This window comes from Denticeps clupeoides, chromosome 8 (assembly GCF_900700375.1).
Source record: "Denticeps clupeoides chromosome 8, fDenClu1.1, whole genome shotgun sequence".
NCBI lineage: Eukaryota > Metazoa > Chordata > Actinopteri > Clupeiformes > Denticipitidae > Denticeps > Denticeps clupeoides.
The window spans coordinates 16325692-16382053 of NC_041714.1; the positions used below are offsets into that span (position 1 = coordinate 16325692).

General features: G+C 42.9%; 1 protein-coding gene across 6 annotated transcripts; it reads left to right on the plus strand.

Annotated features, from left to right (window-relative positions):
• Positions 1–940: 940 nt before the first annotated feature.
• Positions 941–53833, plus strand: cyth1b (cytohesin 1b). 6 transcript variants are annotated; one of them, XM_028988494.1, is made up of 13 exons: positions 941–1156; positions 39079–39161; positions 43976–44040; positions 45199–45265; positions 45371–45489; positions 47095–47175; positions 47405–47517; positions 48295–48443; positions 49174–49286; positions 50895–50973; positions 51437–51508; positions 51591–51745; positions 52372–53833. In XM_028988494.1, the coding sequence occupies exons 1-13, from the start codon at positions 1138–1140 to the stop codon at positions 52448–52450; spliced, it is 1194 nt and encodes a 397-aa protein (XP_028844327.1). In that variant the 5' UTR covers positions 941–1137; the 3' UTR covers positions 52451–53833. The 6 variants fall into 6 exon arrangements, with proteins under 6 accessions (XP_028844327.1, XP_028844324.1, XP_028844326.1 ...); XM_028988491.1 differs by lacking the exon at positions 941–1156 and adding an exon at positions 15238–15300 and having other exon boundaries at positions 49174–49285; positions 50897–50973; XM_028988493.1 differs by lacking the exon at positions 941–1156 and adding an exon at positions 30100–30127 and having other exon boundaries at positions 49174–49285; positions 50897–50973.
• The last annotated feature ends 2529 nt before the right edge of the window (positions 53834–56362 follow it).

The window sequence follows — 56362 nt, forward strand, 5'->3', positions numbered from 1 at the left end:
AAAAAAAAATAAAGTAAATTCTGGTCACCAGGTTCAGGGTCCTGTGAGCAGAGTCGACGCTTCTCGGAAGAAATAGTCTGGTCTGTGCTGGCTCCTGGAGGCACGACCGTGAATAACACGCTTAAAAATGATCTCACGTCCTCCATCATTACGTGCGACTGCAATGAATAATTCTTTCGGTGTTTGAATGCTGCGGTGTGTATTATAACGCTAATAACTCTCGCATGCAGCCATAACATTACGACTATTTTTTTTTTTTTATTCCAGTAGTTAAAAAGTATTAGGTTGCTCTTTTAAACTCAGCTGTCCAATTTTTGCTTATGGGAGTATTGGCTTTTTTAAATTTTTTATATTATTTACATTACGGCAATGCTAAAATATTAAGTGTGACAGATCATTTCAAGTTTTATTTATTTTTCTTGAGTGCAGTCTAATAATGACAGCCCTGACACCCCAGTCCACTAGACCCCTGCAGGTATTCATCTAGTAAAGTGCAAGTTGGTTCCTCCATGCGGGGATCAGACAGAGTCGCATTTAACCCCTGCGCTCAAAAAAACTTCATTCAATTATGACACGTGGTTCCACACATTTGAACGATGCTGTTTGAAACGAAGCAGACCACGTGGGAGGCCCCTGTTTTCCTGCCATAGTTTCAAATAGCATCGTTCATTTACATCATTTACGGCATTTATCAGACGCCCGTATCCAGAGCGACTTACGATCAGTAGTTACAGGGACAGTCCCCCCCCCCCGGAGTAATTTAGGGTTAAGTGTCTTGCTCAGGGACACAATGGTAGTAAGCGGGGTTTGAACCTGGGTCTTCTGGTTCGTAGGTGAGTGTGTTTAAAAAGGGAAACGTCGCCGCGCACCTATGAACTTAATTACCCCCCCCCCCACACACACACACACACACACACACACCCGGGCAGGGGGGCGGATTCGGGGACGTCGCGTCACGGAAGCAGAGTCGGCGCGGGGGGACAGGCTGAGAAGCGTGGCGTGCACGCGCGCCCAAGTGAAATAGACAAAGTGTGTGTGAGTGTGTGTGTGTGTGTGTGTGCGTATCTACGTGGGAGGGGAGACGTGAAGCAGGCGGACTCGCATTCCGACAGAAAGACGGACGGACGGGCGGACAGCATGGAGGAGGACAACTACGGTAAGTGAACGGTGTGTGGATGTCCTGCCATTGCTCCTGTCTTCGGACGGACGGGCAGCTGCAGCCTTGCCCAGTCCTGACTGGCTCTTCATTCAGGATGAACATTTATTCTTATTATCAATTATTGCTGCAGTATATAACGCTGTAACAGCAGACTGTCGTTGTATTACAACACGGATAAAACTGCAAATGTGCAAGAAGTTTCTCGCTGCCTGGTGTGGCACGTGAAGCCGGGATCAGCCGGCGATGCTGAATAATTCACCAGCAGCCTATTCCTGGCTGCTGTGATCCACCCCGGTCCTCCCGTCTGTCCGGGATCAGGCTGGCGCTCAGAATTCCGAGTGCAGGGCCACCGGAGCGGCGTCCCGGGGCCTGGAAACGCATTTACACCGTATTTACCCCCTCTGGAGTGCCTGCTGTGTGTTTTAAAGTGTGTGTGTGTGTGTGTGTGTGAGGGTAGAATATGTGTATTCCCCCCCAATTAGCTGTACAGACAATAACAAGCAGTGCTGCAGGATATCCTGGGCTGGAACGTCATTGCAGCTCGTTGGATTGTCTGTGTGTGTGTGTGTGTGTGTGTGTGTGTGAAGAGCATGTGCGATTTCCTTCCGTTTTGGCCGGTTCTGCTCGGGGAGGCCGAACGCTGACCAGTACAGGGCACAAAACGGGGCCGTAAGGCAGGCGAACTCCGGCCACTGGCAGGTTGAGGGGCAAACAGCCTCCCATCATGCACCATTATGCAACGCCGACTTATGTAACCTGCCAGTGTGTTAGAGCCGTCGCTGGCCAACCGCAAATATCCGTCGTTCCGTGCTGGCTGTGGGAAAAGTGTGGCAGGATTCGGTTCCGTATTCCCTGCGCTACAGATGGCGTGGAGCGTTTTGGCCAGGAGTGTGTGTGTGTGTGTGTGTGTTTGTGTAGAACGGCGGTCTGACACATTCAGCGCTGGGTCATGATGAAGTAGCGTCGACAAAAGGGCTTGTAAATAAATGATTCATCCAATGGGAGAGCTGCACAACACGCAATATGAAAATAACTGCAGTGGTGCTGGCGTTACAAATTCTATGTGTGTGTGAACTCGATGTGTGTGTGTGTTTTTGTGGGAGTGTTCTTTCCTGAGTCCTTGCAGACCGACAGACACACACACACACACACACACACACACACACACTTTCCTACAGGTCTATAAATATTCAGGTTCTACAATGTTCACAATATGAGTTATGTGTGTTCAGCCTCTGGTGACAAATTCCTTTAGTTGTCACCTAAAGATGAGTCTTACATTACACACACACACACACACACACACACACACTGAGCTGGGGTTGATTATGTTCTGTACCTGTGTGTGGGTGTCTCGTCAGGACTTCTCTTTTCATGTGTCAGAGTCAAAGAGCTGCATCCAGGAAGCAGATGTACATCGGGAGGTGTGTGTGTGGTGTGTGTGTGTGTGTGTGTGTGTGTTCCTGTCCTCAGATCACCCCTGAAACGCACGCTCTTGTTTGCAGGCTGTGGTCGGTTTTGCCTGCCTGCTTTTCTGTGTTCAGGCACCTGCTTTCATCCGCTGATCAGGGCCACAGTTTAACCATCTAATTGCAAAAATGAATTTAGAATGTAAAACAGGACAGACATGCATACAGCATGTCTTTAATGAAACCGATGGTGGTCAGTAGGGGGCAGGAGAGTTCACTCCATTTCCAGTCCAGAATTACAGGTTCAGGCCAACTGGAGCAGTTTTCTCAGGGACGCCAACGTGTCGGGGTGGGAATAAAAGAGAATCCTCTGAGTTGTTACTATATAAATACACAATAATGATGGTACTCGGCCTATTGCAGGATTTTACATTCAAAAAGGAGAATTTTAATCACAAATAGCTCTTTTTTGTCAACCAGAGTATTAATACTGGAAAGTGCTGTGATATACTGCATCCATGCATCCACTTTTGTGATGAATTGCCATTATTTCTGATACAACCCCCATGAATATAAATTCATAGAACACTAGAAATCCTCTAAACTATGATAATAATAAGAAAAATAATAAGCGGCCCCGTAATCAGAAGGTTGCCGGTTCCAATCCCGATCCGCCAAGGTGCCACTGAGGTGCCACTGAGCAAAGCACCGTCCCCACACACTGCTCCCCGGGCTCCTGTCACGGCTGCCCACTGCTCACTAAGGGTGATGGTTAAAAGTAGAGGACACATTTCATTGTGACACCGTGTGCTGTGTTGCAGTGTATCACAATGACAATCACTTCAATTTCACTTTTCACTTTTTAAACAACAACAAATATTACAATAATGCAATGGTGTGATGCTTTCAACGCTCATTTTAATTGGATGAGGTTTGAATAAATGATTTGTTAGGTACAAAACTTTTCAGAGATGAAAGACGTTTTGCCCTGGAGGTGTTACCACAGCACCAGGCTTAAAACCCACAAACACACGTCTACCACCAGGTAACTACATTCCTGCTTCCTTCCGGCCACAGAAAACATGCAGCAGCTGCAACCGTGTGTGTTAGATATGGCGGGTAAAACGTGTGCATTTGTTTGTAAGAAAGTGTTAGTGCGTGTGTTTGATAGACTGTCCACGTGGCATTAATTTAGTGTATTCATAGCCACCTCTGTCCTTGTAGTTGGTTGGCATGGAAACAAAACAAGAATACAGTTATTTTTTGTGTTTGTGTCTTTGTTTATGCCAGATTTGTATGTGTTTTAGAATGCAGTTTTTAGTGTCTGTGTGTGTGTGTGTGTGTGTGTGTGTGTGCCGCCTTTTACTGTTTATGGACTCTCCTGTCAATTATAGGCCCATCAGAAATTAGTCATAATAAGCATGGAACTGTGTGGCAAATTAAAAACTGGCTGTCAATACAATAAACTGTAAAATGTATATTTTTATACTAAAAAGACAAGGGTAGCATGTAGGGCTGCAACTAACAATTATTTTAAAAGAAAAGCATTAATTTCCAACCCTTTATTCAAAAACAGAACCAAAATCTTTAGAAAGTGCACAAACATGTTGCTCCTTGAGCTGTTATAATAATAATAAAATAAAATAAGAATTGACTAACACAAAAAACATACACATGCTTTACATTTGCCAAATATAGACTTTTTTTTTAAATAAAGTGCCACCTGAGCTGCCAGAACGATAAATAATTTATAAAAAAATAAAGAACAATACAAATCAGAAAATTTAACAGGATTTGTTTGAATGTCAGAACTTGTTCTCTACACTACACTGCAGATGCACACACTCGCAAACTCACACTGACACACACACTCGCAGACTGCAAAAAATGCTTCTCTAACTTAGTAGTTTTGTACTGATTTCAGTCCAAATCTCTAAAAAATCTTAAATCTTAAATCAAGATACATTTACTAGACACATGAAATAGCATAAGAAATTATGTCTTGTTTTCTGATAAAACATCTCAAAATTAAGTGATTGTTTAAAACAAGCAAAATTATCTGCCAATGGGGTAAGAAAACTAATCTTAATGAGATATAATCTCAAACAGAAGTTTTTAAGCATCATTTAATGTTCTCATGCCGTTGTTCTTGTCTAGTAATCTTGATTTAAGATTTTTTAGATATTTGGACTGGAAACGAGACAAAATTACTAGGTAAGAAAAACTTTTTTTCAGTGTAGCTATAGATGACAACAGATTGAAAAATGAATGGTCCAAAAAAGGCTAGTGAATAAAAACATGTCTTTAGTCTTTTAATGCAAAGTAACTATAGCAGCCCTGCTTTACTACAGTTATAAACGCGCTAACGCTAACTTGTCATGCCTGTCAAGCTGGATGACGGGTAAACATTTACATTTACATTTACAGCATTTATCAGACGCCCTTATCCAGAGCGACTTACAATCAGTAGTTACAGGGACAGTCCCCCTGGAGCAACTTGGGGTTAAGTGTCTTGCTCAGGGACACAATAGGCGAGTCGTACACACGGACACGCAGAGAACAGTCCGAACGCTGTTTCAACCCCCGTCCACACCTGTAGGTGGCGCTGTAAGTCCCCGTCTAGTTCACCTCCGCGTGCTCCTCCGCAGCACCAGGGACATTACGTTCCTCACTTCAAAACGGAACAAAAGTAGGATTCTGTAGCGACTTACCCTGCTGCTGAACTCCCTTCCTCCTCCTCAAACACTCCAACATGTTTGCGTTTCAGGTGCTGGATCATTGCCGTGGTGCTACCGTGCTATGCCATGTCGCTTTTGCATATTTTCGCGCAGATTTCTCTGCCTCCGCCATGTATCTGTCCTGTACCTCCGCTTGTTTTTTTTTTGCTCCGCGCTGCAAAAGTTTTTTTTTTTAATAATCAAACGTGACATAACGAATCGATTAGGAAATTCGTTGTCAACTCTTTTAGTAATAGATTTTTATTGATTCAATCGATTCGTTGTTGCAGCCCTAGTAGCATGCAGCACCAGGGGAGAAATGCAGCTGTGGGAAAAGACGTAATGTACAGAACAGGCCAAACGTTTGGACACACCTTCTCATTCAGTGTGTTTTCTTTATTTTCATGACCATTTACGTTGGTAGATTCTAACTGAAGGCCTCAAAACTATGAATGAACACATGTGGAGTTCTGTACTTAACAAAAAGTGGAGACCTGGCCTCCACAGTCACCAGACCTGAACCCAGTCCAGATGGTTTGGGGTGAGCTGGACCGCAGAGTGAAGGCAAAAGGGGCCAACAAGTGCTAAACACCTCTGGGAACTCCTTCAAGACTGTTGGAGAACCATTTCAGGTGACGACCTCTTGAAGCTCATCAAGAGAATGCCAAGAGTGTTCAAAGCAGTAATCAGAGCAAAGAAACTAGAATATAAAACATGTTTTTTGATGTTTTTCTTGGAGAGAAGTGGCTTCTTTGCTGCCCTCACCGTGTGTGCAGATGCCCTCACACCTACCTTCTACCATTCCTGAGCAAGCTCTGCACTGGTGGCACCCCGATCCCGCAGCTGAATATTTAGGAGATGTTCCTGGTGCTTGCTGGACTTTCTTGGGCACCCTGAATCCTTCTTCACAACACTTCTCTCCTTGATCTGATAGATGATTGATTTAGGTGGCATCTTAGTAGCAGCAATATCTTTGCCGGTAAAGCCCTTTTTATGCAACGCAATGATGAATAAAACGTGTTTCCTTGCAAGTAACCATGGTTAACAGATGAAGAACAATGTTTTCAAGCATCTCTCTCCTTTTAAACCATCCAGTCTATTCTAACTCAATCAGCATGACAGAATGATCTCCAGCCTTGTGTTCGTCTACGCTCTCACTTAACGAGAGTTAACGTGAGCATCACTGAACTGTACCACAACTGTACAATGCGGGAAACATGGACGTTGCGGTGAGAGAAGCCGTAATGACCCCATATAAGGTTGCGGGTTCAAATTCCAAACCACCAAGTTGCCAGTGAGGTCCCCTTGATCAAGGTACTGTCCCCACACACTGCTCCCCGGGCGCCTGTCATGGCTGCCCACTGCTCAAAAAGGGTGGTGGTTAAAAGCAGAGGACACATTTCGCTGTGTCACCGTGTGCTGTGCTGCAGTGAATCACAATGTCAATCACTTCACTTTCGCTTCACTTTCATCAAATGTTTTACCCACATGGTAAACTTAGGCACTTCTTTTATTTATTTTCTTTACTGAAAATTATTTTTGTTCTAAGATGCAATTTTAGTTACAGTTTTGATAAAAGGGTAACAAATGATATTTTGAGTCATATTTTTTCTGCAGTTTATTCACGGTACAGTGAACATGAAAGGTTGCAACATTAAACATAGGATATTGTTTTATTTGGTGGAGATAATAATAAATGACTGTCCATGACTGTCCACCAGGTGGGGGTGTTACAATAAATTTCAGAGAATGTTTTTTTAACATTGAAGTGATTTTACGTCAATTATTATGGTATTAGAACAATAAAGAGCAATTGAAGGAAACAAATAGCCCTTTATTGCCAGAAGACATGTATTTATGAATAAATTCATCATAACGAATTTCAGCTCCCCCCGAACAGGTGAAAAGTGCACAGAAAAGTACACATTCATGTCCCCTACAGGAGGGAAGAAGTTCTGCAAACATACACAAACACAGTAGAAAGATCCAGTGGTTAAACTCTGCTTGGACTTTTCTTCCTAGAAGAGGCAGGGGCATTACATATTTAAAAGCCCCATGTCATTAGATTTCTTTTCAAAGGGCGAATTTGAAGGAAGAGATCTGAGAGCGTCCCCTTTTTAGGACACTTCTGGGCTCCATCACCAGCTGAATGCACGTTTTTGCACTTCACACACTTAGCTGTGACCTGATTAGCGCCTGAGAAGAATGACAGTGATCCGCAGAGCTAGAGCTAGAGTCTCTGCCTGGTGCAGGCAGAGACTCTGGGCTTATACGGCGTGATGATGGACAGACCGATGTGGATGAGTTCGCAGTGCTACTGCTCCAACCAGGTAAACACCAGGAAACTAGTTTATGTCCTTGGGAAGAACCGGAAGAACAAAGAACCATCCGCCACACTGTTGAAAAGCTTCAGTAACTTTTCCCTTTGACCACCAAAATCAATTCAGTTCAATTTCTTCAAAGTGTGTCCCTCCCATTAGGTGTTCCTGATATATTGTGTTTGGAAGAGCATGTGTCCTTGACTTTTAACCTTTAGAGCTCCACGTTTGTCATAGTTTCCATGTGTCAGTGTCCCCCCTCCCCCCGTTCCTGTAGTTTCAATGGGCCGGACACAACGAAGGTCTGTATGTATGACTAGATGGTGGAAATTTGTATTTTGGCCATGAACATGTGTAGTGGTATCGTGTCCTCCTGCTCGGTACCCCCTCCCCTAATTCAGACTAGGCTCAGTGCCACGTCTGGCTGGCATCGTGCCCGCAGTCTGCTGCTGCTGCTTGATGGTTAGTGGTGTCAAGTGGCCCCGTGGCATCCAGGAGCACGATCGCTGCCTTACATGGGCGTGCAGAGGGCAGGGCAAACATCTACAGGTCTCCGGTGCATCAGCAGGGCCAGGGAGAGTCTGGACCCATCAGGAACCGGTGGCCCTGTACACTCCCACATCCATTTGTGTACTGTATATCAGGTAGTCGACGGATGCCTCCTGCAGGACTCGAGGCACTACTTTACTCAACGTCAGGACATTATTCGACCTCAAGAAGTTACATGTACATAACACGGCGGTAATGTGTGGCATCTTTAAACTAGGGCTGTTGATTTGTAAATCACACATTTTTCAAAAATTAATCACAATTAATTATTAATGCTTTTAGTTTGTATGCCTGAAAGTAAATAAAGTACAAATAAATGTAATGCAGATCACTTTGCTTTTCTCTATACTTCACTCAGGCAACTTTTCTTTTTTTTAGTTATTCCAGGTGATTCAGTGCTAAAAAACACTACAAAGCAGCTCATACATCTATCTGGTCGTATTCTAGATTATAACAAAATCGAATTTTTACAATCAAAATAATGAAAATCTTCAGGAAGCATGACAGGCTTGACATGACATCAACGAAAAGAGATAAATTAAGCAGCTAAAGCCTCCCTGTCACAAACACTACCCTCCCAGTGCATTATGGCGATATTACATATTGCATCTGGACTTATGTTTCTAACTGCATGCCTGCATATAAGATGAACAGAATATGTTGTTGGCCTCCTTGGCCAGCCAAGAACCCGATCTCTTTGGTGTTATTTTAGGGCTCATTCGTCAGTGGTTGTGGCTGGCATAGTTGGTAAGGAAGCGGCCCCGTAATCGGAAGGTTGCCGTTTCGGGTCCTGAACCGCCAAGGTGCCACTGAAGTGCCACTGAGCCAAGCACCGTCCCCACACACTGCTCCCCGGGCGCCTGTCATGGCTGCCCACTGCTCACCAAGGGTGAAGGTTAAAAGCAGAGGACACATTTCGTTAAGTCACCATGTGTTTCACAATGACAATCACTTCAATTTCACTTTCACATTTGCGTAGTCAGTGGTGAGCTATTCTGTTTCCTGTGTGATGAATCCATGAAGGTCCTGTTTTTTTTTTTAACCACAAATAGTGAAGGTCGCTTGAAGACAGATGGACGTACTGTATGAAGACCTCATGGACATATGAATTTATGCATTTATGTGATTCGGCCTGCACCTCACCTCAACTGATGTACACAAAGGAGCGTCTTCATAAAGTCCCCTCTGCCAGGAGGCTAATTATTGCCTCTCCCCACATCCTCTGTCTGGCTAGGCCCTGCTGTTTAAAAAAAGAATTCAGCACGACACCAGTGGCTCATGGTAGCTCCCAGCATGACTCACACCACCCACTCACACACTTACACGATACACATGTACTGTACACACACACACACACACACACACAACACAATGTGTGTTTCAAAATGCACGTATGCCTTGTGTGCCATTTCTTTGTAGGGTCCTTGACCTATTTGTCGTGTCTTGCTGGGTGTCGTGCTATTTGTAATAAACCCCCCGTTTGGTGATGTCCTGTGCGAACGTGTCTACAAGTCATCTGCAAACTAAAGACCTGCGTCTGAAGACACGCAGTAATGGCGTATTAAAACACGTCAACAGTCACAGATGAAGCAACTACTCTGGAACAGCAGTGTATGTTTTGTGTCTCAGTGCCGTTAGGGAGTTTTTTAGTTTTGCTCAAGCTTTCACAATAGAAGATGACATGTTTGATGACGTGGGTGGTAGTAGCCTAGTGGGCAACACACTCGCCTATGAACCAGAAGACCCAGGTTCAAATCCCGATTACTACCATTGTGTCCCTGAGCAAGACACTTAACCCTAAGTTGCTCCAGGGGGACTGTCCCTGTAACTACCGATTGTAAAGCGCTCTGGATTAGAGCGTCTGATAAATTCTGTAAATGTGAATATAGAATTTGGAGGTCAAAGGTCAAGGTTGCTCAATATTGTCTGCTGTGGTTGTCCATAACCCACCCCACCCCATCTGATTTGTTTTGTTGAAATATAATGTGTTTAACTGAAGATATGCCAGTTCCAACAACTAATTAAAATTCTGCAATGTGAAAATTACATCAGCGGATGTATGTAAAAGTGAACTTGTATCTGTTTTTTTGTGATTTTAATGGGTTTTGGGAAGAAGATAACATCTGATTCTCACCTTCCTCCATCATCGGAATCTCATATCATGTTGTTGATATCCATGCAGAACCATCCATAAGTTTGTGAAAGTATTGCTGCTTATCTTCTAGGCATTATCAGATCCGCGCCTGTTACAGGCATCATGTCAGATGGGGGTTGACTCTGCGAGCTGTGACATGATTGAATGACAGTCAGAATCTCACTGATCTGCTCAAGCCTTGGCTCCTGAAGCTGGCAGGACATGCAGAAATGTGTCATGCGTCCCTCATACAACACCCTCTCGCATGAATCATATGTGCCTCACACAAGGTCATAATCAGACGTGCTGTAGATGAAATGGCTAGAAAGCCACCCCATTATTCTACCGTATCTAAATAAAAGTTATTGTCTATATTTAGTAGACATAAAACTCAATTGTTGTTTAATTTTTTCATTATGGCTGACAAAACCATCCAAAATCTGAAAAAATATCTTCATTTATACAGTCAATACTCTGCTCGGGTGTTGAGGGTGAAGGTTTACCTTTTGGAATTAAATATGGAAAAACATGGAGACGCATTAGTAGACTCTGTATTCCTTATGGGACAAGTGCATCAATAGAAATGGATTGGATGAATGGCATCAGGCTGTATGCTGTGAAAATTCTTGTTAACAGTATGATTACATATGCTTATGCTCCTGTTTAAAAAATGGCCATATTATTGCGCAACGTTTAATTTATCTCTGTTTTAGTGATGGAGCTGTACCTTTAACAATCCTCAGCAGAACTACATTTGCAAAATATTCGCCGCCTTCAGCAGTATGCAGCCTCGGAAAAGATGAGAGTTGCTGATGGAGGAGAGTTGAGGCTGCAGTGATTGACAGAAGCTCTGAAGCTGCGTTTAGGGCCTGGACGATTACGTGCTCCGTCAGGCAATTTGCGTTTGTTCTTCTGCTTTTGAAGTGTTATTGTTCCAGACATTTGTTGTAAGTAAATGGGGGCACGGGAGAGGAAAGCTTTATTATTATAACATAGGCTGGAGGGTGGAATGCCAAAATCAAATCTCATCTAAATGAGAATGCAAGCTGTGTACACTTAGGACATCTGTAAATGAAAGTGAAGTGACTGTCTTTGTGAACCACAGCACACAGTGCAAACAATGAAATGTGTCCTCTGCTTTTAACTCATCACCTTGGTGAGCAGTGGGCAGCCATGACAGGCACCTCGGAGGCTCGGGATTCGAACCCACAAACTTCTGATTACGGGTCCGCTTCCATACCCACTAGGTATGCTTTAATTGGGGTGTGTGTGTCTCTCTCTATATATATAAGTATGTATATGTGTGTCACGGGTGGGCTGGACATGGCGGTGAAGGAGGACGCATTCGCACGATCACAGGACAGGGGTTTAATACAGACTTCACAAGACAGGGGAACATTAACACGCACAATGACCCGACGGTGAACAGACACGAACAGGATAGCTTTATACAATTATATAAATAGAGACCAGGTGAACACGATCAGGGAACATTACACGAGACGAACATGAAACTCCGGTCCGGATCCCGGATCCGGAGTCAACCCCTGCCGGTCCGGATCATGACAATGTGTTATGTATGTTAGAAGAGAACAGATGTCCCCCAAAAGACAACAAAAACTGAAATTATGTAAAAACAGCAGCGTTTGCCTGGATAGCACTATAAGATATAAGGTTCATTAAAAGAAAATTCAGTGGTCAGTGTGTGTGAGTGTGTTACACGTGCACACGTGCCTGCGTGGGGTAGGTCTTGTTTTGCGTGTTTTGATTCTGGCTACAGCCGGCCGTGTGGGAGATCTCTAGAGAGTGTTTCTCATCACAGTTCTCATAAATAATAAAAAAAAAAAGTAACAATATTAAGATTTGCACTCATTTTGTTGCCAAGCAACGGGGAACACATTTTGCAGGTTCCTTCAGTGTCTCGGTTTCATCAGCTGGGCCATGAGGAATGTATGAGACCACCAACCAAGATCACTGCAATTTTTCAAAGCAGCTACGTCCACTCCAACTTTGCCCCACTGGGTTGTGCTTCGTTTTCTGACCTTTAGGCAAACCACAAACCATTAGAAACGTTACAGACTGTTTTTCAATATTGTGGGTCCATCACTTTGCATTGCTTGCAGGATTTAAAAAAAAAAAGAATTTGCTGAGCAAGATGCAAGCGTAAAAACCTCAACTTGATCCTGTGCTCCCTGCATGGCAGACACACCCACCCTCAAGCTTTGATGTGACATGTTGAGAAACCTTGAAGAAGTTGAGCATTTTCGTTCCTGATGTACTGAGCCATGGCATCAGATGTGCAGTAGTGTGTGTGTGTGTGTGTGTGTGTGTGTGTGTTTTGCATGGACTGTAGATTAGAACAAGATGTACTACCAGTGAAGAGGCCAGTGAGTGTGGTGTCCTTGTGGATTCAGAATGGTGCAGAGCTGTGTCAACAGCAGAGGGACAACAGGCCGAGTGAAGGACAGTGAAGGAGGGCCGCTGATAATCCGGGGAGGGTAGCCCTGTGTGGGAATGGTGTGTGTTCCAACAGTCAGGATGGGCGCGGGCTGGCCAGGAACTGATAAATGAGGGGTCGGACAGGATGGGCCGGGAAAGTGGAGGGTGTTTCTTTCCAATGAGTTTGTACCCTTTCACTTCCTGCTGTCAATTTATCATGGGAATTCTTGTCTTTAACCCCACCCCACGACTGATGTTGACATTAGAATTAGCATGCTAATATGCCAAAAATCCCTAAACATCCTTAAATGTGACTTTTTTTTTGCTTTTATATAGGTCTTAGTCATCCCATAATACTATATCTGAAGTCTCTTTCCAAAATTCAGCCTTGGTGCAGAATTACAGCCACTTTTATCCAGTCACACAGTAAGATTTCCCCAGGACGCTTCATTTCGGCATCTGTAGCTTTAAATGTTAATGAGAAGCAGAGAGGTGGGACAAGGAGGAGAGTGGCCAATAGAAGTTGAGGGGGCATTCGCGGAAATGTTGGACAAATGGAGCTAAAAAATTTATTTGTGCTCATTTTTCAATCACGCTTCGCATGTTCGGTAAAGATAATGTTTTAGGGGAGCGGTGGGAAATTCTCTGGAAAATGAGAAATGGGAGGTAACCTTTCCCCTCATGATGACATAAAGGGAGAAATTCCAGGACCATAGACAGACTGGTATCAATGGTATCAAACAATATTGGTATCAAAACAATATTTTCCTTCTTCTCCTTCATTCTTTCATTCTTCATTTTAATTTTTACAGCTTTCCAAGCAACAAACATTTGCTCTCAAATTTCCCTTTGTGTTTGTGTTCAAAGAATGTGTGTTTTTGAGCAGTTTGGTAATAAGTGTGCATCGGTTATTTAAATAATTCTGTCTGATGCAGCTCCATGAGGGTAGGAATCGTCTTGCGTAGCCTAGAAATGTTACTGGGAGACTAAGAGCTGCGAACATATGGAGGGTCACAAGGCTGTGTATGTCCTCAAGGCTACACAGACACACACACACTCAGCAGTCAGCACGAGCTATAAATATGAATGAATTAGCTGCAGGCAGTCATTATGGGAATTTTAAATAATGGCCAATAATATGGAGCTGTAGTTGGAGTGAGCGTCTTCGTGTGGCGTAGAGGATGGAGGTTATGACTAAGTGATATAATCTGCACGAGTGTTTTGTAGCAGAGACTTTTATAAATACACCCTCTTGTTACTGGGACGGGGGATGCTCCGACACTGTGGCTAAACTGGGATTAGTCCTGAGTATCGAGGGAAGGGGAGGTGTTAGCGTATGTGTATGTGTGATCATGAGCACATAAACACACCCACACACATACACACACACTCATAGCAGCCAATAATATCCCATGAGTGAGTGAAAGAAGAGGCACAGAGGCAGCATGAGAATACAGAAAATAAAAGGACCCAAAGATACACAGGTTTTATGGCTGTCAAAATGAATGTGTTAATTGCTGCTCTGTGCTTCCATTAACTTGTGTTTTATTTACAGTACTCTCACACTATACATCAAAGTGCACCATTGTTCATTGTTTCAAACTGGTAATTGTTTCAATACGCTCAGGAAAATTGCACAAATGGATTGGATTGGCTGGTGCTGGAACCACAGTTAGTCCTTATGTTTAATCATTTTTAGTTCATTCTAATCATTTGCAGTTGATTTGGATTTTTCTTGCAATCGATTGACATCCCTAACAAATATACCAGAGAGACCTGAAGTCACAACCAGCGGGTACTTGTCACCCTTTAAAGTACTCATTACACCTAATTACAAATAATGTGAGAAAGAAAGATCCACGTTTGAACGTAATTAGCTTGAGGATTTTTTATTTTTTTTTTAGTAGTTCTAGGTTATTCTCAGTTATGGTTCCTGGGGAGGAGGTGATGGAGCTCACATGCTCTTATTTGAAACTGCTTTGAAAAGATCGTCCTAAGCTCTGACCTTTTGTCTGAGTGAATGAAATGTGGTATGAGGTGACATTTCTGTCTGCTGTCCTCTTGTTCCTTCATTCTGTCATGTCTGTTTATTGTTGCGAGCAGCACTACTTCAGGTCAGCCTTGCCAGTAGAGCTTTGATCTGCATTTGAATTAGAGAGGAATGAAGAGAGTGAAAGTGAGAGAGGACGACTGAAAGAGAGAGAGAGAGAGAGAGAGCAGAGTGATCAGCAGCAGCAGCAGCAGCGTTGTGTTTGTTGACGCTCCGGTCAGATCAGAACCGAGTTGGACGCCGAGGCGAACGCAGCTCTGGACTCACCCCCTTCCAGGACGCGGGGGTGAATAAACACGGAGACAAGAACAGAAAAAACGAGGCGAGGAGACAGGATTTCTTCATTCAGACCTGATGAGAGCATCATACACACACACTCAGCTTTTAATCCACACACAGAGTTTTATAATAAAAAAAACAAAGATCATCGGTGACACACACACAGTATGGGGACGGTCAGTGAGTTGTGCGCCTCCAGTTTCCAGGCGTTCCTGTGTCCAGGTCTTCGTCCTGCTTCTCCTCCAGGTGGGTCTGCTGCTGCTCTATGCTTCCAAACACACACACACACACACACACACTCCACTGTTTACAGTGTCTGTCTGTGTAACCTGACATTTAAAGGTTTAGCGACTGTGGGTGTGTGTGTGCAACCTTTAAAGGAGAGTTTGTTTGAGTGTTGACGCATTGAATTTTTTTTGATGCTGTTGGTCGTATGTTACGTGAAAGCATGTCATGTGCTGTAGGTGCGAGTGGTTTTTTTTGTGTGTGTGTGTGTGGGTAAGAGAGCTTTTCCCCAGCATTGTCTCCATCAGAGGTCATGAATTCTGTGTTTGGTTTTAAGCGTTTGTGTGATGGAGAGAGATAGCGAGAGAAATGGAACAAAAGTTGATTTTCAAAAATCTTACAGCAGCTTGTTGTTGCCTTGGTGACGTACTTAGGTTTTTTTTTTTGTGTGTTGCTGTGCTCATTGTGCGTGTTGCTGTGGTCAAAGTTACTAATGTTGTAGGGTAAAGACCTTGACATTATTTTTCATGACACCTGCAGTCAGTAGTGTCATGAACAACAAACACACAAGCATACTTTTCAATAATACATTAACAATCAAAAGGATAAATGATAATAAATATTTAATTAAAGCATTACACATGAATGCATATTATATGAAATCTAGTTTTCCAATGAAAGTATAGTTCACAACCACAAAATATGTTTCAATGTTGGAAAAACGTTTTTACTGTTTGCATTTTTGGCAGGCGTAACAGCGTTTAAGTTAATGTTGACATTAGCATGCCATTGCATGCATTGACGGACTGTATTTTTTATCTATTGATATGAAAATGAAAAAGGTTAAGAAGTGATTGTCATTGTGATACACAGCACAGCACACGGTGACACAGCAAAATGAGTCCTCTTCTTTTAACCCATCACCCTTGAGCAGTGTGTGGGGACAGTGCTCTGCTCAGTGGCACCTTGCGGATCGGGATTCGAACCAGCAACCTTCTGACTAAGGGGCCACCGCTGGCCCTATATGCTATTAGTTATAAAGTACTGTTTGTTTTTAAAAAAAGCAGCTGATGATATGAAAATAATCCTTAATTTGTACATAAGAAACGTCCCCGTTGTTGGCAAACCATCCCACTGAATGTGTCTGAGAGAGTGTGAAATGCTGCCTTCACAGGAAAAAATCAGCAAAAATATTAAACATAACTAAAAACAAATAATACTTGAATACATTTTGTTAATACATAACCTCCACTCCACCTGTGTTATTGCATAGTTTTGAGTCTTCGGTTTTGATAAAAATCATCAGAAAAAGAAACCCAGAGACTGCTAATGCACAATACCATGATAACAGTAACATAATATCACAATGTGTTGAATAGTAAACATTACACAGGCTGTCATACAGGTTATTCCTTCCTAAGGTGACATTATCACTTCATGCTTCTGAAAGTGAAGTGATTGTCATTTTGAAACACTGCAGCACAGCACACGGTGACACAACGAAATGTGTCCTCTGCTGTTAACCATCACCCATAGTGAGCAGTGGGCAGCCATAACACATGAAACTCCGGTCCGAACTCCAGACCCCTACCGGATCATGAAAGTCTGTGTTAAAGTGAATTACGGACACTTTGACGGCTATCGATTACGCACTTGCATAATTTACTTCAACAAATAACTGTAAATAACAGGTCTCCTCGGCACTGACGCATGTCTCATTTCATGATGATTAGGCTGAAGTGAGCTGATTAAGACGAAGTGAGTAACAAGCCCTGATTACACCATTCACTTGTGGAAAGATGCACCACCTTCTGACCACTGTTCCTTCACCCAACCTTTCATCTATAGGGAGATACTGCATTGTGCACACACACAAACACCTTAATGCAACACGCATTCAGACACACACTCTCATTTTGGCACACACAGAGAGAAGAGCACGACCTGACACACACACACACCCTCACACAGCTGTGGAGTGTTCTGAGTGCGGCGTAATGACGGTGCCCTGCAGCAGGTGTGATTCTGCACTCTGGGCTCCACAGGCGAACGCACAGCGAGGAGAGATGAGGCTCTCGGAGTGGGAAGAACCCCGGAGATGAGAGTAGGGGAGGGTCAGCTCTGCAAAAGCACAGAAGAAAGATGTGACCACCTTACCTGGCGGTAATTTCCTGCTGGTTTGCTGAGGAGGCGAAATTAATTTTCACCCACTCGTTTTTTAAATCAGGCTACGGTTTGTGTGAAAGAGCAAAAGCAAAGAGCTGCAGAGTACAGGTGTGGATGAAAATGCAGACCTCGGGCCTTGGTCCACGATCAGGGCTTACATCAGTCATTTACATTTATGGCATTTATCAGACGCTCTTATCCAGAGCGACTTACAATCAGTAGGTACAGGGACAGTCCCCCCCTGGAGTAATTTAGGGTTAAGTGTCTTGCTCAGGGACACAATGGTAGTAAGTGGGATTTGAACCTGTGACTCTGTAGTCTTTTGGTTTATGGGCAAGTGTGATACCCACTAGGCTACAACCACCCCTAGTGATGTCTGACCATCCAAAATGTCAGACATCATGACATTTGTGGTGCCTAAGCATAATTACTCGGATTGGTGCCACATAAACATGTGTAACATGCAGCATTTTATAATTACTCAAAACAAGTAAATAGCTTTATGATTGTGTGGTTTTTAATCCTACATTTATTAAGACATACGGTCACGATCCAGACATTGGGCTGGGATGTTTGAAATCCTCTGTGTTCCTCTGTCATGAGTAGTATAAATTTGTCCTCGCCATGCCCCGCCCGATGACAGCACCAGTTCCCTTCCCTCTCCGTATTTCCTGTCGGGATCGCACAACCTCCACGACGCTGGTGGCGGTGCGGACGCTCGTGGATGCGTGCCTCCCTATTTCCCTGTCCCTTTTCTTTTTGTCCACAGAGGAATGTTGGTTGCTGGACATTGTCCTGGTTGACCTCACCTGTTTGCTGCCCCCCCTATGTTCTTGAGGCACCATGGGGGGAGTACCCATATGTTTGTGTGTTGGCGTCATCATTTTATTTTAATTTCTCCATTTTGTTTAGTCCTTAGTTGTTTAGTCAGTTGGTTTTATTTTTGATTGCATGTGTAGTCCCTGTGTCGAACTTTGCCTTGTATGTAAGGGTGACTTTATGTTTTGTGGCAAAAGCATCGTAAAGTCACATTCCTGCCCTAGTGGCTGCCTGCCTGATCACAAGATTGATTGGACCACTCTCCGTATCCGGCATCCTTCCTTTATATTGATTGCCAGAGTTCCATGATTTTCCTAACTCTTGTGCTTACATGCAAACCTACATGCACATAGACACCCTATTTACAGGGTATGTCTCAAGGAAGTCCTTCGGATGGAAGCTGCATTTTGAGGATGCCCCACCATCAACGGGTTCTTTTGGTGTCTTCTGATTTTCCCTGGAAACATAAGCGTCTCTCTGAAGACACGTATGGTGTTACAGTGAAAAAATAGGACGGGCCAATTTTTTTTTTTCAAAAGAAACCATTAACAACATTCAACACAACATTCCTCAGAACTTGTGTCTATGTTCTCAGGTCAAACTCTTTCCAGTATAGACACCTTTTCACTGATCTGTCATGTGTTCTCTTGAGTACCCAGCATCCGGGAGCCACATCTGTCATGCTTCAGCCATTTTACGCTGGTGTTACAGTAATTTACTCAGCCCGCTGCTCAATTAAACCATCACTCTGCTGATTGCTTCAACGCTTGGTTAGTTTGCGGGTCGATTAGTTGGAGTGTTCATGCTGGTGATTACTTGGATTGTTATAGCAGCTCGAAACGTAATTAAGGAACGGAGCCAGGTAGTAGTAGCCTAGTGGGTAACACACTACAGTCCCTGACAAAATTTTTTATTTTTTTTTGTACAAATTGACCTCAAGTGCTGCTAAAATATATTTCTTATCAAGATTTTGTTTCAAGAAATATCTAATTTTATTCCCAACAGGTTTTGTAATAATGTTTCAGTGCAAAACAAAACTATTGTTCATTGCAAAACTAAAACTAGTATTCTAATATTCAAATCCCATCGAGTCAATTTTTGCAAAGACATAAGTGTTGTTGCCAGGGGTGGTAGTAGCCCAGTGGATAACACACTCGTCTACAAACCAGAAGACCCAGGTTCAAATCCCACTACCATTGTGTCCCTGAGCAAGACACTCAACCATAAGTTGCTCCAGGGGGACTGTCCCTGATTGTAAGTCGCTCTGGATAAGGGCGTCTGATAAATGCTGTAAATGTAAATGTAATGCCTTGTCATATGAGCTTCATCTGTGACTAATAATGGATCAATTAGGTCTCAGGTGTGTATAAAAAGAAGCCCAGTACACTAGACCTCTGCAACTAGACCTCTGCAAACATGCCTAAGATTCACCCTGAGCCTTGGCATGGACGCTGGAAAAGTGGCAGAAGATGGATTTTTCTTCAGTTTTTTACACCACAGTTGCTGCAAATATTGCAGGAGACCTACTGGAGCCCGCATGGATCCAAGATTCACCCAGAAAACAGTGAAGTTTGGTGGAGGAAAAATCATGGTCTGGTGTTACATCCAGTATGGGGGAGTGCGAGATTTCTGCAGGGTGGAAGGCAACATCAATAGTCTGAAATACCAAGAAATCTTAGCTACCTTTTATATTCCCAACCATAAAAGAGGCCAAAGTCTGCAGCAGGATGGTCCTCCATCACATACTTCCATCTCCACATCAAAGTTCCTAAAGGCGAAGAAGATCAAGATGCTCCAGGATTGGCCAGCCCAGTTACCAGACATCATTGAGTATGTGTGTGGTAGAATGATAGAGGAAGCCTGGAATACGAAACCAAATAATATTGATGAACTCTGGGAGGCATGCAAGACTGCTTTCTTTGCTATTCCTGGTGACTTCATGAATATATTGTATGAATCTATCAAGCTCATGAAATGAATACAACATATTAAATTTGGATCTCACAGCACCACTAATTAGGTTTAAAATCCCGCTTACTACTATTGTTTTCCTGAGTGAGACGCTTAACCCTAAGTTGCTCCAGGGGGGGACTGTACCTGTAACTACTGATTGTAAGTCACTCTGGATAAGGTCGTCTGATAAATGCTGTAAATGTAAATGTAGGTCCAGTTAAATGGTCAAAAACTGTTGCACTCAAATACAAGAGAATATAAAGGAAATCCTGGAGAAATAAAAGAAGTGGCAAAAATATGTGTTACCTGGGCATATAGAAGCATGGAACAATAGAAGTGAAATGAACAGTTTCAAATTTATTAACACATGTTGATTACTGTTGCAGTTACATGTAAATATTGTTTGTAAAAATAATACAAATGTTACAGAAAAAAAATATTGAAGAAAAGGATAAAGAGAAAGAGAGAAAATCAGGGAGCCAAGCTCCAGAGAGGGAACCTGGACCTGGAAGAAGCAGGGAAGGAGAGAAACGGGGAGAAACCCCACCAGGGAAGGGCCCATGATGGAGAAAAGAAGAGACTGGAGACTCCCAAAAAGGTTGCCACAGACCAATCAGACTGTCCTTTAATGCTAAAACAGATACAGGAATACAGTGGTCATCCACCCCCAACAAGACTTTCCCATCATGGCACCTCAGACCATTTGATTCATCTCAAATTATAATAAAGTTACGTAACTTGTTTGTTGGGAAAGTAATTAGTCACTAATGACATGTTCCTGCCTGGAATCGTTACATTTGTTTACTTGGATTCGGACCCGTACCCCTGTCCTTCAGCAGCTGTTCTTGGACCTGTGTGAATTTTACACTCCTCCACTTTTTTTTTAGCGAAGATGAGTGCAGTAATTACGCGGTGATGTCAAAAACCTGTTTACAGTTCTGGATCTGTACCTCTCCTGCTATTCCGTATGTCACTTCTATGTGAACTTCAGGAATGATTACAAAGACAGGGATCGTGGGTAATACGTTCCTCATTTCTCAAGTACAATAGACACGTACAGATGGGAGGATGCAAAAAATAGAGTTGGAGAGAGTGTGGAGGTGTGGAATGACTGGACGCTCTTTTGGGTCCTCTGAGCTCATCTCCAATCATCTGTGCCACAACCCAAAGGATGAGAGCGGACACACACACACGCACACAGAAGTGTCCTTTAACAGCAGGAGGGTCCTCTGACTCAGTCACTCTCATCTGAAGGAGAAATCACGCTCCATCTAACCATCCATTCTCATCACATGGTTTCTTTTAATTTCACTGCAATATGTGTGTGTGTGTGAGTATTTGTGCTTGTGCTGAGCAATGACTTACATCTGGCCTTTAATGAACACACACACGTTGGTTTTAAAGGCAACAGGGAAATTTAGGGCAACACAAAACCCAATAACATCTGTCCCAGTAGCCCAGTGCAGGCCCACGGTTTTCCAGCAGCCTCTAATTGTTTTGCTTTGCTCCGGTTCCCAGCACCAATCATGAGCCTCCAGTGTCCAAACTGCTGTGGCCCCGCCCTTGCTGCCCCGGCTACTTTGCACTTTTTCATGAAGTAATGAGGTCTTTGTACAGCGATTCCTCTTTCCTCTTTCTTTGAACTCTCCTCTCTTTTAATCTACCTCTTTAGTCCACCCTCCCCTCTCTGTCATCTCTTCTTTCTCATGACCCGCCTTGAATCTCCTCACATCCACCTGCAGCATCCACCTTGACTCTCAGTGAATAATATGTAGAACAAGAAGATTTTTACGATTATTTTTCTGTCACCACGTAAACATACTAAGGAGGTCTCCCATCCAAGTACTGGCCAGGCCCAGACCTGCTTAGCTTCAGTGGACTGACCTCTGGTGGGCTACTGGTACAGTAATTTAGATTATGGTTAGGGTATTAAGGTTCCTTAGGACTAGAGGAACACTAGATCCTCCACCCTGTCCCAGTGCTTTTTTTTCTATTTGAGTACGTCACACCAGAGGGCACTATAGGAACACCATCAGTCCATCAGTGCCTGCTGGGTCATCAGGGGTTTGTCTATCTTTTGATGAGAAGGCAACAGCTGAAATAATGATGATACTTTGAGCTGTTAAGAACGATAGCAACAGTTGCGACAGGAATAGCTCAGTTTGTGTGAATATTAAAAGGCCTTAAAAACACACACAGACACACTCTCAAAAGCAATTAAGGCGATTCTTGCTTAGGAATAAAAGACCACAGTAAAACATCGTGGGATGAGTATAAGTGGGTTATTAGCACCGGAGCCTTTTCTTTTTTTCCCTGAATACAGTAATTGAATCGGCTCTATTCTTGAACACTTTGCTCTGTTTCTCTGCCGGTCCTTTATTTTACTTCATCTTTACCCTGGTTTGAGAGAAGTACGTTATATTCATGTTAAAAGCCTTAGCATTTGTGTGTATTTCTGTGGATCAGGGTGAGGCAGACGAGGACCCAGCAGAAAATACAATTGAATTCTGTTATCTGGGGCAGAAATAGGTTGTATTTAAATGAAACAGATAAGAAACGGGGGCAATTAATGCAAGACCATGGCCTTGTTCAGTGCATTTTACAAAAAAGAAACAGCAGGCTCTGATATTGGGAATAACCAAATATCCTCGGCCTAATTACGGAAAACATGAGTAATCTCTAGCATTCTAGTTCTGTTTTATCTTGGTCTTGTCATGGTCTTGATGCTATTTGGTCTTGGTTTTGTCTTGGATTTGGACATATTGGTTGCGATGGGATGGTGAAAAATCATTATTTATTATACATCTCAATTCAAATTCAACCAGTCAGATGCATCTTTTCTATTGCCCTGCATATGAAGAGAAAGCATCATGAAGATAAGATAACTAACTGCAAGATCGTTGACTAACTGTGCATTTCTTGTCTTCAAAATATAAGGAAAACTCATAAAACTCAAAACAAAGAATGTTGTGTATGCATGCATAGTACTGTCCTGCATTCAGGGGTAGATATTTAGTTTTTTGCAAGTATCTAGTTCACTACTATGGAGCCCCTTCAGTACCATGAAATGCAAAAAATAATTATTACCCTGTGGGCTTTACAAATTTAGGACAGTTATGTAAAATTTCTCTGCACATCCATGTATAAACATGCATTTTTCCAGGACCTTGTAATTGTTCCTGGATGAAGTCAATCACGCGATCTCAGTCTGTGTAGTCTTTCCGTTGGCTGAGCCTGTTATCTTTCAGTATGAGTCCAGCTGATTAGAATCCCGTGCAATAATTGGATGTTGTGAAATGAAAATAAAACTTGAAACTTGAGTCCTCTCCATCATGAAGTGTTTATCTTAAGCTTTTAGACATGTATATTAATTTAGAGTTAATCATTTTAAAAAACTTAAGCGCCTATTTTGTTTCCAGTTTATGGTACGTTAGGGCCTCCATACACTACCCTTGGTTAAGTTTGTAACTGTAGAACAGTGAAACAACATTGTCTTACTAATGTTAATGTGACTAATTTGCTAGAAGAAAGAGTGTCAGTGATCATTTGCCAAATGTCCATTGTAATCAATTCAATTTAAGGGATCATTAAATAGTCATATTCATATCTTACCCGAGTTCTCTATCCCTGGTATAAGATATTTAATATGAACATCTTTCTGTCTCTCTGAACATTTCTTTCCCTTCTGATAAAATGGTTATAGGAGAGGATTGCTGAGAATATTATTTTCCATCAGGCCTCGTAACTATGACAGATATGGGAGATTGGAACAGATCTGAGAGGCATATGGAAAATATCATTGAATTTGAATTTTAATGAGTAAAGACAGTTTACAGCAATGGCTTTTTTCTCTACAGTTGAGTAATGTGATGTCTGTTCTGTTTTTGGTCTTTGTCTTAATCTTGGTCTCCACCAGCCCTGGTCTTGGTCTCATCTAGTGCTGCACGATTAATCTAATCGCAATCGTAATCGCGATGTCAGTCTGTGCGATTACATGAATGCAAAAAACTGTGATTTAAATTATTAGTACATGGATTGAATTGGCAACATATCACTCATTCTCTCAAAGTTTGCGAGCTGACTGAAGTCTCACTTCAGAATGTGACGTGTTTGGTCACATGACTTTTGATTCGGAGACATGTGGGTAGACACCGCATGAGGAGCTGCATCGTACGTCAATGTAGCCGCCATATTGCGATAGGCTCTGCTGTGACGTGAAGCATATACATGTCTATGAAGAGAAGTGCATAAAAATGCCTCACTCTTGTGCTGCTTGGGGCTGTACAAACCGCTGTACGCTCCAAACCAGATCCTGGGGGATTACATTTCATAGGTAAGGCTGGACAATTGTTTTGAATATATTTGGCCATTATAAAATCCCGTTTTATAAGTCTTAACCTTAGCTAAGCTAGCAAAGCTATGCATTCCTGTGTTCAAGTCAGCCTCCAAACAATGTTTTGGCTGAACGTAGGCATTAACTATTTAGACTGTTCTTAGCTGTTTAGTTAACTTTTCTCAAACTTTGAAGGTTTCCTAAAGAAATTCACCTCAGTTTACAAATCTTAACCTTAGCTAAGCTAGCAAAGCTATGCATCCCTGTGTTAAAGTCAGCCTCCAAACAATGTTTTGGTTAAACGTAAGAACTATAATACAGGATTTTATAAGGGCCAAATATAATCAAAACAGTTGTTTAGCCTTACCAGGGTTTGTCGTTCGACAGTAATGTAAAGAGTTTTTTGTGATTATTTAATTTGTAGAATATTGTATTTTGAAAGCACTGGGCATTTCAAGTTGTTATAAGTAGTTTGTATGTTTCACTTTGAAATTAAACACTTCACATTAGTAAATTGTATGCGAGTTTTCATTGATATACAAGAAAGTGCCCTTTATCATATCACAATCGCATATCGCAATATTGATCTCAATAATTACAATATGTCTTTTTTCCCCAAATTGTGCAGCCCTACCTCTGTACTTGGCAATGTCTTGGTCTCGGTTTAGATTCTCTTGACTTTAGCATGCTTTCATTTCTGATAATAATGATTTGCCAATGACGCAAGCTAATAAGCTTGTTTTCCATTATGTGGCTCAGCATGATACAACACATGATATGACAGGGTTTATACTGTATGCTGAAGACAAGAGCAGACATCCTGGCATACACAAGAATTGATTAATTTGCATTACATTTGGCAAGTTTTAGGCCTGGAATATATTTTCAGTTACTGATGCATGCACAGCTGCAACACTATGCGTGACTATACATGATACTAGAGATATCTACTAGGGGGAAGACCACAGAAATCAGACCCAATATTGTAAAGAAAGATAGTTTAGCATACCTGTTAAAATAATAATATTATATATTATTTGTATAGCTACTTTATAGACACTCACAGATGCTTAAGTAAATAACGTGATGACACTGGAAAAGCTGGCAGATAGGTCTGACTGTTAGCTGACTGTTCAGGTCAAGGTTGCATTATTTGGACTGGTGTTCTGTGGACATTTATTTACCGCGTTCCAGGTCTTAAGGGGCTTGAAACTAATTGGTGGCAGTATTGGAGTCATTATAATGTGGCCTGTGAGGATGATGCTGTCCCTGAGTGAGAAAATTATTCTTTCTGTAAGTGTGAATGAGTTGAATTCACACGTCTGTCACAATATATAATATGCAGAAGCCGCCAAAGCAAGACCACAGCAAATACCCAGGGCTAATGCATTTATAAAGACTGTTCTGTTGAGCCGAGCTTGAATGACGCAGCTGCTGTGATATCTTCACTTCAGACACCTCAGATTCAAACCCAAATAGTAGCCCATCAGGACACCTACAACCATCAATTTCAGCACCTACAACCATCAATCATTGCCAATTAGCAGCATGAGGACTGTATTCCAGTTGGCATACATGTGTTTTTTTGCATGTTAACACACACTATATTAGCTCTCAAACAGAGAGCTAGTGCCATGCAGTCTGCCATACATTTATCTTTCATTTTATTCCCACAAACACACACAGATGAATACACGAACATACTTATTAACATGCACAAACACACAGGCATGAATGCACTGAAAGTCAAAATGTGCATTCAAATTGAATGAAAACATAGTTCGTATAGCAACAGAAACAATGCACCAAAATGTGTGTAAATGTCAAAGATTGTTTAAATTATATCAGTGCATGTACTGTACTATATTTTGAATAAAAGGAATTGATCTCTTCATCGATGGTAACTTGAAAGCACGTTGTAAGTCGCTCTGGATAAGGGCGTCTGCCAAATGTCATAAATGTAAATGTAAAAGAGCTCACAGGCCATATTAATTATATTAAAATGTTGATGTGGCATCCTCCATACAGAATCCAACAGAATTTATATTGTATTGACTGCACTCAAACCAAATAATCAATTAATCCCAATGTCATTCACCCAAAGGCGCCTTAGGGGGCTGTGTGTGAAGCAGACATGCACACGCACACACAAAACAAGAATGTGCTGAGCACTGAAAAAAACAACTTATTAAACTTACTAACTCACAAACCTCCTTACTCATCAGAACAAATCTGAACCGTAGTTTCTTCCCTCTGCTCTTCTAGTGTGTCTAAACAGACAGAAGCCCAGTGAAACTTCATATGGCCTCATTTATAATGAATGTGCTGTAATGAAGGGCCCAGTCAATAATTAAACCCCTCTCAACAGAGACAACGGACTAGAGTGCTGAGCAAATCACACACTTAGACCACCGAAGTTCTACGGCTCACCTCTCCTAACACCTCTGCTGAATCTTTTATATTCAGCCGCTGAAAAAAATGTAACAGTTTTAGTGCAATGCCTGTGTGAGAATAGTCATTTGATGTATTTTAATGTATTAATCTAGTTGCACAACCTCAAGTGTGGAAAAAAATGTATAAAACCAGAATGCAATCATATGGAAATGTCATAAACCCATGTTTTATTCATAACATACATATTTGGAACTAACTAGGTCATTCTAAATCAGGCCAGTAGCATGATTGTGCATAAAAAGAACATTTTAATGTGTTAGTGTCTGTGAGAAGCAAAAATGGGCAGATCCGCCTAATACCAAGAAAATACATCTGTACCAACTTTATATTTATGTATGAATTCATGCACTACATTTACATTTATCAGATGCCCTTGTCCAAAGCAATCAGTAGTTATAGGGACAGTCCCTCTGGAGACACTCAGCGTTAAGTGTCTTGCTCAGGGACACAATGGTAGTGAGTGGAGTTTGAGTCTTTTGGTTTGAGTGTGTTACCCACTAGGCTATTATCACCCACACCCACAATAAAACATCTAATTTCGGCAATGACATCTCAGTTAGACCATTTAATGGCCCACATTTTAAACCCTATCAAAACCCTATCATGAAAATTTAACTGAAAATTAATACTTATTCCCCTAGCTTGATCCTGCAGTGGCTAGAAATGGCCATAGGTGTAAAGTGGTAGTAGCCTAGTGGGTAACACACTCGCCTATGAACCAGAAGACCCGGGTTCGAATCCCACTTACTACCATAGTGTCCCTGAGCAAGACACTTAACCCTAAATTGCTCCAGGGAGACTGTCCCTGTAACTACTGCTTGTAAGTCGCTCTGGATAAGGGCTGTAAATGTAAATGTAAATGTAAAGTGAGCTTTGGTCGTTCTGCTTCACCATTCAGAGAGCGGCAGCTCAGACGGTCGGATCTGGAATTTGTCCCATTATGTCGTCATAAGGAGAAAGGTTACCATCCCTTTGTCATGCTTTTTCCACATGGAGAATTTCCCACCCCCTCCCCTAAAACATGATCTCTACTGCCTTCCAAACATGCAAAAAAAAATAGTATTGTCAGGGGACATTTTAAAGAGAGACAGAAAGGAAAATTCCCTTGGACTCCCTTTGATTGCAATAAGTGGAAATGCTACTTCAGTAGTGGGGACCACAAGGATTATTTTGGCTGGTACATAAAAGAGCCGGGACACTATTGCATGTAGAGATGGTCGGCGCAGACGTGACTTGGTATTGATGCCCTGTGGATTTCTGTGGTAACAGTGAAAGCAATACGGGTGTTAACGGGGTTCAATCATTAATTTGCTGTCTTGCCAACTTGCTGTCATTACACTGGAAGGTTCGTGCACTGTTCCATTTTCACTATTTCTGGCATCTTACATTACACTAATCTGTCTGTCTTCTTTGTTATCAACACGTTTTGCTTGCTTTAAATGTTATTTTTGCTCTGCCTGTGGCCCACGTTTGCGGTTTTTATAGCCCGGTGCACTCTTTGTCGGTCCGTCACTTTGTGTAAATGCAGGGCCGACCCGTGGCATAGGCAATTTAGGCAAATGCAAATGCCACCATTCATCCAGGGGGGACCACAAACGGAGGAAAAAACAGGGTTGCGTAAAACTAGTTGTGTATTAATCTGTTTTAATATGAAAATAAGTAATAATAGTAATAGTAATAATAATAATTCTCCTATGAGGCCACCGCCATGCCCCCCCTTCTCTCCCTTCCCCCTCCACTACGGCAAGCAAACAGGGCCAAAAAATAGGCAGGATCACAATGCATTTTTAAAGGGAAATGATAATAAAATGGTATTTTGTTGCAATAAAAGAGTGTAAAAATGCTTTTTCTGACGCTTAGTGGTAAACCCTTGTTCAGCGTGAACACACCCTCAATGGCACTTTTTACACCGTTAAGTGGCACCCAGGATGAAGTGAAAAGCGGCGTCCTGGCTGCGTTCTGGGGGCGCAACCTAAATTTGTTAGTGTGTAACGCTAAATGTGTTAGTGTGTAAATGTTTTATGTATCACCTGGTTCCAGAGAGAGAGGTGGTTTCAATTCACTATCTACTGTCTAAACTGTATGCAGCTGAAATGACAATAAAGCTCACTTGAACTTGAACTTGAACTCGAGGAACCAGCAACTCAGTTGTAGACTCTGAATCTGATTCATCATTCAGCATCATAGATCAGATGCACTCTCTAGATACATCTCCCGCTATATTTGCATGCGTCCCTACTTTTTGAATTTCGTACTTGTGTGGGTGTGTGTGTGTGTGTGTGTGTATGCGCCTCTGCCTCCATCCAGCGAGTCCCTGTACGATCAGTCGAAAAAGCTGCGCTAATTAGCATTCTGTCTGCAGGGGAAACGTTCTAATTTACAATCTCACTAGAATGTGGTAGACGTGAGCTGTACTGCACAGCAAAACTACGCTTTTTGTGTGTGTCATCTGTTCATGGCGGACCAGAAGACCCAGGTTCAAATCCCACTTACAACCATTGTGTCCCTGAACAAGACACTTGTTCCATGGGGACTGTACCTGTAACTACCGATTGTAAGTTGCTCTGATAAATGCTGTAAATGTAAATGGCGGCCCACTGCTCTTACAGAGGTTTAATGTAGAGGTCACATTTTGTTGCTTCACCATCCAGCCAGCTGTCTCTCCGCCTTACTGTCTGTCTCATGGTAGTGGCTTAAACTTAAACAAGAAAAATAAAAAGCTGGTTGTATGACGATGTGACTAAGCAGTGCAATCCTAAGAATTTGCCAGTCCTGCATGCTAACGTGTGTGTGTGTGTGTGTGAACCTGTGGGGGTTCACAGCTGCTGCTCCACCGGAATCTCCTGTCTGCATTTGTCACTCAAAGCCACCGCCGTGCGCCTGCCGCTTTAAGAGCCGGAGCCCCCGCCTGATTGGCTGCGGCGAGCCACGCCCACCGCGTACAGCGCGGCTCTGTAGCGGCGCCCGGTTCTTCAGCTTCGCCGCTCGCCAAGGTGGGACGAGCTTTTATAAAAATAAAAAAAACTTTTAAGCGTGCTTCAGACTCACCCCGAACTCCTCTTCGGGAATTAATTCGCGCAGGCTGCGGAGTCAGAATGGTCGTGAAGTCGGAGGATGGAGTCGGTGAGTGTTCATTAAAAACGATGACGTCAACTTTTTTTTTTTTTTTTAATTATTTACAGTTTTATTATTTACAGTAATTAGAGTCGGGCTCAGATTGCTCTTCCTGCAATACTTTTCCTACATTCATTCTCAGTCGTTTTATAATATATAAACAACAGCTGTGTGAATGCATGTATTTGTATTTTGACTGCCATTTAGTTTATTCACTCTTGTAATGAAAATGATTTCCGAGCAAATGAACAAGCCCATTGTATCACCAGGGGTCACACTTGGTTCGCGGTCCCTTGGCCCGACAAAAACTGGCTTTGTGTGGAGCTGACTGACCTCCAGGGGCCAAAAATATAGGAAAAGCTGCTGCAAACAAAACAGTTGTTTTTAGTGAAGTCATTACCACGATCACGCTGTGTTCAGCGGCAAGTAAGAATGAGACGCTTAGGGCCACACAGGACCCTGGTGTGATAATGAAGAGCTTGTCTGAGGGCCACAGACACCCCTTTGATCAGCCCTGGACACCCCTGGACGCCCCTGGCCGCCGGGTGTTGGTTGTGTTTGGGGTTTTGTCTTGAGTCTCATTCTGTCATTAAAAGGCCCGATCTTCCGGTCCGAGCACCTTCCATCACTGTCATTGGTGAACTTTGACCGTTGTTTTTTTAATTTTTTTATTATTATTATTCATTTATTGAATTGGAACCCTTTCCAAATATATTAGCTACTTAATGGTTGAAATTGTTCACTTTTTCAGTGCCAGTCTTCAAGAAAAATATTGGCTCTTGCCAAAATATTATTTTTTTAATTTTACATTAAATTGCACAAAAATGTCCCACTTGCATTTTGGAGTGACGTCAATCACCAAAGTCACACGACAGGAACTGTCAACATTTGTCTGTTTTTTGTGCTTTGTACTTTGCACTGTGCATCCCGTGAGGATCTGGGGCTCTTCCATGTAACTAGACTTCTGTGTAGACCAGGATATTTCCCACCCCATCGATCAGAGCTAGTTCCAATGTCTCATTATTCAGATTAATCATGATTAAACATACTTTATGAAAATGGACCACACATATCCTTACTGGCTAATTGGTTTGTTCCTAAGCAACATTATTCTGTGTAATGGAGAGACCACGAAGAGGTCAGAAGAGTCTCAGGATTCTTGTCAGCCAATCAGAATGGCATTTTTCTTGTCGTTACACAGCTACACGATAATGGCATCGCAGGATGTGTAGAGAGTGTAGTGGGAACACGTCTTTGTGTTTTAATTAAACGCCGGGCCATAGGAGGCTCGGCCAAAAATAGACCCTGAACTCCAGTCTGTGTTAATTTAGGGAGGCTGAAGGGACCCGTTGTGCTGGGAGACTACAACACTGGCCTTTATGGAAGCCGTCGATCGGGGACAGCGCAGCGCCTGGCTGGAGGGGATAAGTGGCATGTTGGGGGACCGGTTTAGAAAAGGACGAAAAAAAACCAAAACAAAAACAGTGCGGCGTGTTTTCAGCTGACGCGGCTGAACCGGCGGCTGTTTCTGCGGGCTGTGTTTCTTCAGCTCATTGTTCCAGTGCGGAGACTCCGGAAACTGGACAGACGGGCAGAGGGGGAGATGGACTGTGGAGAAAGACATGGTTCTACTGTCTACTAAAAGCGCCATCCCTCTGTCCTTGTCTCTTTTTCATTCTCTCTAGCACACACACACACACACACACACTGTCAGCGAAACAGGATACCGGGTGCGAGGCTTTTTGCGGTCAGAAACAGATGGGCCATTGAGTCTGGGCAGGGCCTGCTCATTGGAGCAACAGGTGACCGGGCGTTTTCCTGCAAAACAAAGCGCCACTGAGAATAGATTCTGTTCCAGCCGGTTTTATTGGAACCACCAGCGCTCAGCTAGATAAATACGGGCAGCGTTCCCCCGCGCTGTGGACACTGGAGCTTCTGTACTGACTGACTGGGCGATCTCGGGCTCTGGGGTCTGTGTTGTGGCGCCCTCTAGTGGTTGCAGCTGAGCTGTCAGGGGGTCCCGGAGATGAGATGTGTTGGTGAAAAGCTGCAGCAGGGGTGTTCACTCGCAAGTCTATAATTACATTGATAATTATAGTCGTTATAGCGATTTCGTTCTCAGCACGTGAAAGTGAAATTTAAAATTCAATATTTCACCCTCATTAAGTGAATAAACAAGTTTCAGGATGGTAGTAGCCTAGTGGGTAACACAACCACCTATAAACAAGAAGACCCAGGTTCAAATCCCACTTACTACCATTGTGTCCCTGAGCAAGATTCTTAACCCTAAATGGCTCCAGGGGGGGACTGTCCCTGTAACTACTGATTGAAAGTCGCTCTGGATAAGGGGTTCTTATAAATGCCGTAAATGTAAGTGGAAAAAAGTGAACGTGATACATACAAAATGTGTCCCCTGTATTTACACAAGGGGACCTCAGTGGCACCTTCTGTGGAGTTTACGTTGCGTTTTGGGGTTTGAACTCTCAATCCTTTCCTCGTTTTGCTTCTTTTCATTCTGCCTTCATTCCTCCCACCTTTGGCCACAGGGTGGAGCGCGTCTGTATGTGTGTGTGTGAGAAGGGGGAGGGGCAGAGAGTCGGGAGGGTGCTGTTAGAAGGGGGAGGAGGCGGAGTTTCTGTTCTGCACATCTCCCTCAGTGCTCAGAGGTACAGTGCTGCTGATGCCTGCATCTTCTCTCCATCGCTCCAAAACAAATGCAGGGACGAATGACGGGAGCTTGTGTGTGTGTGTGATTGAGCACTGGTCTGAACACATGGAATCTTGTGGATTACAGCACAACAGTGGGAGTTGCCGGTAGCCCACTGTGACCCGCAAATCCCTCCGTTTAAGAGAGAGATAGAGAGAGAGACGGGACGGTCTGGTGTCGCGAGCCACGGGGGGGGGGAGCACGCACCCGCCGGTAAGCGTCCGGCCAAAGTACTACTCTCTTGTTTTATATCTGTGTGTATAGCGTCTGTGCGTGTGATCAGATAGTGTCACCCCAGAAAAAAAAGTTATTTCGTTGACTACATGCTACTTCTGTTTGTGTGCAGTTGTGCTTTGTAAGCGCGTGTGTGACAGATATCACCGCATTATTGTATGTTCAGATAATGTTACAGTCAAGCACTTCGGGTGTTCAGGTGGTTTCAAGTGCCGGAAAAGTCAGGAATAGCACATTCGTCAACATTTTCTGTCACTGGTCCATCAGAAGTGTGTGTGTGAGAGAGTGAGAAAGAGAGAGAGAGAGAGAGAGAGAGAGAGTGGGTCTTTAAGAATGCCATGGCAGTGTTGCTCTGGTTCGAGGTTATGGGGTTAGAGGCGACTGCTGATCTTCAAAAGCGTGTGTTGTGTTGCTGAGATTGTGCACAGCGGTTGCCAGATATTTCAGGAGCGCGTCAGTCATTTGAGAGGAACTTCACACAAGCCAGTGTGCTGTTTCTGCAGGTCCTCTTCATCTGCAGGTGGAACTTTTGTGAACACTCACTGTGTAACAGGGCGGACACCCACCAACACTGACCGTGCCGACTGGGTGTAAAGGGGAAGGGTCATAAATCCCGACCTGAGAGCTCTGCCCTGTATCCCTCAAATAAACCAAAAAAGGTGTCTGGTTTGGGGTGTAGGACAGATAAGCTTAGCCGGAGTGACCCTCGGCATTGCTCTCCTTCTCATGGATATGAAACGAACCTATTAATTCATTTAGATTTTCATTTAACATATTCTATTACTCAGAGTGACTTACAATCAGTAGTTATCTTGGAGCATCTCAGGGTTAAGTGCACTCCTCAGGGAGGAGGGGGGTTCATGGGCGCGTGTGTTACCCACTACCACCCCAATTCAAACCCTTTTAAGATGATTAGCTTTGTGTGTTTGCTTCTGTATGATTTATGCACTTGGGAATCATAAATTCATTACAATGAAGTTAAAATAGTAGTCTTTAGTACCCACTAGTCCCGACCCAAGAGGAAAAATTTTCTGACAAGTTAGGCCTTTTCAGGGCTCATAGTTTTGTAAACTCAAAATCTATTGAAATCGAACGAGAATTGCTGGTGTCTTCCTCCTGTAAGTTGCTTTGGATAAAAGCGTCTGCTAAGTAAAGTAAAGTAAAGAAAATGATAAAATGTTCAAACCAAAACTTGGGTACTAAGGTGTAAAAGTTCCATAATTGACATTCTTTATTCTGGTGGGTCTCAGTTCAGGGGCTCGAATCGTTGAGGGACAACTTTTGAAGACTAGATGTGTTATAAGTGGCAGTAAGTGAGCTCCCTCAAATGTGGCCCATAAATTCATAAACGTTACAGCTGGAGATGCTGCAATTTTCAGTAGTCCAAACCATCTCAATTAACGGAGGGTGCAGACTTTGGGAAATGTGACTCGAGTTCTTATATTTTAGGCTGCCATCGCCTCTGGTGAGGCAGCAGCGACGGTTCTTTTCGCACTTCAATGGCCTGTGTGGTGCTTCTCGAAGAGATATTTTGGGCTGTTTGATGAGAGGGTGCTCAGATCTGGGACTCCATGTCCTACATCCGACGGCCCATTGGTTGCCCTGGGGCTTCGGGAACTTTTAATTTCTCTGCTTCTCTGGGAGGAAGTGATGCATCGCTCAACATCCCCAAGGAACCTCCACTGTGATGCTCCAATCAGACTGCAGCTCCAGTGGGGCGCGTCCCTGTGCGAGGGCGCATCCCAGAAGCCTCGGCGGCCCCTGGCTCCGCACACGTGCTGGGATCCCTCCCCTTCTGTCGGTTCGCTCGGGCTCATTTGTTTGTTTATTTGCTTGTGGCGATCGGAGAGAAATCCAGGCTGACATCACCGTGACAACTGCGGCCATATCAGCACAGATGGAGCTGAGCCCACACTGGTTGAGGAATCGTCCTAAAGCCCCGTGGCCTGGACCCCACGCGTTTGCTTTGCGGAATTTGTGCTGGTACCAGAAGATCATGAAAATCATTTTAATAATTAATCACCATCTGCAAAGCAAAAAGCATGTGGCGACTGTCCTGATCCAGACAGATCTACTGTAGATGGGCAAGCTCTGATGTTCTGCTGCAGTACGTAGCTGCATCCCTGCTGACTGGATAAACTCCACAGAACATGCGTGATGATGATAAAGGAGTCTGCTTGAGATCTGATGCTTTTTTCCCTTTTGAAGGGGATCAAAGCCAAAGACACAGAACCTGCTCTTCCTTCCTTTCAGATGTCTGGAACTTTCCATGAGGCGCGCTGCAGACCCCTTTTGAAGTGCAGCCCACGCTAATGACTACTGATTGAAGTTAAAAGGCATCAGCTGCCCTGAGTTACTGAGGGGTCCGACGATTTGCACCCTGCCGCACGCCCATTCCTGAGGAATTCAATCGCATTGTTTACTGTCGCAGTGCCGCATGACCAGCTCCTGCTCAAAGATGTTGCTTAGAAACATCATAAATAAGGGTTTTAAAAGTCCCTCGTCACTCACTGTCGATACCGTCTGGACCCTAACCAGGGTCACAGCTGCCGGAATCAGGGCTCGGCACCTCACACCGTCCACTCACACCCATGGCTGATTTAGAGTCGCCAGTCGAACCAGTGTACATGGCTTAGGACGGCTGGGGGAAACCAGAAGTAGCCACACCAGCATAAACTCAACACGTACAGAGCTTGAGCCAGGATTCAAACTCACGGCCCTGTGAAGTGTGAGCCCTTGTGCCAGTAGGAACTAGTCTTGTTTTTGTCAGCAAAATTTATGACAAAATATCTTTGTATTTTGGAACAAATCAAAGCATCTTCTGTGTCTGGAATGGATTTAGTATGGAATTCTTGAGTATATAAGGTAACAATAATATATTAATAAGATAACCTTGTTTTAATTATAAAATGGGTTTGGCAAAAATAAATATTTTTGTCTGTTCTACTACATAGTATGTTGACTGGGTTACATTACTAAAAACGATATTAAAATACAATTTTTATTGACTACAATTAGACTAAAATGTCATCAGGTTTCTATGACTAAAACTAGACTAAAATATTCTGATAATTCTGACTAAAATATGACTAAAATGCAAAGATGTTTAATGAAAATGAGTCTGGATGTGAGTAAGACTAAAATGACAGCTGAAAATAAAGACTAGACTAAAACTAACATTAAGACATACTGCCTTAAAAAAAGCAACTATAGTAGAAACTGAATTTGAATTGAACATATTTGAATGTGAATTGCACAAACTGAATTTGAATTGTTTAAACTAAAGCCAATTCAAATATTTAATTCAAATTCAGTTTCTACTGGCAAACATCTCAGCTGTTGTAAAAATTCACATTTGGTGTGAGGCAGCAGCATCCTGCTTCATGTTGTTTTCAGCACTGGGAGTGTGTTTGTGTGTGCATGTGTGTGTGCGTGCACTATAGACACTAAAAAGCGAAGATTGATCAGAAACTTATCTCTGTATCAGGCATTTTGCACATTCTCTTGGTCCATCTCCTTTTTGCTCTTCTTCGTCTGTGGACCGCTTCATATGTGTGATGTAGCTGGAGCTCTCTGATCATCTGCGGCGTGGGCGAACGCGTCCTCAACTTGTGATTCCTTCTGAAGAGGGTTTTGTAGTAGAGGGGTTTCACCATGGATGGAATATTTTTTAGTTTAATTTTTTTTGGAAAGACTGTTATTGTGAGTGGGAATTTACTGGGTTTTAGTAGGTGGGGTGCACATCCAACCATGTGCATCTTTGGGATGTTGGGGGGAAATGTCTCACTAGCTCGAAGGCTCTTGTCAAGCATCCCGCCGTTAAGACGCAAAGGCAAACGCTGTGGGTTTCCATGGCAACCAACATGGGTCTACAGGGTGGAAAAACAATGTTGGCTGAGTGTGGCGTTAAAATGGAGCATGGACATGATGTGTGATTGAGTGTGAGAAAAGGAAGGAGGGAGGGCGTTCCCTGTCTTACGTTTGATGGATGACTCCCACAGACTGCTTCTTCGTGCCCTTTTATCACTTAAACACAATTATTTCCTGATTTTGCAGTTCACCCGGTGTGTGAACCTGGGGTCTCATAAAGTGGCATATGGGGTCTTTTGCATATAGTCTTCCTTCAGACCTTCACTTATTTCTGAAATGTCAGTTAGCTTTTTTAAGATGATGAAGCACTTATGTCTTCTTCCTGTAAGTCGCTTTGGATAAAAGTGTCTGCAAAATAAATAAAAAATAAAGTAAACTTATGAGACTGAATTAGCGAAAGGTGGGTGGTTATTGTGCTGTCATCTTCATAATGTTTCAATAGAGATGGGTGGAAACATCCTTGCTGTTCTTCTTTTTGTATGGCCTGCCAAATCAGAGCTGGAAATCTATTAGTGCTCTAGACCACCAACGACCTCCTCCTCCCCCCAGGCTCATTAAGACCATGATGTGATGCAAACACCACCACCAGCTAGGGTTTGTAGGGGTGAGGGAGGCTGAGGTCAGGGGGTCATCTGGTGGCGTGAACGTGGATCATCTAACTGGAGAGGTCCGGACAGCCTTCTGTCAAGTGTCCCATGGTCCTTCCTGCAGTATGTGTGTGTGTGTGTGTGTGTGTGTCTGTGTGTGTCTGTGTGTGTGTGTGTTTTTTGTAGAGGTGGAAGACCTGCAGATCAAGCTCCCCTTCCCGCCCTTCCCAAATCAGAACAGACGCTAATGGAATGAAAATATTTTGAGACGTAAGGTCTCAGAGGCTTTCCAAAGCCCTTGCTGGGTTCCTGGCCAAACTCTGAAAGTTCAGTCTGTGGCCCTCAGCGTGATGTAACATTCCAGCCATTCCAGCAGCTGAAGCTCAGGTGGTCATATGACCAGATGGGTCCCGCTGTAATCACATTTTTTTCACTGCGCTAATGGTTTAATGCGCAAAAACAACAACCATTACAGCATTCCGCTGCATAGACTGGGCAGCTCTGCACTGATTTACTGTGCTGAGTAGAACAGGATGGGCATGCTGCACTTTCGTTTGGCTGCTGAAGTGCTGATTAATTAAGTGCTGACTTTTCTCTCCTCGGTTCAGCTACCAAATTGGGCGAGTCCATCAGATGGAAACAGATTTTAAATGCGCTGAGAATGTGGCTTGATAATATTGTTGACAGATGCAGATTGACAGAACCGCCTATCATAGGTAAGTCTAGATTTTATATAATGGACCTGCACGCACCTTTTATTCAAGCCTTGTCATGGCTTGGATTGACCGTGGAGTGACCATATTTGGATTTGGACCATTTTTTATATTATCAGAATATGTATGCTTCAGAGTAATAAAAATTTGACACAGTGTCAAAAATGTTGAAATGTAGTCACTTTCAGGTCTTTTCTAAAAGACCTTTTATGAAGGGTTTCTGCAGGGTCCTTCTGTAGAACCAAAAAAAACAAAACAAACAATGTTCTTGCAGTTCTGCAGCCCTAAATACTAGACAAGTGTTGAACTTGAGGGATCCCTTCTCTCCATATTTGTTTAGCTGAGCCTGATGTAACTCTGATGTCCACAGGAGTTGAGCGCAGTCAGAATGTCGGCCTTCTTCACACAGCTTTTCAAAACCAGAGTCCCGCAGAACTCGCCACAGATTAATCCGTCTGGGCCAAACAATCCAATAACCGGACTTAATTTTATCGGGACCGCCGCAAAACAGATTTTGTAAAATTGGCAACCGTTTCAGAACATCTGGTCAATCCTCTTGGTGCCTGTGAGGATGGGCGACAGTAATATGTGCGTGTGTGTGTGTATACAAAAAAATAGAAATGTGTGAACAGCATCACAAAAATTCCTTGCTCACGTTCCTCGACCTCACTCTTTCTCACTCATCCCATCAGTCCACCTCACTGATGAATTATTTAGAGGAATAAGGGAGCAACAAAAAGTGCCGTAATTGAATATTCATGTGGGACAGTATTTGAACAGCTACTTGGAGCCAAGTTTTGTGTGTATGTGTGTCTGTGATTTTGCTTATTCTGTCTATTTTGTTCATAGTGCCAGACGATCTGACCCCAGAGGAGAAGCAAGAGCTGGAGAACATTCGGCGTCGAAAGCAGGAGCTACTGGAGGACATACAGGTACACGCATACATGTCTACCGACACACACACATTCTGTGATAAGAGGATTGGTCTTGTCTGTCCTTTCCATTCCGTTGTTTTCTGGTTCAAAGGCATCCAGTACTGGAAAAATAATGTTCTGGAATGTTGGGAACGATGGGAACCCTCTGTTTACATTGTTGGGTTTTAGGACTGCTGATGCTCCTCCTTCTCCCATCACTTTTTGTTCTTTGAGATAGAACTACTTCTGCCTTTATTGAAGGGTGGCTGTGTGCAGACGACAGCACCCTGCACGGGAGGGCGGTTCTGATGGTGTAACCTCATTTTTACCACACAGACTCATTGGGCATAAATCATGCTTCAGTATGTGTGTCATTGCGTGTGTGTCCAACCCACCAAACGCCAACATACTGCACTTGTTTGTGTGTGATATAATGTGCATTTGTGTTCATCTGTCGTGTGTGTGTGTGAACTGTGTGTGATTAATCCCGCACTGTATTTTGATGGAAATGTTCTGCATGGTTTTTTTTTCTGTCCCATCTGACTTGCCAGATGCTCATTAAATTACCCTAATTAATGTCTGCGACCTCGTGGCAGAGCCAGTCTTTCCGATGCCAATTGAAGCTCTTCGAATGCCTGAGGTCACTGGATCAACGGGCGGAGCATGCATGTATGCGCGCATGTCGGGGTTACAGACAGTGGTGGAGGATACTGTATGAGGGGGCGGGGATGCAAACAGTGAAAGTGAAGTGATTGTCATTGTGATACACAGCAAGCACAGCACACGGTGACACAACGAAATGTGTCCTCTGCTTTTATCCCATCACCCTTGGTGAGCAGTGGGCAGCCATGACAGGCGCCCGGGGAGCAGTGTGTGGGGACGTACCTTGCTCAGTGGCACCTTAGTGGTTCAGGATTTGAAGCAGTTACAGGTCAGCCTTACCCACTTTGCCACCACTGCCCCTTACAGTGTAGAACAGACACTCTATGGGGAGGGAAAGTTGTTTTATGTGAATGTGAGGTCATTGCGGGTTCTTTGCCACAGATGGCGATAAAGCCAGTCCAGAAAATGAAATTAGGCTGTTTGTGTTATGCAATGGGAATGTGCTACATTGATCCTCAATGCCTTAGGCTGGACTCCCTCTGCCGCCTGATTACTTAATCAATCGCCGCATTCCAGCCCAACTACTGCGTCTGTCTCTATCCCTTCACCACCCACACCCCCACAATACCCTTATTACCCAATAGATCTGCCCCGCCGCTCTCTTTCACCGCATCCAGATGAAAGGGAGCCAGCAGCTCAGAGAAACATTCAAAAAACATTCATGCATTTAGACATTTCATATAGAGAGATAGATAGACCTACCATGTAACAACAAACAGTAAAAACAAAGAGATAGGATATGTATGAATACAACACTGATTAAGAATGCATATATATGAATATAAACAATAACTGCTTAAAAATATACAAATATATTCACCGTCATTGAAATTTAATTTTGAATGTAGTGTGGTAGCATGAATACAAATTCATAAATCAGAGGTTACTTGTCAGGCCATATTTGTCAATCCAATTCATAACTGATCATTGTACCCATGCAGCATTAATTCAGTGCAGATTTATAGTCCTTGTCCCAATTCAATTAACATTATACAGAGTAATGCAAATGATTAATATCATTGGGTTAATGGACGTCTAGCCCTGTTTTGTTTCCTCATGGCCACTTTAACCTTGAAAGCCCCCCTTTTACATCAGCAGCACTTTCTTCATGTTATTAATCAAAGCTCATTTTATTTTAGTCAGTCACATGGAGGCTCATGACATGATGAACTGATGAGGAATTTGCTGCCGGAGCCAAGAGGCTTTTTGTGTGTTGGCCCACTGTATGCGTGCTAACATGTCTGGCTGTTAGCCTGTGTAGCATGCTCAGCACATGATGACTAGCCCATAAGCACGTACGTTGGCCAAATGCGGGTTAAATAGCCCTGACCGACTCCTGGAGTGGAGGTTGCAGTCAACTGGGGACAGATAGTCCAGTTTAAATCCGGTTTAAACGTCACACATGTTGTAAAGCTCCTGAGTCTCATTGTTTTAGTATTTCAAGCATTTCCTTGTTCTTGCATGAAATATTTGTATATATCTAGACTTATATTTGTCATATTTATAATTCTAGCATCCACTCAGATCAACAGTGATCAGAGATGGATAATGTTTTACTAATGGAGACTCAAGATGCTTCTGTACAGGGTTTTTGTGTGTTGCATGATGGGTTTTTGTGTGTGTGTGTGTGTGTGTGTGTGTGAGTGCAAGTTGCTAAGCTGCGCTCTTTCAGCTCGGGAGGATTCTAATGAAGACTAATGGTCCTCAGTATTTGCCTGTGGCCCCCGGCACAAGCTCGGCATCACTTAGCAACGTGCGGAGGACGGAAACCAGCCACAGTCCATTGTGCGCCTGGACCTCACCTGAGCTCTGTTCAGAGTTGGGCACGGCTCCGCAGGATGTGACCTTACTGGCTGTCACCTGGATTTACAGGACCAAAATCAGTTTATGATCCACACATGGCCATCAAACACATATACACACATACACACACACACACACACACAGATATTTGCAATCTGTTTCATGAACACACACATCATATTTTTTGCACTAATTTTTCTTTTCTTTAAAAGATGTAAATGCGACAGATTTGCTTCTGGTTATTGTGGATGTAAGTGTGAACATATTCAGGATTTATAGCACATTACATTAGATTAGGTCCTCATTTTAGGAGCACAGGTCAGGTAAACAGATCCTGTTATTTCGTGATTAAAGGTCAGACACTTAATCTGGCGCAGAGCTGCAGGGAGTTGATTTTTTGGATGGAAATGCTCAGTGTGGTCCCTGAGATGAAGGAATGTGGTTAAAAAAAGGGAGGAATGGCAAAGAAGTGGCAATTGTTTTTTTTTTTTTGTATATTTGAATTGGGGCAGTGGCTGGCCTAGCGTTGCCAGTACGAGGCCCGAACTGCCAAGATGCCACTGTGAAAAAGCACCGTCCCCGTCGGGCGCCTTTCATGGCTGCCCACTGCTCACTATGGGTTAAAAAGGTCACATTTTGTGTCACCGTGTACTGTGCTGTGTTTCACAGTGACAATCAATAACTTTCACTGATGAACCTGAATTCAGTGTGTGTGTGTGTGTGTGTGCGTGTGTGTGTGTGGGTGGGTGTTCTATATACTGCTGTGACTTCAACTCTCAGGGGAAGCTCAAAAAAAAGGAAGATCCTGCTCAAAGCTATGGCTCGTTGAACAGATTTGAAAGGGGCTTCTGAGATTAACACACACACACACACACACACACCGGCCCTTGTACTGTGTTACAGAGTCAGACAGTGCTTAGAGGGTCTGTCCTCTCAGGCGATTATCTCTCATCTGCACAGAGATCCCCTTCTCTCAATATTTCATTGTAAATCTCTCTCATTTCCTCCCTCTCCCTCTCTCTCTGTTGTGTGCATTCTGGGAGTCGGGCTGAGAGTGTTTTACTAAATGACATATTTGTTCAGGTTGCCCTGCTTTACAACCCTCTCATATTCTGGAAATGTGACCATACAAAGTCTCCTAGGTCTGGATGTACTCTCCAGGACCCTTATCCAGAGCACCTAACAATCAGTAGTTACAGGGACAGTCCCCCCTGGAGACACTCAGGGTTAAGCGTCTTGCTCAGGGACACAATGGTTGTATGTGGGGATTGAACCTGTGACTTTGTGGTTTTCTGGTTCAGAGGTGAGTGCGTTATTTGGAATCATTATCTAAGCCAGAAGATTTGGATTCTTTAAAAAATTGGAGACCTTAGTCATTGCTGCCATCTGACTATACGACTGAAGAACTTGATTGTGCACAAAGATCAGTTACACTGCATCCCACAAATGTCGATTATGGACCATCTGTTCTTGGCCCAGAGCATTGTACAGTGGTCTCGTCTCGTCCTGTTAAAGTGTGCAGTCCTCTACCACCTTTTTTTTTTTTTTTTTTTTGTCAGTAGGATGTGACGCTTCCTCGTTTGTTTGTTTCGTGTCCTAGGCTGATGAATAGTTTCTTACTTTTGTCCTGATGGATATTAGCACTGGATGAGAGGTTTGTGTTTGCAACGTTTTTATTAACACTCTGCAAGGTTGAGAGATAGTGTTACTCAGCATGGCAAATGTGTCAATGTGGAAAATGCAGAAAAATCAAAGGATTGGCCAATGGTTGTTTTTCCTGGACTGTGTGACCTATGGCTGTCTTACTTGCTTTCACTTTGTGCGGTTTGGTCTTTGTTTTTATAATGTTTCTATAATGTGACTGTTTTATAATAAAACACACACACCATACAGAAGTGGTGCACACGAATGTGAGACCATACCTATTTGTGGCTCTGTATGAATGTAATAGGTATACGAGTGGGGGTTGGTTCGGGTCAGGCCGGGTCAGGTGGTTAAGTGGCTGTCGTTTTAACCTCAAGCCGTTTTTTTAAGTGATTGTGTCTTGTGTGAGTGTCTCTCTGTGTGTGTGTGTGTGTGTGTGTGTGTGTGAGAGAGAGAGAGAGAGAGAGAGAGAGCATACTTATGCCTTTAGTTTTTCTTGAAACAGGAGTGGTATTGATTGGATACCCTTGGGAACGTTGGAGTGCTAATGTCCTGAGTTATGGACCAACACTTACTGCTGACACGCATACACACATACGCATTCAAACACACACACACTCCACTCATAAAATTCAGCTTCTTAATATCATTAACTGTGTGTGTGTTTAAATGTGCTGATGGGGCTAACGCTGCTCTATATCATTCTCTGTTTTTTTCTACAGCGGCTGAAGGATGAGATAGCAGAGGTGACTAATGAGATTGAGAACTTGGGCTCCACTGAAGAAAGGTATGGGTGTGAGCGAGTGATGACCACAAATCTGCACTGATTTGTACACAGTGCAGGAGGGGGAAGGGCATTAGATGGATGCACCTTCCCCTTCTTTGTCTTTTGTGCTCTATTAGCTGTGTGTGTGTGTGTGTGTGGTCACCATTCCTCTTGCTGTTTCTGACCTGTAAATTCAGACAGTGTCTCACTGTCCCGAATACACCCCCACACATCCACCCGCTTATTCGCTCTAGACACACTTAACATTAATGCTTAATGAGAGAAATGTGGACATATACAATCTCCCATCATACAGCATTAATAATGCAATACAGATCTGAATTATGGGGGTCTTTTCTTTTTTTTTTTTTTGGGGGGGGGGGGTAAAGGTGGATTCCTTTACTCTTTTCTCCTCCTCCTTTATTTCTCTGTGTAATTCTCACATCCTTCTTTTATCATATGGCCTTCATTCTTTTATTTTTCCGTACTGCTCCTCCCTGCTTGGGTGTGCCCTCCACCCTGATACCTCTGATGTCAGCCCGTGAAAAAGCTCTGTAGTCCCATCTAATCTCTGTAAAATGACTCTTATTTTCCATGATGCACTCTTATCAGCCAGACTGACTCATCAGCAGTATGTATTATCCATGAGTGAGCGCAATCCCACAGGGGGCTGGGGGCGGTTAGAATAACATTTATTCTTTACGCCGCCATCCCTAAGTGGCTCCCGTGGGCTGAGGGCTCTTGGCGATGCTGCTTTACGTCCTCAAACCAAATCCTGAATTCGAGGCCGTCAGCCGGGCCGCTTTTGTGTTACCGAACAGGCGTCCATTTCAGATGTCTCCAGCATGCATCTTTGTTGTACAAAGGAACACCTGAAGTGGCAGCACAGATCAGAGAGGAACCCGTTTAGAGAAAAAAATCATCTTTCTCTCTTAATGAGTTATGATGCTAGAAGGGAGTGTGTGTGTTCTACTCTCTGAAACATACCCATACGCAACTGTCAGAAATAGCTTGCATTGTGTCTAATGTATATGTCTAATATGTAAATACAGTATGTAATTATATTTTTAGAAAGAAGGGTGTGTGTGTGCATATGTCATTTCAAAAAATTTGGTGCCACATATGTTCCTTCGGTGGTGAATTGTGGGATTTATTTGTTGTGCCTGTGTTTTCTTACAGGAAAAATATGCAGCGAAATAAGCAGGTGGCCATGGGCCGCAAGAAATTCAACATGGACCCGAAGAAGGTTGGAGTTCCACTGTAGTTGCTGTTACTCTGTGTGTATTTGTGTGTGTGTGTGTGTGTGTGTGTGTATGTGTGTGTGTGTTTGAACATATTCCTGTCTCCCCAGGGGATCCAGTTTCTGATAGAGAACGACCTTCTGAAGAACACGTGTGAGGACATCGCTCAGTTCCTGTACAAGGGCGAGGGGCTCAACAAGACAGCCATCGGTGATTACCTGGGGGAGAGGTGAGAATGACCAAATGTGTCACCAGTCACTTTCTGAATTTAGCCAGAAACGTGCCACAGGGGACACAGTACAGACAGGTCAGTGGTGACATCAGTGTTGTCACTGTTCCGACCTGGCCTCACATTGCCATGACAGTATCAGGGTGACTGTCACACACGTCCTGGCACTCCAGTAGCCTCATGAGTCACATCAAAGGCCTGCTAATAATAACACACAAACGGCCCAGTCCTTACCTGTGATCTCTTCTTCTCCACATTTAAAATATGCAGACACTGTTAGCAGGTTATGTGTATACTTGTGCATCTATTAAATACTGTGATTTTGCATAATTTCTATCAAAATCTTCAGCTCAAACCAAATTGTCAACATTTAAGACTTATAATATTACAGTTTAAGGATGTTCAGATACACTTCATAGTTGTAATTTGTGTAATTTACTGATGTCACATCCGGTCTATAAAATGTCAATTAAATTATTCCACAGCGGCAGTTCCAAAGTGAAATTTTGTATGAGTTATTACTGTATGTATGCGTGTTCAGGTACCACAGGCCCTCTTAGCTCCTTGTGCCCCCTCACATGTTCACACTTCTGCCTCACCCCACAGCACAGCCTGGGGCGACTGTCTACCCCACCCCCTTAGCTGTCTGGACACATGACCATTCCTCTCTCTCTCCCTCCCCAGAGCTGTTCACATTTTACTGTTCACATTCACATCCTTCAGTGGAACTTAAAGCACGTGCGTCTTTAAAGCGTGGGGGTGGGGGAGTTCCCGGTAAATGGATGATTGCTGAAGTGGGTTAATGTGGTCCACGCCCATTGATATTATCGACATGCCCTATTTTCGCTCCATGCTCTTTGAGAACAGCCGCAGTCTTGCAGACAGTGCAGGCGACACACACGCACAAGCGTCCGCACACACATAAAGACAATCTGCGCTGTTCTTTGGCGCCGTAGAGGCATCATGGAGAAACTATGGAGTGTTGATTTGCACAGGAAACCATAACCTCTCTGAATATAATCAACGTGTAGATTAAGGTGGTGCGACATTACTTGACATTACCACAATGGTTCATGAATTCATGTTGTGTCTGAGTAAAACACTCTTTTTTTTCTTGCCATGAGAAAGACCCCTTGTACAAGCTGTGTAAAAGCTACCCCACAGTGTGAAAATATGAGCGCCCCATGTACATAGGTGTCTCTTTCAAAAGTCATGTGACACAAGTGTGTAAAATCCAGTGCTGAGCAAACGTTTCAGGCCCAAAAAAGCTGCATTTTCTTTAATGTAACAGAACCCTGTGAAACATTGATTTTAGATTTTTCTTATTTTCATGAAACAATGATGTGTCTTGATAAGTCATCCTGTTGTTCTCTGAGCAGCAATATATAATATAATCATTCAGAGTTGGGAGAGACCTACCCCCCAGTTTTTCAAGCACATCTCTAGTTATCAACATGAACATTGTTGTCACTTTCACTTTTTAATTGATATTATTTGTGTTTTACACTGTTACTGTCGGGAAAATGAAAAAAACTTCCGCCGCAAACTACTGTAATTCATCTTCAGATCTTCATCTTCAAATATGTTCATATTTGGCTCTTTCAGGGATGAATTCAACATTCAGGTTCTGCATGCCTTTGTGGAGCTGCATGAATTCACAGATCTCAACCTGGTGCAGGCCCTCAGGTAAAATAAAACTCCATCCCGACCTCAACTCATCCAGACAGCACTGTAGTTTGCTGATTGAGTTTCTATTAGGTCTGAACCGACAATCAATATGAAGCAATAATGCCAATCCATTATCTGAGCTCAATAAATGACTGTTCTGTTGTCCCAGGTGTGCTAATAGATAATACCAGCAATTATGACTAGGGTTGTGTGTGTTTTACGGTCTGTTGCTGTGGTTACGATGTAGGCAGTTCCTGTGGAGTTTCCGGTTACCAGGGGAAGCCCAGAAGATCGACCGCATGATGGAGGCGTTCGCCCAGCGTTACTGCCAGTGCAACCCTGGAGTATTCCAGAGTACAGGTGTGTGTGTGCAAAGATATATGCATATAAACACAGACATTCATTCTGCAGTATTCTCTGTTACGCTCCCCAAAACACAAACACACACTGTCCCTCTCTATCTCTTTCAATCAATTGTCTCGTAGCCGTCTCCCGTTCAACATGTATATGTAACCCGTAAGAAGTAAGTACACGTCTAGGTTCAGTTCTGAAGTAAGTGTATGCCATTGTCACCAATATAATGCAAATATAAGAGCAAATAATTCAGATTTATTCCAAATTAATAATTACTCACAGTACAAAAGAATTATAGAACAGAGTAATAGATTGTCTCCTTCGTGTGTGCCTCTCGTTCACCTACCACCACAGATGAATGAGAGAGTCCATGTTAGAAACTAAACAGCATGGGCATACAACATCAAGTGGCAAGCTTATAGTGGTGCTTAAGAATGAAATAAAATGCAACGGAGAAAATTTTAATGAAATGATTAACTAAATTAGTTCCACGTTCACATAATGGGTTACACATAATTCATTCTGCCATTTGTGTGCGCCCAGCGTCTGTGATCAGAGCAGTGTGTGTGTGTGTTTGGATGGGGGTCCGTATCAGATCTGCAGTTGCCCCTGATACCCACAGTGCATTTAGTGCCTCTAGGCAAACAGATGGGTCAGTGGGTCTCTGCACACCCCCACATACATGCGTGTGCAAGCTCATTAATGTCCTCTGCTGTTAAATGTGCATATTTGGATGATTGCACCGGTTACTTGGGTCCATGTGAGTGCCATGTGTCTCTGCAGATACCTGCTATGTTCTGTCCTTTGCCATCATCATGCTGAACACCAGTCTGCACAACCCCAATGTGAAGGACAAGCCAAGTGCAGAGCGCTTTATCTCCATGAACAGAGGGATCAATGACGGGGGAGACCTGCCAGAGGAACTGCTCAGAGTGAGTCTCTCTCTCTCTCTCTCTCTCTCTCTCTCTCTCACAGACACACAGTCAGCAGCAACTTGGTGTCTGTTTCCAAAAAAAAAGGCAGATTCAGACAAGCACAGAGAAAACAACAAAGAAGGTGGATTAACTTGAATGTGTAACATGGGGGCAGTGGTATCATAGCGGGGCAGTGGTGACCTAGCGGGTAAGGAAGCAGACCCATAATCAGAAGGTTGTTGGTTCGAATCCCGAACGGTCAAGGTGCCACTGAGGTGCCACTGAGCAAAGGACCGTCCCCACACACTGCTCTCTGAGAGCCTGTCATGGCTGCCCACTGCTCACCAAGGGTGATGGGTTAAAAGCAGAGGACACAGTGTGCTGTGCTGCAGTGTGTCACAATAAGAATCACTTCTCTTTCACTTTTTCACTTTCTTGCTGTTAAAAGGATTCCATGCAGTCAAGAACCTGCACATTTCTGTATTAGAATTTCTCTTATAAATATAAACGACAGTGTTTCAATATTTTTCAGTTTGTAGTAATATATTATTTAGCCGCAAAGTTTACTGATTTTGTACTAGGCATTTTTTGGTGTGTGTTTAGTACACTGAGGGTTTGGGCGCAAACAATTTCAAAATTGCTGTCAAAGATGCAGGGAATCTATGAATCTTCTGTGATAAACCACATAAACTTACATATGCAATGCATTGCACTGTGTGATTTCTGTCTGATGCACCTTTCCTTGCAGAACCTGTATGAGAGCATCAAGAACGAACCTTTCAAGATCCCAGAGGATGATGGCAATGACCTCACACACACCTTCTTCAACCCAGACCGAGAGGGCTGGCTGCTTAAATTAGGTGAGAAAGTGTGTGTGAATTTTGACATCTCTGAGAGGTGTGTAATCGTGTGAAGAATTTCTCATAATTAGGGATGTTTCATGCTGCACTAGTCAGAACATCCACTCATCTCCCTCTGGTGGGAAAATGTTTTCTTGATCTTTCCTCTGTTAAAAATGTTTTGTTCAAGATAAAATGTCATTTTATCAGCTAACTGTGGATTTAAAGCGTAACAGGTTTTTCTTCTGACTGGTACTATGACTCCCCCTAGTGGTTAAACTGATATTCGTTCTATAAATAATGCCTGTTTTCAGTTTTTTTTTAAATCATTTTATATTTAATTTTTCTTTCCTTTTTTGTCCCTTCCTTTATTTGTTTGTTTGTTTTGGTTCCCATGTTCTCTTTCTTCAGGAGGTATGTACACCAGCTCTTCTCCTTTAAGCTCCGTCTCCAGATGCTCTTACCCGCTCTGCCCTGCTTTCCTTTTGGGTTTTAATTTTTTCTCCCCACTTTATTTTGCCATTTAACTATCCTTTCATTTTGGTGAAGAATGGAATGGGTTTCTGTTCCTTGGATATTTACCCGCTTTATGTATTTTATTTTTTGTTATTTACCTTTATTTTAAGGTGATTGTGTGGTGCTTAATTTTTTTGTCTTTTGTGTGTCAGACATGGCTACGCTGTAATATGGAAGCAGAAGAGTGTGTGTGTTTGTGTGTGTATGTCAGAGAGGTTGTATTACTTAAAATCTCAGCATAAAAGTAAGTAATTAAAAAAAACATTTATATAACACATTTCAAAGGCACTGTGTGGCCACCCCTAAAAAGATGCAGCTAGATTAGCAGTAGGTTAAGTATCAGAACGATAATATTATCAATAATGCTAATTCAAGGTACTCAAAGTATAGTGAATTCTAGTTCACATAAACCCCCGGTATAATGAAATGCTGCAATATGGTGTATATTATAGGACAGTTGTCTATAGCAGTTACAAACGCTCTCATCTAGAGAGAATAATAGAGGGCCAGTGTATACAATGTGTGTGCGCAGTTTGAGATTTAGGCAATGTGTGTGTCTGTGTGTGTTTATAATCGGGCTTTGCTGATGATACAGCTTCTCTGCTTCGTATCATCAAAGTGTACTAATGATGCAGCAACTTCAAAAATTCCCCCTGCAGCTGCAGGAGCAATTTACACTTTTTCTATGTGTGTGTGTGCGTGTGCGTGTGATGTATTGTGTAGCTGTTTATCTTGAAGGCATTATAAGGCATGTGAGTCTCCGTCTGTCCACAGTAATCCCCTCCAAAGAGAGCAAACTGGTCCCAAATGCATGCAAGTGGACTGTAATCCGCCCTGCTGAGTAACGAAGGCTGTAGGTCGCTCAGCGGCCTATCTGGGGATTCTGAACAGGCTGGGGAAATCTTCGGGTGTGAACCGGGATAGGGGTGGGGTGGCGCCTTAAATGGCGCACGGCGTCTCCGTCTGGGCTGCCATCATGTGCTGCTGTGTGTCTGACCGTCCCTCACAACTCTCAACCTCTCGTCCCGCAAAACATCTCACAGCTTTCAGCTCCTCATCGCTGCTCCCACTGTTGTCACTTTGCTTGCCCTGCTGATCTCTGCCTCTGTTCCACAGGTGGCCGGGTCAAGACGTGGAAGAGGAGGTGGTTCATCCTCACCGACAACTGCTTGTATTACTTTGAGTACACGACTGTGAGTAATAATGTTTGTGATAAAATTGCACCCTTTTTCACTGGAGAGCCGCTTTGTAAATCTTGCTGTTGTCTTGAGACTATAATCATAAGGAATTATTTGTATATTTTAATTGAATTACAGACCTAATATTGATATATAATTTGTATTATTTTGCAAAACATAATGGAACTACATGATTGTGCTGTTTAATTAGGTCATTTGTGCATTTGCATGTATGTACTGATGCATATATTCATAGATTTGAATGTGGGTAGAGAACCTTTCCCTCTCAAGTAGTTAGAATAAAGCTCAATAAACGGTGTAAAGGGCCGCAGTGGAGACTTTTAGAAAACCCAGTCACTCTGTAGGTGCTTCACACAGTTGGCCACTGAATTGTTTTTTGCTAAATAAATCTGTAAATGTGAATAAAAATTTGAAAAAAAAAAAGTGAAAGTATTCGTATTTGTCTGCTTGTGTAAAGGATAAAGAACCCAGAGGCATCATTCCGCTGGAGAACCTGAGCATCAGGGAAGTAGACGACTCCAAGAAGCCGGTAGGCGCCGCTCTACACAGTCTACACAGTTCTACACTCCGACCGAGAGTGTGTGCTTAACCGATGTTGTGTGTTCCATCAGAACTGCTTTGAGCTCTTCATCCCGGACAATAAAGATCAGGTGATCAAGGCCTGCAAGACGGAGGCTGACGGCCGGGTGGTGGAGGGCAACCACACCTTCTACCGGATCTCCGCCCCCACCACCGAGGAGAAAGAGGAGTGGATTAGCAGCATCAAGTGAGTTTCACCTTCACTTACTGTACACCATGCTGCACACGCACATCCTCGTATTTTTGATCTAGAGAGAGAAAATCTGTGCTCGTCCCATGGTTGTGTCGGGGGTGATGGTGCGTGCTGGTCAGAAATGAATGAAGTTCTTGTAGTCTGCTGCCGATTTGACGATCATGATTGGAAATTGAAAATAATGACTGACTGCATTTGATTCAAACAGAAACACATGAAAAACATGAGTCTAGCACAGTATGGGCAAATTTTTACCAACCAATGAAAGAAGAGCAGCCAGTCAGGCACGCTTTACAAACAATGCAGATAAATCAATGCAGACAGACCAGATAAATCATCAGGGCGAATATAAAGCTAATAAAAGTGAAAGGGGGCATATAACACACAACATATGTGTCAGTCACGATTACAGGCTCCTCTCATTTTAAACATTTGTCAGAAATTAAGACACTGAAATGAACAGGGCTGAGTGGGTATTTAGTTCCCCCACTCCAGAATACACTTCCTGTTTCTCTGTTTGATTTTTTTTACTTCTTATACATCACCATTAAGCCCATGTCATTGTTTTGTTTTTTTTCTTCAAACTGTAATGGACTGATCAGTCTTCTGTCCTCTTGCAGGGCTGCCATCAGCAGGGACCCCTTCTACGAGATGCTGGCTGCACGAAAGAAGAAGGCGTCATCCATGAAGAGGCCGTAGGAGTGCTGTCCGCACCCCTTCATGAACCGATGGAGTTCTGGCTAGTGAGAATGGAAAGGGGGTGCTGGACTCAGGGTTGCTCCCTTTGTAAGACTCTGAGGGCATGCTGGGAAATTGCTCTCACTGTCCATGATTGCCCATCAGCGCCCTCTTCTGGACATTCCTGCTGTCTGCCTCTGACCATGATGGTCATGGTCAAACACACACACACACACACACACACACACACACACACACCAGATTCTGGATTCCCATGCTGAGACTTATCAGGTATTGATTCTTCACAAATATATTTAGATATTTACTTTAGATCTCAAAGATTCAAAACACACACAGACACCCATCTCAACTCAGCAGGTCTGACTGAATGTGAGATTTTTCTAAAAAAAGGACCTCTTTACACTTCAGTAGTGTGCTTTAATGTACAGACGATGGAAGTGTTTCTATTTTTGCAGTCTCTCATCTCAGAAACATTGTCATGTAGGACAGGGCCATGCTTTTAGTAATGATCTCCAAACTGCTCATATGTGATTGGATGCTGTACAGGGAGTGGATGCTGTAGTCGGGGGGTGTGGGGTTTATGCAAGGAGGCTTTTTGTAAATTTGTACAAAAAACATTTCTGCCAAATATGTTTTTTTTGTGTGTGTATGTGTCATATTCAGATCTTCTCTGCTTTTTGGGTCCATTGCTTGGTTGTGCCAGCCAGCTTTCTCCACAGCTTTCACACCTGGTAAGGAAGAGACGCTCATGAAGACTCTTCAGTCGAATGCCAACAGACATGCCTTCAATTTATACCAAATTCTGCTTCCACTGGGAGACGTCGTACTTCGTCCGCATGGGTTGCTGATATTGTTCTTCTCAGATGTGGCACACAATCAGTGGACATCAGTGCTTTTTCGTTTAAATTTCTCGTTTATTTAAATGTTTTGTTATTATTATTAATTTATCAAGGATGTGTAAATAATGGCGTGTACAGGTTGTCCTTTTATTTTATTAGTGTTATTTTAATGGTTTATGCATTTGAAGTTAACATCACACTCTTATAAGGGGAGAGGGGGGGTCGTTTTGGTGCCCAATAATATTAAAGCATATCATATGGTACAGTACTAACTTAACAACCGCCTAGAGCCGTATGCTTGTGCCGAATAGAAAATGAGTTGAACTGTAAAACCAAAACGCACCCGAGCCTGAGAACGTCAGGGAGATGTGGTGTAGAGCACTATCTCATTACTCTGCTCCTGTTAGGAATAAGACATTGGATGTCCAGAGAACAGTCAGTTTAAATCAATGAACCTTGAATCCAGAGTTTTTTCTGTTTGTCCTCCTCCCTTTTCTTAGCCTTTGTTTTTCACCCAAAAAATTAAATCCAATTAAATATTTGACTCTAAATTTCATTTTTTTGCTTTTACAGCCATAGTAATTAGATTAAAGGAGATTAAACCTGGACACATAGCAGTAGTATGACAGACATTATATATATATTTATATGTGTGTGTGTGTGTGTGTGTATTTATATATATATATATGTGTGTGTGTGTGTGTGTGTGTATATATATATATACCGGTGTCCTGGTATGTGCTCTGGCTGCAGCAACTCCTTGAGTAACAGGACTAGGTTAAGGATAGTGAGTGAGTGCGTGAGCTTTATAATGAAATGTATTAAATTAGTTAAAATAAAATCTCCCCAAATTGGAGTACTTTAGCACCTTGGATATTGAAGAAATGGCTGATTAAGTACAGTAAGACATGATATTTACTTCCTTACAGCCTACTGCTGCTGAAATGTAGGCTCAGTCGAGTCCTGGCTCACCTGAACCACTGCGCCGAACCTGATTGGTGTTGTGCAGTCCTCACGTCCACCAGGTGGCAGACCTGAGCCACCTTCTGATCATCCTGATACCAGGACAATTTCAGGGTTCAGCTGCCTTTCACAGGCTTGTGCTCTGAATTTAAATTACAGCTGATTCAAATACAATTCTTTGTATGCTATGTAATATGTAGAAAATATTACAATCAAGATCACAGTTCCTGATGATCTATATTTATATAAGTGTTTATATCTAGGGATCTAAAGACCAATAAAATAGTCCCATATGTTAATGGGTTCACATGCCACCATTGCTAAACATAAAAAGGATGAAGATGCATCTGTGGAGAGCTGAGGGCCTTCTGCACTGATGATGTCGTCCACCAGAACGGAACCAGTCACTGGCGCCCTCTATACAGTCATGCATAGCGGGGGGAGGGTGTGTGTGTGCTGCTATGACAGCTGTCACCACCACCATCGACAATATATATACGTGCATTCATAATGTGATCCAAGCTTCCTTTCTTAGATTAGAAAATGCTGCATCTGCAATTGAAAGGACTAATCAACCGATAATTGTTAAAATGCACGAGTTGTACGGCAATGTATAAAGTGATGTGAACTCTTCTGTTGATTATTGTCACTGGGCAGTTAACTGGTTTTCTCAGATGGCCATGTGCATGTTGGTGCACGTCCTGAGGCACATCTATATGGGAAAACATGACCGGGCTACTCATCAGTCTCGACGGAATCGTGCAGAAGGAACGAAGGTGACCTTGAAGCCCTTATATATATTTATACATATTTCTAACTTTACTGTGTTTCGGGTTCATTGTGTGTACATGAAGACGACTACATGTTCCTATTGTGCACTACAGAGATCTTTTCTCGTAAAAGGGCCACACCCTGTATTGAATTGAACTGTTTACTTCATGGCTGAGGACAGAATTGGGAGAAAATCCAGAATTGTGTAGGCTGCGTTTGTCATATCCGGTTTTCGAATCTCTCGTACAAAGGATCCAACTTACAAATTTGGATTAGTGTAGTGTTTATTTCAGACTAAATGGATTGATCACGGCACATATCATGTTTTCTAATTTAAATGTTGACTCAGTTTATACGGTGTCATAAATATAACTGTCGCTCAATCAACATTTGTTAACATCAGCAAGTACTAATGATTAACAGGGGTGTGTGAGTGTTTCATTATTCTCGGGCACTGAGCTTTCATGAATTCATTTCCCCTTCTGCCGTCCATGACTCAGTACACAAACCTCACAGTTCACTTCCTGACGGTTTGGATGTCCGGTGACTGTACGGATGTGTTTTGTGCAACCCATGCCTCTTCAACCCATTCAACATTTAAATCACTTCTATAAGATGGAAAAGAGAAAGGAAATGATTACTTAATGGTCCATTAAAATTGTTTGTCATGTTCTGTAAAAATGTCAATGTGCAAAGGTTCCGCTGTAATCATCACATTCACAACCAATGGCGCTTCCATGTATGTTACTGAATACAGACAAGCCTTCAATAATCTACATTAACATGGAACTTATCAGACACCCTTATCCAGAGCAGCTTACAATCAGTAGTTACAGGGACAGTCCCCCTGGAGACACTCCAGGTAGAAAGTGGGGTTTGAACCAGTGAATTTGTGGTCTTCTGGTTCTGGTTCCTATCTACTAGGCTACTACTACTACTTCTACCACTAGTAGTACCACTACCACAGCCACTTACATCTAAAGACAAGTCTTGTTCCCCGTTCAAGACAGGTTGTGTTGCAGAAAATCCCGTCTGCGTGACCACATAAATAAGTTTTTAGTCACAGGTGAGTCACACATTATGACAATGTTCTGACTGCAGTACTTAATGCCCACTTCCGATTTTCTGCTCAGATCCAAATGTTATTTATTTTTTTATGTGGCTATAATCTGATTTCAGTGTGAAAGACTGAACAAAGACGTCACTTCTTCTCTTTATCTGTGGAAGAGGGCAACTTCGCAAAATTGCGTTGGGGGGGGGGGGGTGATTCTGCACAGAATTGCGACGCCTTGATCGAGAGTGACATTAAAGTCCCACAAATTGAAAAAACTTTAATTAT

Bases quoted from the DNA above. Each gene is read 5' to 3' on its own strand.
- cyth1b (XM_028988492.1), top strand. From the start codon at position 38,178: ATGTGGCTTGATAATATTGTTGACAGATGCAGATTGACAGAACCGCCT. The intron at 47,176-47,404 runs GTAAAATAAAAC...GTTACGATGTAG, and splicing joins AACCTGGTGCAGGCCCTCAG to GCAGTTCCTGTGGAGTTTCC. The intron at 51,746-52,371 runs GTGAGTTTCACC...GTCCTCTTGCAG, and splicing joins GAGTGGATTAGCAGCATCAA to GGCTGCCATCAGCAGGGACC.